The following is a 72,089-nucleotide window of genomic DNA, read 5'->3' on the forward strand; positions in this document are numbered from 1 at the left end:
CCGTCGCGACGGCTCCAAGCTTTATCTCCCCGGTGACGTTACGGCCAAGCTGCGCGTCCACACTTGCCGGGGAGTGGCTGGTCGAAACCTGTCGAGCCGAAGCCAGAGGCGCCTGCAGCAGTCACGGACACCGCGCTAGAGCACTGCACGGGCCTGATTTTTCGGCCCGAGCCCGGCCCGGGCCCGCTTTACGAGGCCCGAGTCCAGCCCGGGCCCGTAATACAAAGCCCGAGCCCGGCCCGGGCCCGTGGTTCCAAGCCCGGGCCCGACCCGGGCCCGTGTTACTGAGCCCGGGCCCGGCCCGGGCCCGGGCGTTCATTACTAAGCTTAGCTAGGGCCCGTGTGCATGACCAGGCCCGGCCTGTAAGAAAAAATTCCTTTTTTTTTACTTACAGATTGTACCGTATCTGTCAGCCTCACCTTCTCGAGGTTTAATCAGATGCAGTATATAAGCAATAAAAGGCCGAAATCTTTGTTTCTCCCACGGGAACATCAGTAATCCGGCCCATTGCCTGTGCTACTATTTTTCTGGTGGTGCGCATGTACTTACCTTGATTTGTACGATATGGTTCTATGATGTCATTTAGCATGCAAATATACAGGGCGTTTCATTTTAGCTGAACCAAATTTTTAAAGATTGCCTGTGGCAGATAGCACTGTTACAATCCTTGATCTAAACTACTCTATGAGGCGGCCATTACTTCCCCGAGAAATCAAAACGCCTAATTGAAGAATTAACATAATTACGCTAATTAACGTTTTAATTAATTATTTCATGGCACATCTTTCAATCCACTAATTATATCCGCCGAGTTCGCAAGGCGTATCTACGTGGAACAAATTCTCAGGACTAAACCTGTTTCGAGATAATTATTTTCAAAGTGTCCGACGAAATCAATCAAATCAAATCAATTTATCGTCCAGTTTACATGCTGGACGGTCATTTTGGACTAAAAGCTACATATGTAGCTTGACATGACCCGAAAGACCACACATGCAAAATAATTAACATATATTTCCAGCTATCGCTGGAATTCCTCATAGACGAAATAGCTATGAATGTAAAGGCAAAGAATATTTGCGTAACGGCGAGTTAACAGAATTGGAAAAGTTTTAACAGAATGCATTTTAAACAACACTACAATAACAATACTAGCTATACAAAACAACGCAGCACCAGCTATACAACATAGCATGAGACTGAATTTTACAAGATCAACATTTGCTAAGAAAACGAAACAGGATTTACATTATATACTCAGAACCATACAGAAAGGCAGAATAATAATCACATCAGATACATTACAAGTGACCAAAGTGTCAGCTGAGTTACTTCTTACTGAAATTACCGCCATTTTTGTATCTGTGGAAAGTGAATGGTAGGTCATGTATTAACGACTGATGCTTATAGAGTGTTCTGAAGTATGGAATTGACCATATCTCAGGATTTCTTGTGTTCGCATTAATGCGACGACGCTCTAAGGAGGCTAATTGTTTTTTGTAGTTACAAGCTAATTCTGACATGGATGGCCTAATGGATGGTAAGAACGCCTACTTGAACATTTAACATAATTACGCGAATTAACTTTTTAATTATTTTACGGCACATCTTTCAATCTACGAATTATAGCCGCTGAGTTCGCAAGGCGTATCCACTTGGAACGAATTCTCAGGACTGAACCAGTTTCGAGATATTAATTTTCAATATGCCCGACAAAATTCATGGGCGTTCCAATTAACTTTTTGAGGAAAACGTTGTTTTATGCATTGAGGCAAAAAGTAACTGGCCTTAGCGCTAAAATAATGCCATATTATCGACACTGGTAATAGTGCGATCGCAAAAGCGGTAACATGGAAATGGTTTCAGGAGTGGTTCTTTGTATAATTTATTTTTCCTTACGCGGAAACAATGTTCGTTTTTGCGGAAAAGGAAAAAACAAATTAGCGTAGCTTGCACTGGCTGCGCAATGCTAAAGAGACAGCGGAGATGATGGGCACCTAGCTAGTCCTGGCTTTTGGACTAGACTAAGCACTACCAAGTCATCCCCAACATTTCGCGGAATTTATTATTGATTGATTATCGATTAGCTATTGATTGGCTATTGATTGTCTATTGCAAGATATTGGCCACGTATTTGGGATAGGCTAAGCACAACCAAGTTAGCGGAATTTATTGATTATTGATCCATTATCGATTAGCTATTGATTGGCTACCGATTGGCTATCGTAAGGTATTGGCCACGTATTTGGGCTAGGCTAAGCACTACCAAGTCATCCCCAGCATTTTCGGGAATTTATTGATTATTGATAGATTATCGACTAGCTATTGATTGGCTATCAATTGCCTATCGATAGGCAATTAGTCCCCACTATTCTTAGCTAGACTTATCCAGGCTCAGCTTCGCTAGTTCACAGGTGTATGTGCCATTGCGCTTGGACCCTTTCTGCACTGCTGCCAGGATCGGCCCACATTTTTGGATTGAGCAGACACATTAGGCCCGGCTGAAACAGCTCCGCTACTAAAAATGAGAACTTCATCTGTTTTACTATTTTCTTTGTTAAGATATAGTCATCTGATAAGATATACAGTCAAGAGAGCGGTGTGGATCTGAGAACAAACGGGGATAACCGATATTCTAATTGACATTGAGCGGAAAAAATGGAGCTGGGCAGGCCATGTAATGCGTAGGATGGATAACCGATGGACCATTAGAGCTACAAAATGGCCGGATACCAAGAGAAGGGAAGCGCAGTCCAGGACGACAGAAAACTAGGTGGGGTGATGAAGTTAGGAAATTCGCAGGCGCAAATTGGAATCAGCTAGCGCAAGACAGGGTTAATTGGAGATCGCAGGGAGAGGCCTTCGTCCTGCAGTGGACATAAATATAGGCTGATGATGATGATGACAGTCATCTTGCACGTGTCACTTCAGCTTGGCACTGAATGCATTAAACTATGCAATGCACAACGGTCGCGTTTGCTCGAAGGCCTACTTAGGCCCTTCAATGAGCGGGCGCGAGTCTGGCCCGGGCCCGTGGCTTCAAGTCCGAGCCCGGCCCGGGCCCGTGGCCTCAAGCCCGAGCCCGGCCCGGGCCCGCGGCTATAAGCCCGGGCCCGGCCCGAGCCCGCCGACAAAACGATTCGGACGGCCCGGCCCGGCCCGCGGGCCGGGCCGGGCCCGGGCTTTCGGGCCGGCCCGGGCCCATGCAGTGCTCTACACCGCGCGCGTTCGGCGCAAACGCGGGGAAACGCGGACGGCGTCGGCAGCAGCTCTGCGCGTTGCCTCGTTGGTGCTGCTACAATTTCTTTCTCTCTCTTTCGCTCTCATTTTCTCTTGCTCTCTACCGAGCATAGCGCGCGCCGCGCGCATGCTCTCCTTCCCTCTCCTTAACCTTCCATGTCAAGCCACGCCACCGAGACTAGCTTCTAGGTGGCGTTTTGTCAAGGCAACATGTGCACGGCGCGCAGAGGAGGCGAAGCGCACGCCTACAGTGTACTAGAATCTTCTAGTACACTGTACGCACGCCGCTTCGCGAGTTGGTTGCTAGGCAACCAAGGTGACTCATCGCTCAGCGAGGTTTTTTCCGACGCGTTGCGGGCTTACGGCCGGCTTAAGCAGCTCCGCTGTTAAAAAAGCAGGGAAGAGATTGACAGGGCCGGAGTCATGGCGGGCCTAGGTGATTGCAACATACAAGGTACATATAGAGGTTTTCAGAAACATATAATGAAGAAGAGATCGGCGAAAAGTTAGACTCCGATGTATTTAATTTAGCTCAATTAAGCTGGGAGGCAAGTTGAGTATTGGTCCCCACCCCATATCGAAGGGGATGTCATTATAAGGTATCATCATCATGATACTGGGAGCAATGTGGTAATAAAGTTCTTGCATGTGATTTTTTTTAAAGAAAACAAGCATACCCAGATATTTCAGGGGATGTATGCGCGTCGTGGGACACGCTTATCGCCGTGCGCCAACTGTTATAGCTAGAGATTGGATTTTTCGGCATCGATTTCCTTTTTTTAAGATCCCGCAGATATTTGTCGGCATTTATTCCCTCGAAAAGTTCGGCCTTCATTGGCACCTACTTTTTTATAGTACCGCCTTTTCGACATTTTCGGTCTTTTGAAAAACTGCTCACACGTATTTATATTGAAAAGGAAACAGTAAAACCTGAAAGCTCAATTGTCATCAAAGCACCACGGTGAATGAACTACTCTAGAAATTTGTTAATATACACGCGCCATATAGATGCAGTGATTCTCCTCACAGAGCTGGCAGTGCTCCTTTCTGTTTGCTGTTTTGATTTGGGAAAAGCTGCGCTCCATGTTGACGCAATAGACGCCGAGAGGCACGGCCACTCAGATCGGCGCATTTTAAGGTTCAAAAGGACGGTACGTTGGGCACGTACATTGGGCACAGAGAAAAGATTCACGGATAGTCAGCGCAATTGTCCGTGTATCTTTTCTGTGTATAGTTCTTGTCGTTTTGAGCTGTCAATGGCTTCAGCATTTTAAGGGGTTTCTACTGAGTGTATAGACACCGAATTTAGAGGCTGAATTGAATATAGCACGCATTCTTTGAGGAACGCTTTCACAAAGTATAAGTTAAATACTTTTCATCGAAGCACCCTGGTCGGTCATTCCAGCGACGCAGGCGGCGCCACGCGGCTCTCCTCCGAAGCAGTCAGCCGGTGATAGAAATCTGCGACGCAGTTCGGCGGTTCGGTCTCGCGATAGTCATGGACGCGCCGAAGATGATAAAAGCGAATAGTAATCGCATTTGCAGCCAATGATGCAGCGTGTGCTCGAGATGCACACGCTTGCGAGGTCACCATATCACCGTCTCGGCAGCCATTTTGACCAATCGTTGCGCCGCCTATAGTCGCTGGAATGACCGAATAAGATGTCTAAAAGGTAATTTGTTTCAATTTAGAGTGTAGAAATGAAACGTGGCTCCCCTCTCCGGACTCGTCACGATCGCCATCATGAAAACATGATTGTTGAGAGCCAAATAGTGCGACGTTAAAGACGCTGGTGGCGGCGTATTTTCAGAGCGGCTGCACATGCATTCACAGAATACACGGCCGGAAGACGCAAGTGCGCGTCTTCCACCTGTCCATACTGGCGTCGACGAACGCGGCTGAAACGACGCATGAGTTTGCTGTCGTCAACGGTTTAATGGGTCACGTGACCTCCGTAACGTCGAGTACTCAACATTTACGTCATTCACAGGTTATTCACCCCTGCTAGCGGGAATATGGAAAGGAGAAACTTTGCGACAGAAATTGCGCCATATTTCATAACTGAGGACACGATCGTGCAAATGCCGGTCGTTATCCTGGTCCCCTGGATGCTGTGTATTCATCATCATCATCATCATCAGCCTATATATATATATATATATATATATATATATATATATATATGTGTGTGTGTGTGTGTGTGTGTGTGTGTGTGTGTGTGTGTGTGTGTGTGTCCACTGCAGGACGAAGACATCTCCCTGCGATCTCCAATTCTTGCGCTAGCTGATTCCAACTTGCGCCTGCAAATTTCCTAACTTCATCACCCCACTTAATTTTCTGCCGTCCTCGACTGATCCAATCTGTAACTCTAAAGCCCGGACCACACGTACGCTTGCGGACGCGCGCAAGCTCGCGTCTGCGCACCCACGCATGCGGAGACGGTGCGGCACGGCTCGTACGCGTCGAAACGCGGCGCGACCTCGGTGATCAGCTCCTCTCTGATATTGCGCGCTTGAGCTGCCTCGCGCCGGCTCGCCTGGCTACGCAGCTACGGTGCGGTACATTCAACTCTCAGTTAAGCAGATTTATAACATGCAAGAAAGTGCTTCTTCGGTTTTTGTGCTGATCTAACAGTTCTAAAGATATACCAATTACGTTTATAAATTTCGAAGCATTTTGAAACACTGTCAACAACGAAGTACGAAGTGGCATCTGCCAAGGCGTCAACGAGTGAGGCCAGTCAGCGCTCGCCGTCGCGCGTATTTGTGGATGCAAACCGCCATACCTAGCTAGGCGTGGCAACCGCAAGGCGCGTAGACGCGAGCTTGCGCGCGTCCGCAAGCGTACGTGTGGTCTGGGCTTAATGGTACACCAGTTATCCATCCTACGCATTGCATGGCGTACCCAGCTACATTTTTTTCTCTTAATGTCAATTAGAATATCGGTTATTTCCGTTTGCTCTCGGATCCGCATCGTTCTATTCATGTCTCTTAACTTTAGGCCTAACATTTTTCGTTCCATCGCTCTTTGTGCGGTTCTTACCTTGTTCTTGAGCTTCTTTGTTACCCTCCAAGTTTCTGCCCCATACGTTAGCACCGGTAGAATGCAATGATTGTACACTTTTCTTTTCAACAACAGTGGTAAGCTCTCAGTCAGGATTTGCGAATGCCTGCCGTATGCACTCCAACCCAATTTTATTCTTCTGTAAATTTCTTTCTCATGATCAGGGTGACAGGTCCCCTGTGAATAATTGACCTAGATAAAAGTACTCCTTTACAGACTCTAGAGGCTGACTGGCAATCCTGAATTCTTGTTCCCTTGCCACGCAATTGAACATTATCTTTGTCTTCTGCATATTAATCTTCAACCCCACCCGTACACTTTCTCGGTTAAGGTCCTGAATCATTTGCTGTAATTCATCCCTATTGTTGCTGAATAGGACAAAGTCATCTGCAAACCGAAGGTTGATGAGATATTCGTCGTTGATCCTCTCTCCTAAGCCTTCCCAGTCTAAGAGCTTGAATACTTCTACTAAGCATGCAGTGAATACGCGGGCCACTGTGCGACCCGCGTCGGTCATGTCTACGTTCGCACCACCCTCTCTCTAGAGAGTTTTAGACTAGGGGGACGCAAGCGTTGGGGCCCCCTAGCTCCTGGAGCCGTGGTATTGCGCATGTGCAGAGGGGTCTGCCCATGCGCAGTACGACGGTCTCAAGAGCTAGGGGGCCCCAACGCTTGCGTCCCCCTAATCTAAAACTCTCCTCTGTTTCCAAGCGCTTGCGTATCTAGTTTCCTTTCCTTCCGCTGTCCCGTGGTGGCGGTATATAAATAAACCAGAAAGACAAGTTGTCGTTCTCAATTTTGAATTTCCTTTCTCTTCTGTAGTCGTAGTGGGGAGGCCGCGTATAGTCCGGACTCCCGAGGAGCAACGCGCCTATGAAGAGTGACGGCGAGAACAGATGCGAAAGTGCAATCGGCGGCGGCGGGCCACAAACACGAATTGTCCACCGATCAAGACAACAAATGTGCTCGTACCTTTGCTCACAATTCTGTGCCATGTCCGTGTCGTGTGCTAAACAGCTTCGCTGGTCATCCGCCTTCGCAGAGTGGAATGGCTCAAGATTTTTTTTTTTTTTGCCTATCCTCAATAGTGGGTTTGCGCCGTTTTTTGAGATCCCAATCATCATCATCACTCTCATCGAATACCAGAAGAAGGAACGGCAGCCTGGCAGCAGCTGCTTGGACATCCGCTCCTCGACATGGATCCCCCAGAGAAGCAAGCCGGCGACAAAAGCCCGGCCTCACTGTCCAGTCGGCATAGCTCAAGAAGTGTCAGTTATAAACGGCGCATTCCCGGTAGCGCCGGTTGGAAAGGGCGCGCTAAGGACAAGCGCTCCAAGGAGCGATCCGAAAACGACAGCAAGGCCGACACCGAACGAGGGAGCGCCGAGTACAGCCGGTGAGTCACGGCATGGTCGCATATGTGTCGACGACAAAATGTAACTGGTATACACATAGGCGTGTGTAGGAGCATTTTAGACGCTCGGCGCAAACTTTTCTCGTCCAGGACCTTGCAAGTGACCTTGAAAGCCGTGAAAAAGCACAATCTAGAAAGGAACAGGGATCATATTTGCAAGAAATTTCTTTCGCACGAACTGCTCGTGAAGCGTAGGCCTGTCAGTGGCATTCAAGTCCATTCAAATACATCAGTATGACTACAGTCGGTGGTAGGTTCCAAATGGAAGAGCTATCGGGAGGATCTCATCACTCAGTGTAAGCTATAATAAAGTATACATAAAGTACAGCAAATGGTGGGAAAACTAAGTTTAGTATGCTATACGTACAGTGTAACATAACTACAAAATATAGGGAAAAAACTTACACACACACACACACACACAGAAGGTATCGTAAAAACGTATGAATAAAGCACGAGCTAGGATTCATAAATTGTTACTGTAGCTATAAAACGTGTAAGAATGTTGAAGAACATATATATGCACGTAAGAACCAACATCGCGAGAAGAGTCAGAAACAACATATTCAGGAAGAAGCATTAGTGGTCACGTGAGCTTAGAAAATAAACAGTTTTTTGAGCGTATGTAGGAATTAGTCAGCTGGTGATTATTTCACGTCTAATGGTATAGAGTTTAATATTGAAATCCCAGTTAACAACGCCGTACACTCTAAAAACAGTTGCACCCTTTTGGGGTGCATTTTTGCCACACAACAATAATCGTCATCTGTCTTGCTTGCGTTTCCTATCTTGAAAACTGTGCACTTGCTACTTTCCTGTCGAGAACGCTGTGTCACGCTGATAACGCTCTTGTCGTTCGTGACCGAGAAGTGCCGGGCGCACAGCGTTAAAGAAAGGAAAGCCACGCAAGTCAGGTGACGATTATTGTTCTGTGGCAAAAATACGCCCCAAAGGGTGCAACTGTTTTTAGAGTGTTACAGTGTAAGATTGCCATAGCTAGCTGTAGCGTTGGGGAGAATCAGATGACCTCGTTTACGTAATCTAGCTATATTAGAACTTGCGATAGCATCACCCGAGTACCTGAATATATGAACTTGATAATGGATCAGGTTCAAGATGAAAAGTCATAATTTTGCTTGAATACACCCGTGTACTTAGATTTAGGTGCACGTTAAAGAACCCCAGGTGGTCCAAATTTCCGGAGTCCCCCACTACGGCGTGCCTCATAATCAGATCGTGGTTCTGGCACGTAAAACCCCATAATTTTTTTTGAATCAATCGAAGCGGAATAACGTCAATAATAAAGCGACACGGAATAATTTTACATGGCACTGAATGCGATAAGCCTTAATGCTTTATTTTAAAGACGCTGAATACTTTTCGTGTGAGTAGAGTGTTTCTCCATGATGGCACACAATAAGAGAGATGGCTATGGACGTAGGCATAATATAGCGATAAGATGTGTGGCTGCAAGTGACTGAGAATTTTGATAATGGCGTGAATAGCGAAGGAAGCATTCTCTAACAAAGATTGAACGTTAGTGTCAAATTTCAAGTTGTGATCTGAAATCACACCAAGAAAACAACTTAACGCTGTCTGTTGTCCATATTACGTGCTTGCCATCTGTTAACGATATCCAATTCAGCTTCAATACGGAGGAAATAAATAAAACGAACCAGTGGTTTTAGATGGGTATTGTGAAGCATATTGTTAGTGCACAAATGGCTTATATTATCTAAATCAATGTTTAGCTTGCGTTCTTCAATTCTTTAGTGTCTCCCTTCGTATGGATTACTATATTTTTAGCATTTATTCTTCCAGCTCTCTGGTACACTTGAAGTCGCGAGGCATTACGTATAAAAGGTCACAAGCTTTTCAAGCATACTATTTCCTCCGTCTCTGATTAAATCAACAGTTATTCCATGTTCTCCTGCCGCGTTTCCCCGGGGCATGTCTTTTAAGGTCCTTGTAACTTCATCGCTAGTTTTAAAAGAAGCTTCTGTGTCCCTTTCATCACTACTTCCAATGAAGGTTGCGTGGCTACTCTGGGTACGGTAGAGTCAGTGTAGATTTTTTGTGGCGCTTTTACTATATCATCGAAATTGCTGATGACATTACCCTGCTTATCTTTCACTGCATACATTTTGCCCTGACATATGCTAAGTTTTCTCCTCACTTAATTGCTACTGCGGTGATATTTTACTGCGTCCTCAATTTTCCGACGTTATAATTTCGAATATCGATAACTCTCTTGTTTATCAGCTTTGATAGTTTAATTAATTATGTCTGATATCGTGAGTTAAATGTTTTCATGCTTCGTCGTTTCTTTATTAGATCATGTCGTACTTGGCGGAGCTTGCCTACTGGTTGACTCGGTGCCGTACCTCCATATTAAACTGCTGCTTCTGAAATCAGCCTAGTTATGGTTTTATTCATTACCTCTATGTTATGTTCATCTTCCTGTTCTAAAATTGCATAGTTGTTTTCGAGCACCAGCCTGAATTCGTCTGTTTTACCCTTACTATCTCTGGGTGGGCCTCTTTCTATCTGCAAATTGAGAGCCATCCTAGACCTCCCAAACCTGTGGTCTCTGCCATTTCCCCTACCTCTGTAGCAGAGGACGTGACCGTTGGTCAGCACTGTATAAGTCTCACCAGTTCTTGTAGCCTCACTAAGGCCAGTAATATCCCAGGCAATGTCTGAGAATTGCTGAAAGAGCCCTGCTAAGCTAGCCTCACTCGAGAGGGTTCTCGAGTTAAACGTTGCCAGGTTCAGTTTTCAGTGGCGGCCTGTCCGTGTCCAGAGATTCTTAGCACCCTCTACCGCGTCGGAGGTGTGACCGCCGCCTTGGTCAGTTGCTCCGCAGCCACTGTGATGTCGAAATACATGAATGTTGAAATATGAGGGGGGGGGGGGGACTTTTGAGAAAAAATACGTTTATTCTAATGATAGCAAACTGAAACATGCAATATTTTCCTACACAACCTTCCTGCACTTCAACGCACTTTGCCCAACGTTTCATAAATTTTTTGATTCCATCTGAAAAAAAAAAACAGTTTTTTGGTTGCACCTGTAACCAATTTCGTACCGCATCAATGACTTCTGCATCGGTTGCAAATGTTCCCCTGAGCGCTTCCTTCAATGGTCCAAACATATGAAAATCGCTTGGAGCCAGGTCTGGACTGCATGGCGGGTGTTCCAACAATTCGAATCCCAGCTCCTTTATTGTTTCGGCCGTCCGCGTTTGACAGAATGTGGCCGTGCATTATTTTGCTGCAGAATGACACCTAATTTTCGCAGTTTTCCACGACGTTTGGATCGGATTGCAGGTTTCAGTTTAGTTCACAACACATCACAATAGTTCTCACTGTTCAGTTTCGCCTCCTGGGGTGAAATAAGCGGCTACCCACCTTCCATATGTCCCAAATAGTGTTAGCATAATCTTACCAGCTGATGGGTGACGACTAAATTTCTTAACTTCTGGTGATGATGAGCGTTTCCAAACTATGCTCGTCACCTTACTTTCCGGTTCGTGATGATGTGCCCAAGTTTAATCTACAGTAACAATTCGCTGTAAAAATCCATCTCCCTCGCGAGGATAACGGGCCAAATGTTTACGAGAGATGTCCAACCTTTGTGCCTTATGCTGTGCTGATAATTGTTTCGAGACCCACCTTGCACACACTTTCCGAAAATTCAGCCTGTCGTGTATGATGGAATATGCTGAACCATGACTGATATGTAAAGTGTTGGCGATTTCGTCCACCGTGATTCGTCTGTTTTCCATCACCATGCATACCCTCAACGATTTTCAAATTGTCCTCAGTCGTTGACGTCGATGGCTTGCCCGATCTTTCCTCGTCACATAGAGAAGTTCTTCCCTGTTTGAAACGCTCTGTCCATTCGTAGATCTTGCTTCGCGATAAACAACTGTCACCATACTGCGCTTGCATTCGACGAATAATTTCCGCAGGTTTAACACCTTCCGCAAACAAAGCGAATCACTGCCCTCATTTTCTCCTTGTGCAGATTGACCTTAGAGCTGCCATGTTTAACGGTCTGCTACACTCTAACGACCAACGTGGGACTAAGAGTGACACGTTCCATAGAATTGTTGCATACGACACTAGTTCAGCGCTGCAGATGCTAGCAGTGTTACCAAACCCTAGTGCGAGAAATTGGAACAGTCCCTTTACTTTTTGACTTCCCCTCGTACTTGCACATAATCAAATAGAAATGGCTAAGTCAATAATGTATGTGCTAATGTCACGGCATGTAATGACATTTCTGTTGTCATGGATTCTCGAGTTTTGAATTGTATCTAGTTGTACTTGCACATAATCAAATAGAAATGGCTAAGTCAATAATGTATGTGCTAATGTCACTGCATGTAATGACATTTCTGTTGTAATTGATTCTCGAGTTTTGAATTGTATCTAGTTGTGAGCAAAAGTCGGAGCACAACGATGAGGGCGATCGGTATATTGAAGCATTAACGACTGTTGCGCTTTATAATCGAACTCTAGCCTCACAGACTTGAAGTAAGTGACAGCAAAAAGAAAAAAAAGTAAAAGGCCATAAGAACGCTTCCAACACGCATAAAATGATGCGACAGCACCAATGTTTATTTCGTTGCAGTTGCAGTATCTGAAAAAGCCTTCACACGAAACGTTGCGAAAGTGCTGATACCCTCAATAGCAATGGTATGGTGGCTAGAGTATTGCCAGATGTTATTTTTCAATGAGGCGACTGCATGGTAAATCACGGACAGGTAGGCAAAGAAAGCTGCGCTGTGATGTAAGTGAGTTTGAACAGAATTTGTTTGAACAGAAAATTAGCGTAACTTGCGCTGGAGGCGCAATGCTTAAGAGACAGCGGAGCTGATAGACACCTAGCTAGTCCTGGCTATTGGGCTAGGCTAAGCCCTACCAAGTCATCCCCAGAATTTCCCGGAATTTATTGAATATTGATCGATTATTGATTAGCTATAGATTGGCTATCGATTGCCTATCGCAAGGTATCGGCCACATATTTGGGCTAGGCTAAACACTAGCAAGTCATCCCCAGCATTTCCCGAAATTTACCCGCCGTGGTTGCTCAGTGGCTATGGTGTTGGGCTGCTGAGCACGAGGTCGCGGGATCGAATCCCGGCCACGGCGGCCGCATTTCGATGGGGGCGAAATGCGAATACACCCGTGTACTTAGATTTAGGTGCACGTTAAAGAACGCCAGGTGGTCCAAATTTCCGGAGTCCCCCACTACGGCATGCCTCATAATCAGATCGTGGTTTTGGCACGTAAAACCCCATAATTTAATTTTTTCACGAAATTTATTGATCGATTATTGATTAGCTATTGATTGGCTGTCGATTGGCTATCGCAAGGTCTATCGCAAGCAGGTATTTGTACACACCCCCCTAACACAGTACACACAGAACAGTACACAGTCGTTAATAACTCTCATTCTACTTATGTGAACGTAACCTCAGGTGTCCCTCAGGGTAGTGTTTTAGGCCCATTACTTTTTCTAATTTATATTAATGACTTGCCTAATAATGTGTCCTCCCGTATTAGACTATTCGCCGATGATTGCGTGCTATACCGTAATATATCCAGTAATACCGATCGTGAACTCCTTCAATCCGACCTTGACAGTATTAATACTTGGTGTTCTACATGGTTAATGTCACTGAATGAATCCAAAACTAAATTAATGTCATTTACTCAACGTAGTGCCCGTATACCAACATCGTACGCTTTAAATAATGTCGAAATAGAACTTGCTACTACTTATAAATACCTGGGTATCCACTTTCAATCAGATCTTGCGTGGCATTATCATACTGACGTCATTCTTGCTGCAGCTAATCGTTCACTCGGTTTTATCAAACATTCTCTAAAAAATGCCCCTCCACATATAAGAAAGCTCGCTTATGTAACACTGGTTCGTCCGAAAATTGAATACGCTTCAGCTATTTGGGAACCACTTCAAGCCTATCTTATTCAGAATATCGAATCCCTGCAAAACCGTGCTGTGCGCTTCATTTTCTCAGATTATTCACGTCATTCGAGCATCACTGCACTAAGAGATCGCGCCGAATTGGAAAGCTTATCGCATCGTCGCCAAGCAGCCCGCCTTTCGCTTTTTCATAAACTTTATCATCATCCAATCCTTTCTGGCGATTTATTTCAAGCGCCTGCAGTCACTTTCCCTCGCCGCGATCATCAGTATAAAGCAAAACGACCCACATGTCACACTCATCGCTTTGCTAATTCGTTCATACCACGCACTATCATTGAGTGGAACCACCTACCATCGCATGTAGCTACTGAGACTAACATAGCAAAATTTCAGGAGCTGCTACGCACTGAGCGCATTGCCTAAACGGACTGCCCGACCTAATCGATTTATTTTTTTTCCTGTACCAGTTCGTAGCCATTTTTCACTTGGAATATCGCATCTGTATTCTTTTTATGAGTTTTTGTGTATTTTAGCAAGTGCTCTGTATTTTCTGTATTGTAAGTTTGTGTATTCTTGTTGTCACCTTGTAGCTGACTAATATGCTATGTTTTTTTCTAATTGCTGAGAATTTCCAATTACAATATATTGTGGCTTTGCATATATATTCTCTTTTGTCTTTGTTCTTGTTTTCCTATTCCACGTACCCACTGTATTTATTTCTTTTTGCTATTCACTTACCCGCTGTATATCAGACAATGTTCATGATCGCGTTTCTTTTTCTTTTTTTTCACTCACTATGTTATTATTCACATGTCACTGCAATATGTCCCCCTATGTAATACCCTCTTTGAGGGCCTTTAGGGGTATTTTGAATAAATAAATAAATAAACACCTCCCCCCCCCCCCCACCTCCCAAGAGAATCTGTACACCCTGCAAAAAATTATTCCGGACCAATTATTCGATCCCCCCCCCCCCCCCCCCTTCTTCCCCCCTCTTTCGGACAGGCACTCATCTTGGAAAAAAAAAAATACGCTGAACACATGCACTGTGATAATCGCTTTGAGAAATATTTACTCTTTGCGGAGGTGGACGCTACGTGGCCTTAATATTGAGGCCCAATTTTGATGTTCAGCGCCGACGACAGTGCTACACTGCAACCTGCAGGGAGCGGAGAATCCTTGAGGTCGCGGTAAACGCTTGCGCGTGAATGAGATGCTATATTCATGTTTGGTCTTTCTCTTTTTGCATATTTAAGTCAACGCACTCGTATGCACAACACGTACAGTACGAGCACTACCCCTGTGCTTAGTCTTAAAATTTACAACGTGGCACATTGCTCTCGTTATCGTTAAGCTCCGAACGACTAGACTGGGTAATGAGTAGACTTTCCAGACGGTATCCTGGAGAGCTGGCTTCTCAGCAAGCACTGCTAATGCTTGCGTGCGAGATCGAGAGAAAAAGAATGTTCCCTGCTTTGTCATCAGCTGCAATGAAGATACTGCTTCTTCACGTAGGAATTGCTGCCGTTGAAAGAAGCTTTTCCACCATCAACAGGCTCTTAACATCAGATATAGAGATGTCACATGACGCCGAATCATGTCGACGCGCTGATGAAAATTTCTATCGAAGCTCCGAGTATCCCTAATATTCGAACGCAACAGGCGAAGAAAAGGATAAATATTTGCAGTTCGTGGACCAAGCCTACATGAAAACAAAAATATTAACTTCAAATTTTAAGATAATATGCCATCTCATTCTTAAATAAGAAAATCCTATTGAAAGTATTCTTCCCTTTTCTTCTCACTGTCGCCCGATTCATGGCCAATCCCTCGTAGTGGGTTGTGCTATACATATATGTACCAAACCAAACCAAGCCAAACTATATGATGTGAACCAAGAAACCACGTCGGGTATTGTAGATACGTTCGGGGTGACATGGTGCAATTGTGTAGTCCGAGCTTTTTTTTTTTTTAAGTATTATTTTGTGAATGTGGCAGCCACGTTTGGCCTAGTAGTTTCTTTGGATATTGTATGTACCGGACTGTAGCGGACATGATGCGCATATTTACTTTTGAAATGCGAATCATTTATTGGCGATTATATACCACTTTGAGAGTTATCTATCCGCCTACGTCTTGGTGCTCTCATGGTCGTTTCGTTTACTTGGTATGTACCATAATTGACATAGTATGACAAGAGTGTATGACGAACATCAATGATAGGTCATGACATGCGTGTCATGTCGGTCATGAAACAGCCGCCTACGTCTTGGCGCTCTCATGGTCGTTTCGTTAACTTGGTAGACTCCCCCCAGTAGCGCACCCAGGATATCTGCCAGGGGGGGGGGGGGGGGGCTGAATTCTCGTGGTGGGGGGGGAGAAGCAAGCACTTTGTATATTACGCAATTTCCTTGCTTTAGCCAGAGGAATCCAACAGCAAATAAAATGCCTCACAATTATAATAATAATCACATCAAGGATGATGACGATGTTTAGTTCTTCAGCGTTTTACTCATAGTAATTTAAGAGTGCACAAATAAATACAAGACAGTGATAGAGTGTTTTTCTTAAGCAGGGAAAATTCCACCTCAAGCCACCTCCTGAATTGTAATGACAGTGTGAACAGAGCACTGAAGGTACACGTTGGTCTGGTGGGGCTGGTCACGTGGGAGGAGGGGGAGGTTAACTCGGCCTCAGGGGGGGTGAACAACACCCAAACCCCTCCCCCCCTCCCCCCCCCCCCCCCCCGGTCGGTGCGCCACTGACTCCCCGCACACTGCTTCGCATAGCATCGATTTCCACAGGGCGTGGGATCTGCCGGCTTTTTTTTCTTATATGTATAGTTATATTTTAATTGTATTATTTACGGTATATGGCTTCTCCGTGCCTATTGTGCTTGTTTTTTATTGCGATAGCAATTATATGAACACTTCCACCGTATTTCTGCCGTCGTCGTCGCCGTCGCCGTGAGGTTCCGTATAGATAAAATCTCTGCCGCGCGCCGTATGCCCGAGCGGAAGCGTGCGGGGACGCACTCTGTCACGGAGAGCGAACGCACTCAATCTTCCAAGCGCAAGCAAGGAAGCGGGAAGCGAGCGCCGGAGGGAGCGGGGGGGGGGGGGGGGGGGGGGCGTTTCTACTCTGCCAACAACCGTGCTCGTCGCTCGCTCGCACCGTCTCTTATCTCCACACGGCTCTGACCTTTATTCCCGGGTATTCGCCGCTCAGTTTCCGTTGAAGCGATAGACCGCACGTACCTTCGCCGCTGCGGCGTATCCGCTTGCTGCCAGAGTTTTGACGGTCGTTGTCTGCAGTCATTCAGTGTGATCTATTCATGTTTGTTTGTGCGCGCTCACACCACGCTTGTTCATTCAGTTAGTAATAGTCGGGCCACATTTTCCAACGCACGCTACACATGCAATGCTGCCCGGATCGGCAGTGCAGCGCTACAGGTGTGTCCCTTCGCACGCGCTGCCCACGGGAAGCGCTTCTCATCAACACCACCGTTTCACACGCGCCTTCTCGTGGTCATCGAGTCTCTCTTCATGTCGGTCTACTTACGCCGCAGCACACCTGCTTACTTAATCAGGTCATGTTTACTACAATTCATATTGCTACCAAAGCCGCTCACCTTACGTCGTATGACATTGCTTTGTTGCTATCGCATTCATTGCTTCGCCCTTAGGGCGAAACTGTGACATTTTTTTTTCTCGTGCAAAGTGATATTGCACTTATTTTTGCAAACGTCTGCACTTTCTTCTGCATATAAAAAAAAAGAATAAACTTGGTGCAATCAAATGAAAACTCTAAATGCTGTCCCTTATGTTCTTGCAATTTTCAAACGAGGTGACATAATGCCATGGGTGTTTAAATATAGTACTGAATTTATATTCCCGAAAAAACTAGGCACACATTTCGGCCTTCTATGCAGCGCTCGTTCGTGCCTCCTTGTCTCCACCTTCGTTGCAGTATTGTTTGTACAACAACATCAGCTCTACATGCCTTGTTCGAACTCCCTTGTAAGATGTGGCTTAATATGCTTGCTTAAAAAGCTAATTATTGTACTTCTGTTAATTAGCTGTTCCGTGAACATTTGTTGAAAAAAAAAGCGTTAAGCCTTAATTAAATAAAACAACATGGTAAAAAGAGCGCTAGCCCATTGAACCTCCTACCCCCCCCCCTCCCCACCTTTCGCTCAAAAATAGATAAGCAAGACTTCATATCCACACCCCCGTGTTCTGGTAACACCCCTCCAAAGTCGAAATTCTGGATAAACTCCTGATCGCAAGGCTATCGCAAAGCCATATATATACACACAAGCACTACTGAACGGGCGGTAAACAAGGTTCTTAGGCGATTCCACTCAACTATTGTTCGCGATGAGAAAGAAAACCTATATAGGTATCAGCGTTTTCTACTAAGGTGTTACAGTCGAACATCGAAATAACGAAGTGGTGCTTGTAGCGGAAAACTTCGTTATATCGCGAATTTCGTTAATTCGAGGTTTGAAAGTTTCACCAGTAAAATCATTTCAAATATTCCCAGAACATTCCTTGTGTGTAGTATCTTGTCAGTAATCACTTATAAACAAATTCCAAGAAGGTCGGGTCATAGTAGCGTGGTTATGAGCGCCAGCGCACGTGGTGCAGATCGCACCGAGAGCAAATGCATCGGCGTGGCTCACGACGTCCGAGATTAGCGTGTTGCTTCGCGCGCCGTCGTAAATCTTTTACGCCATGCATGGCTGACCGTGTTTAGTGCCCGCAGCCGTCATCAGACGGCGCCCTCAAATTAAAAACAGTAAAGCCCCTATATTTATAAAAGTAGCGCCATTCTTAGATCTTGCCGCCACCGCGCTCACCCGGGCGCTTCCTCCTCGCCCTCTCTTAGCCGCCTCCTGTCGCCCCAGCCTCCTCCGCTCCCCCATTGGCCAATCCGTGTCACGTGGAAGTTCGCGTCGTGCTTTTGTATATTTTTTTCTTTCCAGCGCACTCCGACTGCCATTCTCGGGCCTGTGCGACGAAAGTGCTGTACGCACAAACGGATCAAACGTGTTAGGGACAAGAACTTCGTCGTGATGGCATGCTGCTGCGTCTTAAGTTGCCGCAACCGACAAGGCGAGGGCAAAAGGCTTTTTTTGTTTACCATCCGGCGTGCGCAAACGCTCGCTGCACACTTGATATTTGCGCCGTATCGCATCGTCGCGTTGCTACTTCCAAAACGGCATTATTAAGACCAGTTACTGACTGACGAAGCAAAATCGCGCCTCAAAAACGTCTCCGCAGGGCGCGATCAAAGTTTTCCTCGGATTTCCTCTGGTAGCGCGTTAGCTGTCGTCTGCCACGGCAGGCCCGACGCAGGCGGCGCCACTGTCGATATCGCGCCTCGATCGCGCTGGTCGCGCCGAGCGCGATAGTGGAACGGAGGAGGAGGGAAGTGGATGGCGCTACTTTTATAAATATAGGGGTTTTAAAAAACAGGAGTGCAAAAAGATAGGGATATTCGACCCGAGAAAAAAAAATGCCGCTGTTTTGCCACAAAGGAGGAGCATTGATGGCGATAGCAAAGATACTACACCACAGTGTAAGATATATACTTATAATCTTACACCGTGAACTACACGAAGCAAGGTTCGCAGTTTTATCGGTGTCACGCGCGCTCAGGCAAAGATCGCTCGATGACCAAAAACACTCGCTGTCGCAACGCGAGCGAACACTTCGCACCATGCCTCGGAAAGTTGAGATTACGCGACCGCGAACACTAGACCTGCGGGAACATAATATATGCGCACGAAGGCACCAACCACCTCGGCTCGGTCTTTGCACTTGCCGAAGATTACCTCCAAGATATGGCGCGTGCCCCGTATGTGGACAGCTATGCGCACTTACCAAGACTAGACGCGCGCGCTAGAGAAAGGAGGATAGGCGTGCGTCCTTTGCCCCTCTCCCCCTCTAGCGTGTGCTCGATCACGTTACCGCGCGCTCGCCCCTTCACCTCCATTGCGCTGAAGGAATGTTCAGCACTCGTGTTTTTCCGAGCTGCTTGTTGGCCCAGTTGGTGTTTGCTGAAGAACATGTTTCTTGCCGCAACTTACGAAACACACAAAAGGAAGAAACATAGCCGCCCGTGCCGCAGTCTGTGTTTATTCCTTTTGTGTGTGTCTTAATCTTCGGCAAAAAAAAAAAAAAAAAAAAATTTCTCCGAGCGCTCCGACATACCACGCGCACAGTGGGCTCCGCAGGTTGTTACGCGACAAATGGCGCAGCGCTGTTTCCTGCATACTGTGTCGCGACGCGCGCGCTTCGACGGCGTTTTTGCCGCTCGAACGTTTTATGCGGAACTTTTTTCCCGGCCTGACATTTTATATTTTGCTAAATTTACCACCCATACAGGCTCCAACTACATGCCTGAAATGGCCGAAAATTTCGGTAAATCGAAACCGTGTCACGAAATTCATTCGTTAAATCGCGAAACAAATACACAGTTTTCGATGGAGCTAAGATCGGGAAATAGAAATAGTTCGTTACATAGCGAATTTCGGTAAGTCATGGTTCGCTGCATCGAGGTTTGACTGTACTATTATGTCTTGCTCCATGCAGGTCTTCTTTTAATAGCACGGAGTCGCTCAGGCACAAAACAAGGAAGAGCAAAAGAAAGGCTAAATACAAATAGACGACACGGCTGCTATACCGACTACGGCAAGTGGACCAGCTGTTACCGCTGCAGCCGCAATTCCAGCATCCTCAGTGGGACCACCTCCGAGCATAGTACCGACGCCAGTGCTCGACCAAGAATCCGTAAGGATATGTGATTAACACTCGACCAAAGCGGTCAATATTTAATAGTGATGCATCGAGTGAGAGCTTGGGCAATTGTTTTGGAACGCATGGTTCCCCTCAAAGCTCAAGAAAGACACCTGCAGAAGAGAAGACGATCGGACAAGCGATAACTTAAAGCTGAGGCTTATTCCAGAAGGAAAAAAAAACACCTTTCTAGGTGCCGTTACAAAGCACCAGATCAAAGCAAAACAAGCCACGGCTCAGTGCGCCCTCTAAGCACCAAAACAACAAATCAATACAAGTCGCATCTCTGCCCCCTCAAAAAAGCAATATCCGAAACAAGGAGGGCTATGGGGCCGGCTGGTGAGCTAGGAGCCGCCACTCTGTACGAGCAAGAAAGTAGAAAAAATTTTTTAAAGGTTTTGTCAGTAGGAGTGCCAAAGTGGAAAAATGCGTATGTGTATGAAGTGTGGGAAGCCAGTACCGTGGTAGTGCTAGAGAGGAGATAGGAGAGCTTAGAAGAGGGTGTATATACAGGGTGTCCCAGCTATCACGCAGCACGACTTAAAAAAAAAACAAAAACAGGAACGGTGTTACGCGAAGCAAAGCTAGTGCGTATTGTTTCCAGTATGATGGAGTAGCCGCGAGGAATTGCTTCGTTACTGAGATTTAATTAGGTAATTATAATTAATTATCTAACTCAAGAAACACTGTCCTAATTATCAAAGTGTCGATGAGAAAATTGTAGAGCAACACTGAAAAACCCCCGATTCAGCCTCCTGTTGCTCTATACGCGCTGCATAAAAGTGTTTTTCCGAGCGTGAAAGAGGCCCACGAATACACGCAAAGTGCCTCGAGCGGCCAGTCGTGCGGCAGATAGCACAGTTATAGTTGTAGAGCTGCATGGTTTACTCGAAGAGGCGGAGATTACTCGCACAAAAAAAATGAAATGCATAATCGACTAATTAACGAAGATTCGCTAATTAAGTTTTAAACTAATTGCACCATATTGCAATTTACAAACTCTAGCCGAGGAGTTCGCAAGGCGGGATCCACTTGGAACGAATTCTCAGGATGACACCAGTTTCGAGATATGAATTCCCGAACTTTGCGGAGAAATGCATTCCGTTCCGGTTACTTTATTAAAAAGTCGTTTTATGCACTGAACCACAAAAGTAACTGGAACGCCAACCATGACCTCTAAGATCGGGTGGTGTGCGCTGTCTGCGGGTGCCACGTAATCTCTGAGGTGATGCTATAATTAACGATCCTAATTTGTTTAATTTGTTTGTATGTTGCGACGTACGACTGACATAGGACGCACGACTGATGCGCTTGTCGAATGTGACGAAACAACGTTTGCGTGCCTGCTGTTTAGGTGGTGTGATAGAACTTCCGGCTGCATTTACCCGATGTTTCAGCGAACACTTTCACATTTTTTAAAACCTTGCCTGTGGCGTTCCAGTTACTGTTGTGCTTCAATGCATAAAACGACGTTTTCTTAAGACAGTAGCTAGAACACCAATGCATTTCCCCGCAAATTTCGTAAATTAATATCTCGCAGGTGGTGTCATCCTGAAAATTCGTTCCAAGTGGATCCGCCTTGCCAACTGCACGGCTAGAATTTGTAAATTGTAATATGGGCCATAAGGTAAATAAATAAAACCTTATAGGTAGAGAATGTTTGTTAATTTGTCGATTACGCATTTCAACTTTTTGTGCAAGTAATGTCCGCCTCTTCGAGTAGACCAGCTCATGAACTAGAATTGTGCTATCTGCCACAGGCAACGGTTAAAAACTTTTCACGGTGTTCGCTGAAACACCCTGCATGCACAATCAAATATGCATAGAAAGATATGTTTTCTTCGTTCCACAATGTCATAAGGAATTTTCCCAAGATGCCTAAATATAAGAAGCACGCTTTGTGTATATGGCTCATTTTGTTTTGGTTTTAAAGACAGTGTCTTGTCGAGTACCCCCCCCCCCCTCCCCTCCCTTTACTTCGTATATCGTGTATGTTTCTGGACTCTTTCGTGGGCCCATGTTGAATATAGTGCAGCCTAAATATGCGGCGATCCCAAAGACTGACCTGATACCGGTGGTATTGGTATCGGCGGTACCGGTGGCAAGGGGAGTGTTCTGGAATTCTTCCTTCGTAATAAGCGTTTTGACATAGTGCTGTCGACTCGTGTCGAGACGCTGCGCCTCTGGTGGAAGACGTAGACGCTATCGTTTGAGACGCTGCGGGGCCTTTCAGAATAAATTATATTGTTCATAACGTACCATATTCTCAACCCCAACTAGCTGAAGATATATCGCTTTTCCATCACGCAAACTACGAGGTAGAATTGCGTTGAAAGTTTTTCTTTGTTGTGTTGCGCGTTTTGCCGCAAAACGGCTTTACAAAGCTTTAGAATGGTTTGATGGCCAATGTGTTGGCAAGTGTGTGTTCCTGCACAATATTGATTAATGGTAAGCCCAAGGAGGGTGGTGTTAACTTTATAGGCCCTTGCAGCCTAAACTCAAACGGGAGATACATCAGCATCATAACTGCAGGTTTTTACTTGTTCATAAATAGACTACGACGTCAGAAGAATCTCTCTCAGAAACCAAATAAATGTTTCAAATTACTTTTTGTTTCTACACCAGGGTACGAAGCCGACACCTGTACTATTCCATACAACGGTAAGGATGTATTCTTGCTTTTAAAAGTGCTTTCACTTACTCCGACTGCACGGTAGCTAGGTCCTGCAATCATGTTAAACACATATACATGTTAGTTAGTTACACTAGCTCTATTAACTTCTTATTGGGTAAAAAGTGGAAAGGTCGTCACCACTTCTTTCCTACGTGCACACAGCGAACTCTGTTCTCACCCCTTAAGTCTACTTTCTGTATGGCTGGAGTGCGCGTGCGTCGTGCCCTAAATTCTAGCGGCTGTCAGCGGATTTGTCTGTCAGCGAAATCGCGGAACGATGACGCTCGGGCAGCCAGCAGTATAATAGGTGGATAGCAAAATCTCGGTTGTCGCAAAAGATTGTGGGGTACGGCGTATTCTGCTACAACTTCCGGTTCGAGACCACGACGCCGTCTATGCCGCCGTCACTTCATACCCATGCTTCACGCGCTTTGTCTTCTATATACTGCGGAACTTTGGTGAAAAAAACAAAACAAAAAACACCGCATATCCACGGGGTGAATGATGATGAGTGGGCGAAGCTCCGGAGGGAATCATCGGTAAACCGTGAATCTTCCGTGTAATTCGCCCAGTCTCGCCGCACTAAATCGAACGATTGACTTCCACCAATGACACGCGCCATATGTGACGTCATTCCTATTTTATAACAGCGCCCTTCATTATAATTGCACCATCTCCCGCTTAAGGGGACGCTAGCACAAACGCGTTAGAAACGTGCAGTACTCTCTAGTAAGGGGGAGAGGCCACAGCGTCTTACGCAGCCGTTTACACATGCCGGAACGTGCACCGCGTTTGCCGACGCCATCACATGACTCCTGAGAGAATATAACCCCCGTATTCATAAACGCTCCTCGACTTGAACTTGACTTGCCACCACCTTCAACGCGTTTCGAACGCGCTGCCCAAGGCGGTGGCAAGTCAAGTTCAAGTCGAGGAGCGTTTATGCATACGGGGGTAAGGCGGAGAGGCCACAGCGTCTTACACCAGCTTCTTACACGGGCCGTAACGCGCTAGCACAAACGCGTTAGAAACGCGCAGTCTTTCGTTAATGTTGGGTATTTATTGTCATCGTGGTGCATGTGTCCATGTGGGCTTCGTGGCGTTGTGGTTAGCGCCGCGCGTTCGGAAGCGAGGGGTCCCTGGTTCGATTTCGCGCTACGGACACAACTTTTGGAATATTTTTTTTTCATAAGAGTAGACGTGGCTACCTATTACTACTACATACTACAGAGGAGGGACAGACCCACACCCTAAGGAGCTTCGCCCCTAAAACCATGATGCAAGCACCGCTGGGCAGTTCCAAAACCTAAGTGTGAGCTATCGCTCCTTCGTACTTATGTTGGCGCCCTTCGACTCGTGTATTTTTTGGTGGCAGGCATTTCACGCCCTAACGTGTTTGTGTCGCGTCAAATAGTCATATAACGTTTGTCGAGCGCAAATAAACGTTCGTTAACTTAAGAAGTAGTTTTTAATAAGTGGTAAGTCAACCTAATAAGTGGCTGTTTGTAACGCTTCCCATAACAAACAGTGCAGTCGATCGCTTCGTCCGCTGTTTTGTCTGCAGCGGTGCCCAGCGCGCGCCATGTCGTCGGCTGCTGTGCATTCGCGGCCTCCCGTTTTTTCTCAAGAGACGCATGTCGTGTATAACTGCAGAGAGAAAGCACGGATTTAAGTATATGAAAAGTGCACGAATTATTTTGACGTTACCTCTCCTCCCTCTTTCGTGCAGCCTCAGTTGCCTTTTCGTTGTACCGAAACGAAGACGGCACATAATGTGGATGAGGATCCTTGCTGGGTGCACCTGTGTGTATTTAACTGATTGTTAAAAAGGGGGTATTTGTACTAGAACGTTAGTAGACGAAGTTATTCGCCAAAACACTTGCCTGTGACGAAATGATCTTCACATATTCTGGCTCCTACGTTCAGTACCCATAGCTCGCCGTTCACGGTCGCTCGTTTGACGGCAACTGCCCATTTACGTTTGTGCGCTTCATTTCATGGAAAACGAAACATTTTTTTTCCTTTCACGGAAGAGCTCGCGCAGCCCTAATGGCGAGCAGCCAACCATAACCACGTTGCTGAAGCGTGTTTTCTTCGCGAACAGCGGGAAATCGCACTGTAGAAACTGCTGACACGGCTGAACGAAGCAACAGAAGCGCTAGCCCTCGAACCGGAAGTCGCTAGCTGACGACATCGTCATTTATTTTGACTATTATTATGACGACATCGTCATAGTTTTATTGTAAGCATGGTGTCGACGACGCGCTATATATAGTTGCGCTATAGTATTTCGAAATAAATCTTGGCGGTATCCTCAGAGCGTCATTTAAGCAGGGTTGCCAGATGGCCCCAACAAAATATAGCCAAATGATCTCAAAATGTAGCCCAAAAATAGCCAGACCCTAAATTTTTTGCGAGCGAAAAGTCGCCAAAAACATAGCCAAAGCGCTTGATGGTGTTCTACAGGTGTCTTATAGATGGTGTCCAAATCTCAGCGCGTATTTCCGGCTCCAAAATTACTTACGCTGCATGCAACCAGCAGAACACTGGCCTCAAGATCTGCGTAAACAATTTTAGTGAGAGCTGCCACTCAGACGTGGATTTGGACACAATGAGCCGGATGATTTCTTTTATGATTTGCTCATGAAGTTGTTTGTATTTACTGAGCCACGTTCTGAGCTAAGTTTAGTTCAACCCTGGGTTCACCCGACGCATTGGCATGCATTTTCTATAATAGTCGGGCAAAATATTTCGTGGTTATGTGGAAGCCTCACACAATGCCTTGACTCTACGCCTCATTCTCAACTGCAAAATTTTACATTTTGATTGGCATTATGTTTTGCAGATGAAATAGTTGTCTTCCAGTGCAGGATTAATTTGAGAAATACCAAAACTACGCAGCAGCCGACGCTTTTAAAGCGAAAGATGCGCATTAAGTAAAATATACCTTTGAAAAAGGGGGTCCTTCTCCTATTTCTTGTATGCACGGCTCTACTTCGCTCACTTGCCCATGCTGAGTTTAGAGAAGAAGAGAACATCTTTCGTTCCATATTTCTCAGCCAGACGACTACTGCAGCCAGAACATGATCGTGTTGCAAAATCTGAACAAGACCAGGTGTGGCCCAAAGACATTCGGCTACATAAAAGATTTTTTGTCAAACCGAACGGCTACCATCAGGATAGGCGAGGAGAAGTCGGACCCTGTCGAGCTCGGCGATAGGGGCACCCCTCAGGGATGGGTCTTGTCGCCCCTGCTCTTCAATCTGGCCCTCCTGCCCCTTCCCGATCTACTCAAGAATATCGAAGGCGTGGACCACGCGTTCTACGCCGACGACATTACGCTATGGATGGCCCGAGCCGGGTCCGATGCCTGGATCGGAGGAAGCCTTGCAGCGGGCGGCAACAACCGTGCACGAATACGCCAAGTCGTGTAGACTGAGCTGCGCTCCCCAGAAATCGGAGTTGCTCCTGATCCAACCGGGAAAACCAAAGAAGGAGCTGCCGCCGAACGTGATCATCACCATCGACGGAACGGCCATCAAGCCAACACAGCAGATTAGGATTCTCGGCCTACTGCTTCAAAGCGACGGGAAGGCACACACCGCCGTCACAAAGATCAAAACTACAACCGAAAAGTTACTTAGTATGCTTCGGAGGGTGTCTAACAGAAACCGAGGCCTTAAAGAGGACGATGCCATGCGCTTGGCACCCGCGTTCGTCGTGTCGCGGGTTACCTACTCCGCCCCGTATCTCCAGCTGACGAAGGCGAATAGGGACACTCTAAACACGATGCTTAGTAAGGCAACGAAGCAAGCACTGGGCATGCCCATATACTCGTCCACGCAAAGACTGCTAGACATGGGCGCCCACAACACGGTGGAGGAGCTCATCGAAGCCCAACTCTCTAATCAGAGAATCCGGCTCAGTCACACGGAACACGGACGAGCCGTCCTACGCAAGATAGGATGGCAGATCGAGCCAGTACCCCTCAAGGCGGCCCTTCCGGAAGACTGGAAGACGACCATTCACACCAAACCTCTTCCTCGGAACATGACGCCAGGCAAGGACGACGAGAGGCGCACCGCGCGGGCTAAAGCCATGGCCCGGAAGCTGGAAGAGAACCCCAGGGTCCTCTACGCAGACGCCTCGCTCCGAAAACATAGTGACCGAGCAGTGGTGGTGGTTACATCAAAGACAGGCTGATCGTCAGCGCGTCCTTGAAGACAGCAGACCCCGCAGTTGCCGAAGAAGCGGCCGTGGCCCTCGCACTCCACAGCCGATCGAGCGTGGACACCGTGGTCACTGACTCAAAGACAGCCTACGGAAGCTTCCGCAGGGGGGTAATCTCCTCCGCGGCCCGAGCCATTCTATCCAAGTGCAAGCCTCCGGGAAGAGCCATAGAGCTCGTGTGGGTCCAGGCTCACTCGCAGGTAGCAGGCTACACCATCGCCGACTACCATGTCCGAGAAATGTCAATTCGGGCAGAGCACGAGCCGGAAGAGCTACCGCACCCGGTTACCAGCTTTCGAGACATTACCCGGATGTACCGAGAAGAAAGGTGCAAACTGCCGTAACCGCACCCCAAACTCACCAGGCAACAACAGACCATCCTGCGTCGAGCGCAGGCGGGATCGCTTGCGCATCCCGTACTGATGAACCGCATGTACTCCGCGGAACATGATACGCTCTGTCCTTTTTGCAAAAGGGAAAAGGGCACCCTGCCGCACATTTTGGCCGAGTGCACAGAACTCAAGACCCCCTCCTCCCCTTCCCACCAACACCCCCAATCCCCAACCCCTTGAGCGATGGGAGACCTTGTTATCCAGCCCCGCCCTACCGTTCAGCTCGCACTGACGGACAGGGGCCAGGAGCTGCTGGGAACATATGGGTCCCGTAACTAGGGATCCACCCCGTCTGGTGCCTGTGGGCACCACCAATATATTTTGGGCCCAATAAAAGTTTATTCATCATCATGCCCCCCGACTCGCCTGTGGCTATAACTCTCTCCAGAATGCGCTACATTTGCTTCATCCAGATTAGCTGATGAGGCACGCACCTCATTGATTGGCTGTTAGCGCTATCACGTAGTGGAAGTCATGACTGCAACGCGCTACCATGCTTTACACATTTCACTGCTCTCTGCTGGAAGAAGCTTTCTCCATGTTCTCACTCGAAGGGCAGATGATGCAGTGCTCTCGCGAACGTGCAGACTACAACTAGGGCTGCATACTCCTACAGACTCTTGAACCGTCCCGTTTCTCGTTTAAAGCGACTTGCGGATTTTCTCGTAAAATTACTGGGTAAATAAACAGCGCGGTGCTTTGCGGAAAAACAAAGCAATAGGCATCGAGGAACCCTTGATAAACATTGAAAGACCACGGGCGAAAAATGACGCGCCACACACACGACATGCGTGTGAATACTTGAACTGTTGTGTAAGTTGACATAATTGTTTGCTGTATACAAGCCGGCACGGAACACGTACTCGACAGCTGTCCGCCCCAACGTTTTTCTTACTGAACCACGCGTGAACCGCCAGCAGATGGCGCCGAAACCAAAACAAACCGAGAGCTTAGCGCTGCAATGACGTATAAACATGGCAGTCATGATTTCACGCTATCCTCCCAGCGCCGACATTGCCTAAAAGCACAGCCTTCGAGATTGCCTACATATCTTTGTAGCAGCAATCAGCTTTGGGTTTTCATTAACCGGCGTTCCCGAATTTTGTCAGTGTTCACATGGTCCTATAGGGACTCGGAAGTCTTTAAGACAAAAATAGCCAAAATATAGCCACGTAGCCAATCAGGAATTTTCGACGCCAGCACCCATAAAAAGTAGCCCAATTTGTCTACTAATAGCCAAATCTGGCAACCATGCATTTAAGTGGCGATCACATTAGGACAACCCACTGAAGAGTGGTTTATTTCTATTCGCCGTGTCGAACTGTGCGATGTACGAAATTTGCCGTCCTGATCACTTCGCCTTTAATTCCGGCCCACTTTACTTTTGAGCTGCAGGCGTTCGTATGTATCGAGGACTTCGCTGTATACAGGCGCTCCGGCTGCAACAACAGCGCAATAGCATGAGGAACCCTGCAAACACGGGGTTTGGCGCACTATATAGCACGGCGGGTCACTGCAAGATCCGAAAACGAATAAACTCACGATAATTGAAGGCCAGCTGGAAGTAAAGAAAATGAAGGCACATGCAAATGAAGATCACATTGCATGGTGAAGCAACGGTATGCCCCAGGATTGATCACGTGCGCATAATCTATCTCTATGCCGTTGGTGAGGTGATGTTAAGATGTGTGGAGCCATGTGTACCGCCGTCGCATCCGCTCTTCCAATTTTTCCTCGTATGGCAGAACCTGCTTTGGTGGACTATGCTGAGCTGTCTAGACTTTGCAGTAAAGAAATGGCAGTAATAAATGCTCCATCAGCACGCGTATGCTAACGTGTGAAAGCGCGTTTTTTTTGTCATTTTCGGTGAGAATAAAAATAAAATTTTGTGATAATCGCGCTGTCTGCTCAGAAGCTTCTTTCGTTCTTATTTTGTCTGTAAAGTATTTAGAGCATCTGCGCTCTAAAATGTGTGCCGCAACAACCAATGAGGTGCTTTTAATTCCGTTTGCAAAATAAAAATTTAGCCACTAAAGCACCTAAAGCGTTTAAAATATGTAATCGTGTTGTTATAAAAGGGCAGTGCCTTCACATAACAATCGAACAAAAAGGTGCGCTCATACAGGCAAAAAAATTGTTCTCCGTTCCCAAACATGCAATTATTCCCACAGAAACAAATGTTGCCCTTGAGCGCTAATTTAGACGAAGCTGAAATGGTTAAGTAAAGAGAAGAAAAAAAGAAACTTTTTTGGTTATTGGGGGAAAGGGGGGGGGGGTGATTTTTTACACATGTCGCAGTTAAGAAAGATATGGGGGAACGAGACCGAAAGCGTCGTCTGCTTTGGTCACTGTTTAGCATGCAAATTTGATTTTATTCGCTGATGTCTTTATGTCTGCAAAAGAGAAAACGCCTAGCTGCCACGAGCTAGTTGCCAGAGTCCCTTGCTTTGCATATAGCAGCGAATGGCAGTTGGAGGATACCACAGAACATGAGCACAATCAGCAGCTATGCGCGTAGCTATGCTGTCGAGCGAGTAGTTGCGTTTTGCCGCACTCTATATATAGGCAAGGTAGCGGATGGTGACTTGCTGCGAGTCTATGGATGGCGCTTGACATTTTGAATATCCGCATTACCAATAATATCGCGCGAATACACGAAGGCAGAAATTGATTATGTGTTCGCTTAAAACAGTGGATTTATTGTATTATGTGTTCGTTTAAAACAGTGGACTTATTGTAGATCTTTCAATAAAAATATATTTTCATTTCTCCCGCGTTTGGAGATTGTTCTCTATCAACAATTATTAACACACGTAACGCAAATGTTGAGCGAACAATCCTACTTGGCTTTCTCAGGAGCAGCCGATTTCAATAAGAGCGATTCTTCCGGAAACACAGCTCAGAAGTCCCCGGCAAAGGTGAGACAAACATTGTGCTTTTTGTGTGTGTGTGTGTGTGTGTGTGTGTGTGTTTTTGGAATGCCCGCTACAACGTCCAAGAGGTGCTGTATGGTCGACACTCTCATGCACAAGTCTGGTAAAAGGGATAAGAGATATGTCAACATCGCTGGGTCAGGTTACCCAGAAGGTGCTGACCACGAGACAACGAAGCGTATGCTGTGTTGTCCCGCCCAGGTGGCTGTTGCTTAGGTGTATAGGCGGGCCAGGAGTGCATTCGCGTAAGCACTGTCGAATCAGCCCGGATGCGTGTCAGCCGTCAGTAACGGAAACCGAGAACAGGACTTTCGGTCTACACGCTTTCTTTCTTCACGCCTAGACGTACACTACTGCCTCGACCTCCCCCCCCCTCTCCTCTTCCCCCTCTCTCCCCCCTCGCATGTGCCCTCATAACGTTGCTAAGATAACTTTTCTTCTAACAGTGGACCTCGGCTTGATGTCGTCGTTTGCTGCGGTGAACAGTTGACATCCGTTTCTAGTCGATACAGATGTAAAAAAATGTTTGCGTAGCTACTATACATTACAATTACGTTATTCCTTCATACATTAAATGAAAGAGGGATGCCGCAAGGGGGGGGGGGGGGGTCTTCTGATTGACTTTTACCGCCTCGGTTCTCTATAATGCGCGTAAGTACAAGAGTTTTCGAATTCTGATGCATAGGAACACGGCCGCCACGACAACCAGTCCTACCCGCGACCTTACGTTCAGCAGGAGGAAGCCTGCGTCTTTGAACCACGGCGGCGCGTGTAACACGATAGCGCGCTGTCATGACGATTTCACTACGATGTATTGTAAAAAGAAAGCTTGTCATGGTGAACGGTAAAGGAGGTAAAAGAGGGGCAAAATGGTAAAATAAGAAAAAACAAACAAACAAATGAGCAGTTTTGCTTGAAGGGGTGAAGCACCGACAGCGATAGGAAGGTTTAGCGTCAGCGCTCGAATTCCTTATGACTGTGTTCTAACTATATGCGGTTGCGACCACGTTGGCATACGTAGTGCGCCAGGCAACTATTGGTTGGCAGATGCATCATCGCCCTGGTAGCTACCAAGCGTTTCACAACGCTGTCATGATTAGGAGCGCCGGCAGTGGCACTACAGGCGTCGCATCTCAACGGTACACGATATGACACCGACGGGAAAACATTGGCTTTAGCCAGTATACTCCGCGAACGTTTAGAGTTTGCGTTTATTGTCCGTTCCGCTCATACCAGTGCCAGCCACACAGCAGCCCCCCCAAAAAAGAAAAAAGAAACCTTGTGTGTTTATAGCAGCGTGCTTGTGTGAAACGGCCATGCAGCAGAAGCGGAAGGCATGACGCCGGCCTGCAGGTGACCGCCGAACCAACTGAGCGGGATGTTAAAAAAATTGCACCCTCGGGTTTAACGTTCCAAAGCCTCGATATGAGTATAAGGCACGCCGGAGAGGGGGACTCCGGATTGATTTTTCAACCACCCAGGTTTCTTTAACGCGCAGCCAATGCACGGTACACGGGCGTTTTCACACTTCGGCGCCATAGAAATGAGGCCGCCGCGGTCGGGATTCCATCCCGCGCCCTCGTAAATTAGCAACGCAACGCCAAAAGCCACGCTGCGCGGCGGGTTGAGCGGAACGTTGACGACGAGCCCACTTCGTTTCGTGGTTTTTGCAGTCAAACGCACTCGTCGTCTCTGGAGACAATCTGAAGTCTAGGTAAACTCCCGCACGCGAGCGTAGCAAGCGCCGTGGATAGCGAGACACCAGGACGACACCGGCGACGGTGCGAACGTACCTCGAGCTGCCGTTTAATTTCTGTCGCAACAAAAATTCGTACATTTAGGAACTATCAAAAGCTATCACTTGAAGTGCGAGAACTAGTAAGACTGATTAGAACTTCTGCAGGCCACACGGTTCTGAAGGCCACACAGGAGAATGCGTATATTGCAGAGGTGGGCGAATATCAAGTTATTCGAATCGAATACGAATAGTAAGTGTGAAATATCGAATCGAATATCGAATAGCCAAACACAGATGCGTACATTTGCAACAGAAACATTTATTTCGACATAAGTACGTACCACATTTGTACTGACGAGTGAAACAAAAACAGGCATTTATCACTGACAATTAGAGTCAATTTTAAACGCAATGTAACTAATTTTCATTAAAGGAACTGCAGAAATGGCTTCTCAACATATTGCAAGCCGCGTTACAAACAAGCTTTCCATGAATTAACGGCTCCTGTATGACTAGCTTCCCAAAAACGCTAAAGACATTATTGTTGAAGAAAAAAATCAGAAGTAGGGGAAAAAAAAACAGCTGCTGAAGGACTTGTATGCCTTAGAAACATGTAAAAAGACCCATTGAAAGGAAAACATCACAGGTTGTAGCGCAAAAAATAAAACTGCTAGATGACTAGACTGCAGGAAACATTAAACAGAGTACAAACAAAACTCACAGGTTTTCATGACGAGTTCCATCGCGAAACAGAAAACACAGCTTGCATTACCGATTTTGTTGCTTCATTGCTTCAAAAACTATTGGCATTGTTTCCCTTCTGAAAATTTTAGATACTTTGTTTATCATACGGAGAACATTAACCGTACTTTCAAAAGTGGTTGCAGCGAAATATTCGGTTAGTTTTGGTATTCGAAAATACCAAATAGTTCATTTTGGAATAGGAGTACGATTATATAGTGTCTAACATAGGGTCGCATTCGAAACTTCGAATATTCGCCCACCCCTATATTCTACCTCTAAGTGAAATATATCGACTGCTATTTTGACGTTTTCGTTTGCGTGATGGAACTGTCCTGTTCCCGTCTCACTTGTTCGGGATAGTACATTTGTTATATACACAGCACGAACTACTTCTTTCTTACAGAGAAGACCGAAAGCATAGACGGGGCGCGCTTCGCAAGTCTTTATTGCCATAGACATTTATACTGACTTACAAGGGTAATGGTTTGGGCTATAGTTGGTTTTGGTTAGTTGGTTTTAGTTGGTTAGTGACGCTCGAGGCGCGTTCGCCACCGTCGTGCTGACGCGGTATCGAAGCGCATGCGCAGTCTGTGCATGGAGGGCTGTAAGGTCTCCAGATGAGTGCAGTGCGTTTGGCTGGAGAAGCGACAAAGCTAAACAAGCGACGAACAGAGCGCCATGTCGAAATAAGCAGGAAGGTTCGACTTGCGTGTCGCAGACCAGGACATGTCTTCAGTCTTCAATAGCTGACATTTCTTGTGCATCCGGTTTCCCGCGTTCCTCACGCGCTCAGTTTCAGTATTCCAGCTTAGAAGCGAGAAAGTTTGCCTTGCTACAGGGACTAAGTACAAGGAGTTCGTGCCCAATTTTAAAAGTGATATGAGATTACGTTTTCAGTGGCCCCAAACTTTTCATTAGCAGTAGATGTGCTACTGCACTATTTAAAATTGAGAATTAGTGTATTTAACTAATTAGCACGAGAATTAAAATACATCACTAGTTTCCCGACGTCCACGTTGGTGGTAATCTGGTTTCCAAAAAAAAAACAATGAAATTTTAATCTTGAGCGCTCTGTTTTTCGAAATTTGTGGCAGTCTTCGCAAAAACACCTTCTAGACTAGCAAGTGAGCATAGAGACTGAGCATCCTCAAGCTGTGGGAGCCCTCAGTGTTCTTGCCCTGGCAAGAACTGCCTATTGAAGTGGTTACGACCCCGTAACTTATAGCAAATCACTTTCCGTGAATCAACTTCATTACAAGCGACCATGCGTTTGAGCAACCAGAAAGTTAGCGTCTTTCATAGCGTTGTTTTGGGATGAGAATTTTGACACTTTCAAACTTGTGCTTTCGCAAAAGTATGCAAGCGAATTACACTTCTCTTTGGCCAACGAAGGCCTTGTTTCATTAACCCTCTCAGTTTAGGGTTTTTTTTTTCGGAGGCAACACACCCCTATCCTTGGGTATTAATGCACAAGCATTCTTTGGCGAGTGCGCCAGATAAATCTGTCCGTCTCTTGACATCTTATATCTGCAATATAAATACATTACTGGTCAAGTTAACACATGCAATTATTATAATAGTGTAATGTTAGATTATTGGTAGCTTGAGAAAAAAAATACTTGTGACGGGGATTCGAACCGTGGACCGCAGCGTGGCAGGCAGATGTCTGTGAGAGCCACACTACATCCATGGGATTGAAAGTTGCTTTGGCCTCAGTTTACATCACATGCGGTTCAAGTCAAAAGGACATTCAGATCGAGGTTTCTCTCCATTTCCTACACTCCTACAGTGATGCGTGAGCATTATCTGGCGAATACCACAGCAAAATCTGCCCGTCCCGTGCCGCGTTATATTAGAAAAATGAATGCATAATGCAAGTTAACACGCAATTCTTATAATAGTGCAATAGTAGATGATTGGTAGCGATGTGTAGGCATGCATAAACTAGCTAAATAAGTCAGCAAAAGCGAATTAGCAGCCGAGCCAAAGAATGCTTACGCATTAGTAGACAATTCTCAAAATTTTTGTAGAATTTATTTTTATCGGATATTATAAAACGAACACAAGGGTTTATGTTGTGTTGTGCAGAAATGAAGTAAGAATGACGAGTAATGGCCAATGTTTCTCTGTTGTCCTCACATTCCAATCTGGCAAAATGAATGTCAAAAACAACATGGCGGGACAGAAACGCGGAAACGTACCGGTACGTCACTGACACTCAAAATCAATCAACATCCCCGTTCGTTATTACGGAACTGCACTGTCCGAACGACCGGTGTTTGTGCACGGAAGATAACGACACTGCGTCATCTCATCTCGTGTGCAGGAAGGTTGCGACTTTCGCATTTCGGGTCGTGGTTTTCACGGCCATCGTGGTCGTCATCGTCATCGCGGCGATTCTTCTGAGGCACAGGGACGCTGCTGCGACCACGGTGGCGTCCAAAGATTCGAGCAGCACCCAACCAAACGAGGAGCTAGGAGGAACGACCGGCCCCTCCGTCAGGACAACGGCCACAGAGTCTTCAGAATCCACGAGCACGAGTGTCGGTGCCGCCTCTGAGGTTCCGCGGATATCCACTCCCGAGGTGAGATTGCCCGTCACGGTATCCCAGTTGCCATTGCGCTGCGGACCTCGAGGCCACGGGTCCGATCGGGGCCGCATTCCGATGGGAGCGGAATGCAAAAACGCTCGTGCTGTGCATCGGGTAGTACGTTCGGCAATCAAAGATGGCCGAAATTAATCATGATGCCCCCCCCCCCCCCCTACAACGCAGCGTGCCTCATAATAGGATCGTGGGTACGGCACGTAAAGACAAAGAATTTAATTTTAATTTACCGAGGTGATTCGGCATATGCCGCTGTCCTTTCGAACGTCACGACCTCAGTAAGGATAGCACTCGCGGCCGGTAGTCGAGTACTGCGAGCGCCGCGAGAAGAGTTGAAGGTGTGCGAATAGTAGTTTTCGAATCCAAATCGATTACGTAATCGAATCGAGTCGTAGAATATCGAATACTTTTCGTATAGTTTTCGATCAGTGAGCTGTCGTTGTCACTATTATTATAAAGCGATCATCTCATCCTACTATATCAACTACGTTAGCAAGTTTCTGCCAATATTCTGCACGTTATCAAGCGTTAATGCAAATTGAAAGCACAAATGAAGCATTAAGAGCAAATAAATAGTTTAGTCGCATACTCAAGACTCATTGTTGAGTGCGAATGATGTTTGTTTAGCCTCATAAGACGTACCTACAGAGTAACGTAGAGTGCTCCAATCAGTAAATTATGGTGCTTTATGTCCATTATGTCCACAGGATATTAATTTGTCGCACTTTTGCTCGAATGTTATGCTTGATCAGTTCACCACATGAAATATTCAAGAACCATTAGTAATTGCGAGTAGTGACTATTCAATTCACAAATTGACTCGGAGTAAGACAATATTTCTTTCATTATTCGAGAGTTGCCAATATTTCTCCATGCCTACTGGCAAGTGAGGCCTAAATCGCACTTCCTTAGAAAATCTGGCCACATCGACGCAAAACTTTATTTGGACAGCTTAGAAAGCTACTGGAAATTTCTTCTGCTATGTCTGTAGATAGTGTTGAAAAAAAAAAGTGTCGTCCACCCAATAAAAAACGCTTAGCCTTGCACTCGGCCGCGCAACGGTTGAAACAGCGAAGCTGGGCGATCGTTGCCAAGCATATTCCGGAAGTGCGCGCGAACTTTTCATCTTATTACTCATGATGATTATAATTTCTTTTCTTGCGTCTCAGACTTATGGCCGTCACTGCGCGTTGCACAGCGCAGCTTGAAACACCGACACCGCGTTCCAATGCCGACGTCGCGTTACAATAGACCCGCTCCGTGATAGCGTCTCCCTCATAACGCGCAAAACCTCTTCACCTCGCAGAGCACGAGCGTACGAACGCGCCAGCTGTGCACGAAGACGACGACGCTCGAACACAATCATATGCTTCGCATAACTGCATGCTCTGCAGGCGTGGCTGTATAGCCTATATAGTGGTTACAACGCTCGCCTTGGCACCGGGGGTACGCGGGTTCGAATCCCGCCACCTCAAGACAGCTGATTTTCTTTTTTTGGTGGTCTGTTGCTACGCACCACAAATGACGGCTGGCTTAAACAGCTTTGCTGTTCAAAAAAATAAAAAACAAAAACAAAAAACGCGAACCGGTTTCTCAGCCGGCATGGAGCAAACAACAAACTACCGCCCATGCCGTTATATATACACCACCAAAAAATAACCACACGCCGTAATACACCAATAAAAAAGAACCGCGCACACTTCAGTAATAAGAGTTCGAAACGAGACTTCAGTTCGGCATGCCAGTAATTTGTTGTGGCAGTTGATTCCATTGACAGATGGTGTGCTGGTAAAAATGAGCTCATGAAAGACATTCGTTCTACAATTATTGTCTCCTATTTTCCATTGATGATCACGTCTTTTCAGATGTAAAATGAGGGAGTCAAAATGTATGTTTACCTGTCTACTTTAACCACGCCGCAATAAATTATAAAAAAGCATCTGTAATGGCATGTGTTTTTCTGCATCTGCTTAATAATTCCCTCTCAGCTCATCCTTAAGTGTAGTAACACTTAGTAAAGTTATAATTATTAGAAACAAATCGAGCCGTGCGGTTTTGTACGAGTTCAAGCATATTAGAAAGGATTTTCGTTTGCGGGTCCTAGACCGCGCAGCCGTACCTCTAATATGGATGTTACATTAGTACAGTAAAATAGTTCTCTAATTTGGGGAGGTGCTGCCTGAAGTTACGTTTGACAAAATTCAGCATTTTGTAAGGTCTCGCTGTTACATATTCAATCGGCTTAGTCCACGTTACTTCGGATAAAAAATAAACCCCAAGATATTTATATTCATTCGCGATAGCTGGACAGTATCTAAGGTATTATCGAACAGGTATGGATTGCCTTTGCATGTGAAGGATTTGAGCTGACACTTACAGTGGTTAAGAGACATTTACACCTAACATAACAGCACTGAATACAGTCCAACTTGCATGGCAGATACTCGGGGTCAGCGGAACCCCTAATGCAGGGATAAATCACGTAATCATCCGCATACATACGTATTTTGCGTGGCACACCCTGAGCAATGCCATTGATGTGTACCAGAAACAGCAAAGGTTCCGAAACGGATCCCTGCGGGACTACCGAAGTAACCGTAACATAATCAAACCGTGAGCCATTAATTACAACACGTTGCATGCGATCCTCTAGATAAGACTGAATCCAATCAATTGTGAAAGTGAAAGTTTATTTCTTTTCGACGAAAAGAGGACGCCAAGACCTAATTAAGACATAAAAATTGAATTGATAACTAAGGCCAAGGAAAGAAACGTTATGTAAGAGCAAAACATGGGGAACAGAATTAAAGGATTCTTTAAAAGTCCACGAATATGTAGACTAAGGTCAAATAAAAGAAAAAAAAAAAGATCATGGCTGAATTCTAAGCGCTGTGTCGAACAAGAACGTCCAGATCTAAAGCAACTAATGCTAGGACTCGGTAAAAAAATTGTTTCTAGATGTTTTATTACTGCGCTGTACACTATATGCTCCATTGTTTTGCTAGACAGACTTGTTCAATAAATTGGTATGCAATTGGAGACAGTATTTTTCGGGCCAGTTTTATGGATCGGCATTACGTTTGCAACTTCTTTTCATTCTCGCGGTAAAGATAGAGAACTTAACGATTTTCAAATAAGATAACCAGATAACACGTAATTATATCGAAACAAGTCTTTCGCACATAGGAAGGTGAGCAATCAGTACCATTTGCAGAGGAGACATTTATATTGTTAAGTAATTTTAGTACACCACTTTGTGTCCCAATAAGTGGCATAGGTTCAAACGCAATGTCATGGACATCCGGAAGTTCATGATGGAAGGAAGTTGGGAAAAAGACTGAACATAGAGGTTGAAGCAGGAGGCCTTATCAATGTTATCAGTAACGTTACAAGTACATTGCCGTTGTTATACTTGGAATACAGGCAGATTCTCTGGTGTTTGTTTTAGAGCGCGGAGGGGGGGGGGCTCTTCGGCGACCGTGCTAGCGCCGAGCGTCGGCATCCTCTGCGTAACCGAGCGAAAGAGCGCAGCAAAGGATCAGAAAGTGAATGCCGAGCCCAGCGGGCTGTGAAAGACGGTGAGATAGAGAAGAGAGGGTGAAGAGAAAAGCGAAGGAGGAGGATCTTCCAAACTATATGCCGTTGAGCATCACAGAAGCAACAGCGGCCGCCGGCCATGCGGCGCCTGTTAATCGGCGTGTCGCTGTCTCGAAACTATGCCGCTCCGTGACACTGCTCCCCCCCCCCCCCTCCCCCCACTTTCAGAATATTACAACATAATATTCACTTGCAGGAGTGGCATTTCCAGGCAAAAACAAATTAATCGAACAGAACACCAAAATCGTCCACCTTAACTGCAGAGTGACCCTAAATAATTGATAATTAAAATGTCATAAGTGCGTACTATACCTCCGTTATTCACGCACCTAATAGTGCCACTCAGAGCCTCGTTCTCACTTTGCGGTGAAAACTCTTGCGTGCTACTCACGCATTAAAAAAAATAATAATAATAAAAAACTTGCGCGAATTACGCGTTCAAGACTACAAGAAGATTCGCGCTTACTTATAAGTACTTCCAAGCACTAAATGAAACTCAAATGCTGCCGTCTTCTAAATACACTTGCGAGACACGCACAGCCTTAGACATACCCTTACATAATACGTCGAAGCGAAATCTGTAGAGTATACGATTACTAAAAGCGATCCGCGCAGTCCGTTTCTAAGGCGCGGTACTCTCTACGTGTGCGCGGGAACAACCATCCGGCGATTTCTAAAATCAGCTGAAGTAGACGGCAGAATAAGCAGTATCTAACCTGATAGAGCGTTACTTTCAGAACTCGCGAAATCCGAAAAGAAAGTCTTTGTTTAACGGAAACTCAGGCGAACTATGTACATTATCTCTGAAAAAAAAAAAAAAAAAAAACCACTGACGCTATCTTTTCTCAAGCGTTCAGTTGTCACGTGTTCCTGAGAGCAAACATCAAATTAACTCGAACCCGCCGTGGTTGCTCAGTGGCTATGGTGTTGGGCTGCTGAGCACGAGGTCGCGGGATCGAATCCCGGCCACGGCGGCCGCATTTCGATGGGGGCGAAATGCGAAAACACCCGTGTACTTAGATTTAGGTGCACGTTAAAGAACCCCAGGTGGTCCAAATTTCCGGAGTCCCCCACTACGGCGTGCCTCATAATCAGAACTGGTTTTGGCACGTAAAATCCTGTAATTTTTTTTAATTAACTCGAAAATTTACCTGCCTCTACCACGTTCAGAAGAGACAAACACTGCTCTCTGCCTAACAAAACGTTCCAAAAACTCAGTTGTTCCAAAGTATCCTCAAAGAAATGAATAATAATGAATGCAACTGACCAAACGTGCCTCGAAAGAAAAGCATTACTGTCAAACAAAACACGACTTGTCACGAACTCACGCAGAAGGGTTGCTCATCAACTATATATATATGATGAACGAAATGCTCACGCCGTTTAACAACAACAAAAATAATATTACTTTACTCACGTTTCGACCGGTGGTCGGCCTTCATTGGAGTGAATGAAAATACACAAGAAGTTCGTTCCCAAGGTGTCGGAAAGTCACGTGTAAAGGACATGTGGCTCCAAACAAAGTGGAAGGGAAAAAATATAAAAACAAAAATAAACAACTAAAAAACACGTTTTTTTTTTGAACGAGGAACTATTAGATGGACAGAGCACCACACGTGGATGGCTGCGATGAGTCACGGAGGTGGAGGCGTTGTCCTCACCGTCGAAGAAGCGAAAAAAAAAATAATAATAATACACAAAAGAAAAAAAAAAAACTTCTACTGTGGCGGAAGGGGGAAAAGGGGGAAAACACATGTGGGTGGCCGTGATGAGCCGCCGCTAAGCCAGCGCGCTCCCCAGTCTCGAGTGGCAACCATCGTTTAAGATAAGAAGACGACACTCTACCGCGGACTCGCCGTGTGAAGGGGGCATGCGACGCAATAGCGTCTCCAGAGTGAAAAAGAGAAAGGATATGCGGACGTGTGAGCACGAAGCAAGACCGTTTTACATGCGTCGCGGTTAGACCTACAAGGAATTTACTTCCAGCTATAACCACCTTGTTCTATCGGAAGGCAAGCACGTCTGTTTCCCGGTGCTTTCATTTTTACCCGAGGCGGTGGTATTAAACTTATAGATAAGATAGGACTCGGTCGTGGTGTGAGCGAAAGCCTGATTCTAATATTGCCGCTTTTAACTCATTTCATTGAGAGAGTGACAGGGAAGGTTGACATGCTTGGATACGGGAATATTAAAATGAGATTTTGTGTGTGACCTGTGGTTATTGAATTGTATCCTGAAAGCTGCATCCATCTGACTGTTGATTACAAATTGTACATTCAAGAAGGTAGATCACATTGGCGGTGTCACATGTAAAGTTTCCTTTTATTTCAACACAGAAGTTGGACGCGGTACTGGTTGCTTTCTGTGCATTCCTCATGTGAGGACAAACCTGACAACGGGATTTGTTGCAAGACATACAGCCTGTGTCACGGCTTGGATTTAAGGTTGACTTTGTCAATGTATCGCGTAAATTTTTATCTATGCACGACGTGGGGCGGTTCTACAAATATGCGCTTAAGGCGATCGCTTTGTGCAAGGATATTATGGTGCTTTCTACGAATATCTGAAACCTTCGGCACCGACGCAGAGTGGGTAAGGATAAGTTTGTGCATGGTTCACTATTAGGTGGTTTAGCTGTATGTCGGCACGGTTGAGCTTGCCAGCTCTGTTTACAGCATCATCAATTATCTGCTCCGGATATTTCGAGTCTTCATATGATGTGCTATCAGCATATGATGCTGTAAACAGAGCTGGCAAGCTCAACCGTGCCGACATACAGCTAAACCACCTAATAGTGTACCATGCACAAACTTATCCTTACCCATCAATTATCTGCTCCGGGTATTTCGAGTCTTCATATGATGTGCTATCAGCATATGAAGGCTCACCAGTCGATAAGCCTATTGACTGCTGTACACCACGGACACTTCTTAAGTTAGTTCAGGAACTAAATAATTTTGAATTTAACGGGGTCCATTAAGTGCAAGTAAGCGGAACGTCAATGGGAACGAGAACTGGTCCCAATTACGCCAATATTTTTATGGCTGTACTAGAAGAATTTCTCCCGTCTCGCAGCTTAAAGCCACTCTGCTACAAGCGTTTTATCGATGACATCTATGATTTGGCCTCATGGGGAAACAGATCTCTTAAAATTTATAAGTGACTTCAATCGTGGTCATCCCACTATTTTCTTTTCTCACCACTTCTCACAGGACAGTGTTAACATTCTGGATGTAAGTGTCTCACTGTCTGGAGGCAGATTAACTATACCAAACTTTACAGGAAGCCAACGGACATCCACCAGTATTTGCATTTCTATAGCAGTCACGTCCGACACTGTAAGACGAGCATTCCGTACAGCCAAGCCCACTGCTTTAAGCGTATATGTTCAAACAAAGAAGATTTCAGTGCTAATTGTGCGCTAATGAAAGATGCCCTTCTGAAGCAGAAATACCCGGAGCAGATAATCGATGATGCTGTAAACAGAGCTGGCAAGCTCAACCGTGCCGACATACTTAAAGCTTAACCACCTAATAGTCAACAATGCACAAACTTAATCCTTACCCACTCTCAGTCGGTGCCGAAGGTTTCAGCTATTCTTTGAAGGCACCATAATATCCTGGCACAAAGCGATCGCCTTAAGCGCATATTTATTGAACCAACCCGCGTCGTGTATAGGAAAAATAAACAATTACGCGATACTTTGACAAAGTCAACCTTAAATCCAAGCCGTGGCACAGGCTGTATGTCTTGCAACAAATCACGTTGCCAGGTTTGTCCTCACATGAGGAATACACAGAAAGCAACCAGTACCGCGTCCAACTTCTGTGTTGAAATAAAAGGAAACCTTACATGCGACACTGGCAATGTGGTCTACGTTCTTGAATGTACAATTTAATCAACAGAATATTTGGGCAGACGGAGACACCTTTCAGGATACGATTTAATAACCGCAGGTCACACACAAAATATCTTTTGAACCTTCCCGTATCCAAGCACGTCAACTTTCCCGGTCGCTCTTTCAATGAAATGAGTTAAAATCGACAATATTGGAATCAGACTTTCGCTCACACCACAACCGGGAAATTCGCGAGTCCTACCCTATATATAAGTTTAATACCACCGCCTCGCGGGTAATAATGAAAGCACCGGGAAACTGACGTGCTTGCCTTCCGATTAGAACAATGTGGTTATAGCCGGAAGTAAATTCCTTGTAGTCTAACCGCGACGCATGTAAAACGGCCTTGCTTCGTGCTCACGCGTCCGCATGCCTATCCTCTCTCTCTTTCACTCTGGAGACGCTATTGTGTCGCATGCCCCCTTCGCACGGTGAGTCCGCGGTAGAGTGTCGTCTTCTTATCTTAAACGGTGGTGGTCCCTCGAGACTGGGGAGCGCGCTTCCTTAGCGGCGGCTCATCACGGCCACCAACACGTGTTTCCCCACTTTTCTCCCTTCCGCCACAGTACAAGTTTTTTTCTTTTCTTTTCTTCACTTTTTTTTCGCTTCTTCGACGGTGAGGACAACGCTTCCACGTCCGTGACTCATCGCAGCCATCCACGTGTGGTGCTCCGTCCATCTGTTAGTTCCTCGATCAAAAAACGTGTTTTTTTTAATTGTTTATTTTTTATTTTTATATTTTTTCCATTACACTTTGTTTGGAGCCACATGTCCTTTCCACGTGACTTTCCGACACCTTGGGAACGAACTTCTTGTGTATTCTCATTGAAGTGAAGTTTATTCTTCGTTTCAGGGAAAAGAGGGGACCGGCACAAAAGGCGGTAAGGCCTGACGAGGCCCTGGTACCCATACAGTTGGCAGTAATAGAAGAAAATGTACATAGAAGGTGCCACAAATATGTCAAAAACAACGCTACAATGCGCTCAGTGAAACATAACTAGGGGAAAAGACAAACATGTGCAAGGTCATTCTCAAGTATACAAAGCCATACACGTACAAATACAATGCATATACATGACTGGTGAATTAAGACACGAAAGATGTCCGCAACAAAGTTAGATAGAGAAACACACACACACACACACACACACACACACACACACACACACACACACACACACACACATATATATATATATATATATATATATATATATATAAACAAACGGTGGATTACATTTTTCTTTAACATTTGAATTTCGCCTTCAATCAAACGTTTCGGGTTTTTCTTGAACACATTTTCAGATAAGAAAAAATCATCAGTAAAGGGAAATTTGTTGAAGGCTTTGGGTACTTGAAAATTTAGCTTTTGTCTACCATAATTCGTGCGCGGTCGCGGAGCTCGTAGTTTTACCTCACGAAGATTGTAATTTATAATCCTGTCAGTAACAGAGTACAAACGGTTTCGATGAATGTATTGCAACAGCCGTAGACAATACACTTGGTCAGCTTGTAGTATGCGATCTTCAACAAGCAAGGGTTGTGTACGTAAATTTTGTGGTGCACCGTAATAGCCCTCAATAGCATGCAAGGCTATTTTTTGTAGCAGTAGTAGTTTATGGTAGTTTGAAGACGTAGTCGTACCCCATACAAGAATACAATATGACAGTTTTGATAAAAACAGTGCCTTATACATTGACACCTTTAACCAAACAGGCAAGAGTTTAGAAATCCTAAAAAGCAGACCAACAGTTTTGTTCAGTTCGGAAGCAAGTTTTGAGATATGTACAGACCAAGAAAGATTTTCATTAAACCACACGCCGACAAATTTTTTAGAAGAAACCTGAATGATTTTTGTATTATCATAATAAATATGTATAAAATAACGTTCCGCGGTGTTGATCGGCTTGAAGAGAATATATTTTGTTTTATTTATGTTTAACCTAAGCTTATTTACGTGTAACCAATCACGAAGCTTCACTAAATAAATGTTAACCATACTTTGGAGGGCGGGTAATGAGCGGGAAGAAACGAAAGGATTTGTGTCGTCAGCGTACATTACCAGATCTGGAGAATTATATATATCGGCTAGGTCACTGATATATGTGATGAATAATAAAGGCCCTAGTATTGATCCCTGTGGGCCACCATGCATTATTGTGTGTGTATCGGAGGAGATGTTATTTGTTCGTACGTATTGGGACCTATTTCTCAGATAACTTCTCAACAGGTTCAGCGCAATACCGCGAACCCCATAGTCACAAAGCTTCTTAAGGAGAGTATCATGACGTACGCAATCAAAGGCCTTGCGGAAATCTAAAAATTGGCCAAGCGTATATTTTTTTTACATTCAATATTATTTATTATTTTATGTTTAACAACTAACAGCGCTTGTTCTGTGGACCTATTTTTTATACACCCATACTGTAAATCAGCAATGACATTGTACTTATGCAGAAAATTGGCAATCCTAGAATTAATGACGCTTTCAAAAATTTTTGATAGAACAGGTAATACCGAAATAGGTCGGTAATTAGACAGTTTAATTATGTCACCACCTTTATATATTGTAACCACACGAGCCAGTTTTAATTTGTCCGGAAAGACACCTGTTGACACCATAAGGTTTATAATGTATGACAAGACATCGCATATAACGGTGCATACATGCCTTTAGGGGAATTACTTTTATATCGTCATATTCAGCGGATACATCGTTCTTTAAAGAAAATATTAATGTAGTCACTTCTTGAGGGGTTGTTGGTGCGAGTGCTATAGAATTCAGTAATGGAGTGGTGAGGCCCATAAAAATATCAACCGCAGTTTGCATAACAACATTTGATGAACCCACATTAATGAAGTAGTCATTCAGGACGTTTGATATCTCACGGCCAGTTAATTTACCATTATCTGTGGTTATTTCACTAATTTGTGTGCATTTAGTTTTGTTTTTCAAGTTATTAACCTCTCGCCAGACTTTACGTCTATCATTTTGAATTCAAGAAAAATGGCTTATGTAATAATTAGATTTAGCATTTTTTAAGTCTTTGTTCAGTTTATTTCTAAATTGTTTAAATTGAGAAAGCAGAGCTGGATCTCTGCTATGGAGAAACTCATGATACATTTTATTTTTCTTATCCTTGCATAAAGTGATTTGTTCATCCAGGGTTTCTTAAACTTCTTGGCGTTAATTTTTCTCTCTATTTGTGGGAAAGCTGCGTTATATTGGGTTAAGAAGATATCAATAAATTCAGAATATATGCTGTATTAACTGCAGATATCTCGTATATAGATTCCCAATTAGTACCTTCGATTAGTTTACGAAACTCGTTGAGAGCAACATCATTAAACTCTCTGGTCATAAGCGTAACGACGTTTTTGACGCCGGTTAATCACCGTGTCGCTATCTCAAAACTATATGCCGCACCGTGAGACCACGATGTTTTTGGCGCCCGTTAATAGTCTCGATGACTCGAAACTATGCCGCTCCATGACACTGCCTCCCACTTTCAGATTATTACAACATAATGTTCACTTGCACGAGTGGCATTTTCAGGCAAAAAATTGATCGAACAGCACACTACACGTCTGTGCATACAACACCAAAATCCTCCAACTTTCTGCAGAATGACCCTAAATAATTGATAATTGAAATGTCATAAGTTCGTACTCCAAATCCGTTATTAACACACGCAATAGTGCCACTGAGAGCCTCGTTGACCTCACGCATGTACTATCAGACTCGCTCTCACTTTGCGGTGAAAGCTCTTGCGTACGACTCACACATTAAAGAAAGAAAAATAAAGAAAAAAACTTGCGCAAATTACGCATTCAACACTACAAGAAGATTCGCGCTTATTCATAAGTACTTCCACACACTAATTAAAACTCAAATGCTTCCGTCTTCTAAATACACGTGCGAGACACGCACAACCTTAGACATACCCTTACATAATATGTCGAAGAGAAAAGAAATGTAGAGTATGCCATTACTAAAAGCGAACCACGCAATCCGTTTCTAAGGCGCGGCACTCTACGTGCGTGCGGGAACAACCATACGGCGATTTCTAAAATCAGCTGAAGTAGACTGCAGAATAAGCAGTATCTAACCTGATACAGCGTTATTTTCACAACTCCCGAAATCCGAAAAGAAAGTCTTTGTTTAACGGAAACTCAGCCGAACTATCTACATATCTCTGGAAAAAAAAAAAAAAAAAAAAAAAAAACCACTGACGCTATCTTTTCTCGAGCGTTCAGCTGTCACGTTTTCCTGAAGGCAAACATCAAATTAACTCGAAAATTTATCTGCCTCTACCACGATCAGAAGAGACCAACACTGCCCTCTGCCAGACAGAACGCTCCTAAATCTCAAAGTTGTTCCAAAGTATCATCAGAGAAATTAATAATAATGAATGCAACTGACCAAACGGGCCTCGCAAGAAAAGCACTACTGTCAAACAAAACAGGACTTGACACGAACTCGCGCAGAAGCGTTGCTCATCAACTATATATATATATATATATATATATATATATATATATATATATATATATATATATATATATATATATTATGAAAGAAATGCTCACACGTTTAACAACAACAAAAATACTATTATTTTACTCACATTTCGACCGGTGGTCGGGTCTCCATCCGAGTGAATGAGAATACACAAGAAGTTCGTTCCCAAGGTGTCGGAAAGTCACGTGGAAAGGACATGTGGCTCCAAACAAAATGTAAGGGAGAAAATATAAAAATAAAAATAAACAACTAAAAAACACGCTTTTTTTGAACGAAGAACAAACAGATGGACAGAGCACCACACGAGGATGGCTGCTATGAGTTACGGAGGTGGAAACGTTGTCCTCATCGTCGAAGAAGCGAAAAAAAAAATACATAAAATAAAAAAAAATCTTCCACGGTGGCGGAAGGGGGCTAAAGGGGGAAAACACGTGTGGGTGGCCGTGATGAGCCGCCGCTAAGGCACCGCGCTCCCCAGTCTCGAGAGACCACCATCGTTTAAGATAAAGACGACGACACTCTACCGCGGACTTCCCGTGGGAAGGCGGCATGCGACACATTAACGTCTCCAGAGTGAAAAAGAGAGAGGATATGTGGACGTGTGAGCACGAAGCAAGGCCGTTTTACATGCGTCGCGGTTAGACTACAAGGAACTTACTTTCGGCTATAACCACATTGTTCTATCGGAAGGCAAGCACGTCAGTTTCCCGGTGCTTTCATTAATACCCGCGAGGCGGTGGTATTAAACTTATAGATATGATAGGACACGCTAATTTCCCGGTCGTGATGTGAGCGAAAGCCTGATTTCAATATTGTTGCTTTGAACTCATTTCATTGAAAGAGTGACCGGGAAAGTTTACATGCTTGGATACGGGAAGGTTCAAAAGAGATTTTGCGTGTGACCTCCAGTTATTAAATCGTATCCTGAAAGGTGTCTCCGTCTGCCCAATATACTGTTGATTACAAATTGTGCGTTCAAGAAGGTAGACCACATTCGCGTTGTCACATGTAAAGTTTCCTTTTGTTTCAACACACAAGTTGGACGCGGTACTGGTTGCTTTCTGTGTATTCCTCATGCGAGGACAAACCTGGCAACGTGATTTGCTTCAAGACATGCCTGTGTCACGGCTTGTATTTAAGGTTGACTTTGTCAAAGTATGGCGTAAGTTTTTATTTTTCCTATACACGACGCGGGGCGGTTCCACAAATATGCGCTTAAGGCGATCACTTTGTGCAAGGATATTGCGGTGCTTTCTTAGAATAGCTGAAACCATCGGCACCGACACAGAGTGGGTAAGGATTAAGTTTGTGCATTGTTCACTATTAGGTGGTTTAGCTTTAAGTATGTCGGCACGGTTGATCTTGCCAGCTCTGTTTACAGCATCATCAATTATCTGCTCGGGGTATTTCGAGTCGTCATATGCTGTGCTATCAGCATATGAAGACTCGATCACCAGTCAATAAGCCTGTTGACTGCTGCACGCTACGGACACTTCTGGGGTTAGTTCACGAACTAAACAATTTTGAGTTTAACTGGGTCCATTACGTGCAAGTAAGCGAAACGTGAATGGGAACGAGAATTGGTCCCAATTACGCCAATATTTTTATGGCTGTACTAGAAGAATTTCTCGCGTCTCGCAGCTTAAAGCCACTCTGCTACAAGCGTTTTATCGATGACATCTTTATGATTTGGCCACATGGGGAAACAGATCTCTTAAAATTTATAAGTGACTTCAATCGTGGTCAACCCACTATTTCGTTTTCTCACCACTACTCACAAGACAGTGTTAACTTTCTGGATGTAAGCGTCTCGCTGTCTGGAGGCAGATTAACTATACCAAACTTTACAGCAAGCTCAACCGTGCCGACATACGTAAAGCTAAACCACCTAATAGTGAACAATGCACAAACTTAATCCTTACCCACTCTGCGTCGGTGCCGAAGGTTTCAGCTATTCTTAGAAAGCACCATAATATCCTTGCAAAAAGCGATCGCCTTAAGCGCATATTTGTGGAACCGCCCCGCGTCATGTATAGGAAAAATAAAAATTTACGCGCTGGCTGTATGCCTTGCAACAAATCATGTTGCAAGGTTTGTCCTCACAGGAGGAATACACAGAAAGCAACCAGAACCGCGTCCAACTTCTGTGTTTAAATAAAAGGAGACTTTACATGTGACACCGCCAATGTGATCTACCTTCTTGAATGTACAATTTGTAAAAAAAAAAGCTCAAGGCGTCGTATATAAAATCAGCTGTGCTGACTGTCCGGCGTTGTACATCGGAGAAACCGAAAATCTAAAAGAAAGAATCAGACAACATGAAAATGACGTCAGTACATTCAACGGAATACGCAGCGCCGTCGCCGAACATTCCGAAGACGCCGAGCATAAGATTTCTTTCCAAGAAACCCAAATCCTTCAAACAAGGACAAACTGCGAAAAAGGCTACTACTGGAGGCATGGCACATTCAGAACACAGCGGGTAATATAAACCGCGTGAAGGGCATCCTTCCCTATTTGTATGTCTATGGCCTTGCAGACGCGACGAAGGGTAAAATGGATCCCCCGCTCTAGGTCACCAACACCAAAACATCTCGTCCCCCCCCCCCCCCCCCCCCCTGCCCCGCGCCCCCAGCATCGGTCAACCCAGCCGAACAGCAACATATTTTTATCTTCTTTGTGCAAGCGCATGACAGAACCTTTAGACCTTTGCTGGTATTTGCAATCAATTTTTTTATATTAATTGACGCGATCAGTTTCTTACGCCTTAAAGAGTGCTACTTTTGGCCACGCTTTGGCGGCCAAAGTTGCCAGTAACCGCAATACCAAACAGTTATCACTGCGCGCTGGCGAGTAGAAGTTCCACACTTTGTGTAAACAGACCAATGGTGGGAGTACCAACAGTTATTAGAACAGCGTCCCCCTTTCCACATTGTTTTCGACTGCGGCTGCCGCGTATTGCCATAGCAGGGTTCGAGGCTATCTGACACGCCCTCCCGTGTGCCCTTTCATATTGCTCACGATATATGTATATGTTACATTGGCGGTGGCACTCTTGATGAAGGCCGGACCCCGGCTTAAACGACAGTAAAGTCCTGCTATATGTTTTTCCTACGAGCTTCTATTATTGCGATAGCAATTATATGGACACTCCAAAGCAGATTTCTGCCGTCGGCGTCGCCGTCGTCGTCCGTCGTCGTCGCCGTTGCCGTGAGGTTCCCTATGACGTCAATGGAGATGAAATCGTCGCTGCGCGCCGCCGAACGCTGTATGTGCGAGTGAAAGTGGGCGACGGACGCGCGCTTTCACGGGGAGTGAACCCACGGCGGAGCAGCGTTACTAGATTACCTTTTGAAAGAGGTAATCTAGTAACGTTGCGGCGGAGAACAAACGCGCGTTCTGCGCCGTGCTCCCTTAAGGGCTGCAAAAGTAGGCGTCTGTTTCCTCCTTTACAATCACCATATATGTAGAGCAAATTAACGCGCCTTCGTCTGACGCGCGAAAGGCCGTGGGGGGGAGGTGGAGGGAAGGGAGGCGACGTTTAGCTGCGGCACCAAGTGCTTATTTATATCAAAGGCTCCGGCAACAGTCGCCAACGCCGCACGCATTTTGTGCGAACGCGGGCAAAACGCCGACGGCGTCGACAACAGTTTGCGTGTTGCCGGTGCTGCTGCATGTCCAAGTTTATACAGCTGATAAAGCTACTATCATTACTCCGTATAGCTCTCTACAAATTTGCTATCGCAATTGATGCTTCGCCTTTCGGGTGAAACTGTGACAACTTTTTTTTATTGCGATAGCAGTTATATGGACACAACAAAGCGGATTTCTGCCGTCGGCGTCGCCGTGAGGTTCCGTATGACGTCAACGGCGATGAAATCGTCGCCGCGCTGCGTACGCTGTATGTGAGAGTGAAAGGGCGCGAGGGACGCACGCTTTCACGGGGAGCGAACGCACGTCGGACAGCAAACTCGCGTTCTGCGCCGTGCTCCCTGAAGGGCTGCAGAATTAAGCGTCTCTTTCCTTCTTTACAATCACCATATATAGAGAGCAAACGCGACTTCTTCCATCGCGCGAAAGGCCGTGGGGGGACGGGAGGGAAGGAGGAAGGGGAGGCGACGTTTAGCTGCGGCACCAAATGCGTATTTATATAAAGACGTTGCGAGGCGAGAAGGTGGGTAAGATTTCTGACGCTGCTCGACGAGTGTCCCATTCTGATCTCGTCGAAAACCTCCGAGCCGCCCCCAGAGGCACCGGCAAGAGTCATCAACGCCGCGCGCGTTCGGTGCGAACGCGGGCAAAACGCAGACTGCGTCGACAACACTTCTGCGCATTGCTGGTGCTGCTGAATGTCCAAGTTTATACAACTGGTAAAACTACTATCCTTACTCCGTATAGCTCTCTACTAATCTGCTATCGCAATTGATGCTTCGCCTTTTGGGTGAAACTGCGACAATTCTTTGTGAACTATATCGGTACCGGCAACTGTGATTCGTTGCCTCACTGATATATATATATATATTGTCAAGGTGTTTATTGCCATGATTGAGAGGTCGAACTCGGTGCGGCTGTCAGAAAAAGCCCCGTGTGTAAAAGCGCTGGTGATGCGCCGGACAGACCGGCACTTCGTCGTCTTTCATACACCGGAGATGCACCTGGCTAACTGTCACTGCTTCTTCGGTACAATATATATATATATATATATATATATATATATATATATATATATGTATATATGTTACATTGGCAGTGGCACTCTTGATTAAGGCCGGACCCCGGCCGAAGCGTCAGTAACATCCTGTTCTATGATTTTCCTACGAGCTTCTCTTTTTTGAACTATTTCTGTACCGGCTCCTGTGATTCTTTGCTTCACTGATATATATATATATATATATATATATATATATATATATATGAAAATCAGAAGCACAACTTCGCGGTTATCTTAGGTTTATTATTTTCCCAACAGTTTCGGTCGGTGGACCGATCTTTTTCAAGGGATACAGGAAAATCTTGCAACAGTCTTTTTATATCTTCAGGTAGAGAAAGAAGGCGCCAAAAAAGGTGAGAAAGGAGAGATAGAGAGATATATGACAAAGTTGAACATGCAAAAAAAAAAAGGATGCAGAGGTAAAGGAAAGACCCCAAGACCTGGTCGTGCCAGACAAAGCAGAGGGCAAGGTCGCTGTTAAGCGTGTCTCACATGCACAATTGACGGACACGCCTGTCATGTTAAGTTGAACAAGCAAAAAAAAAAAAAAAACAGGGAGGGAGGGAGAGATACAGGAAAGACACCAAGACCTGGTTGTGCCAGACAAAGCAAAGGGCAAGGTCGCTGTTAAGCTGTTAAGCGTCTTCCACATGCAAAATTGGCGGACACGCCTGTCATGTTAAGTTGAGCATGCACAAAAAAAAGGGGGGGGGGAGAGTTAAAGGAAAGAGAGTTAAAGGAAAGACACCAAGACCTGGTCGTGCCAGACAAAGTAAAGGGCGAAAGACGAGAGACACGAAAGAAGAAGAAATAACCTGCAAATGTAGTAACAGCGTGGCGAAATCAGCATGAAATTGAAAAGCAAGGGCAAAACACGAGAAACACGAAAGAAGAAGAAGCAGCCTGCAAATATGACAGTAACAGCGTGGCGAAATCAGCATGAAGTTGAAATTGAAAAGCAAGGGCAAAACACGAGAAACACGAAACAAGAAGAAATAACCTGCAAATATAATAGTAACAGCGTGGCAAAATAAGCATGAAATTAAAAAGCAAGGCACAATAATGTGGGTGGTTCGGTCCGCTCCCCCACTGGGGTAGTGGGCATTCTTTCGACATCACACACGTGTTCGGCTTGCCTATGCGGGGATTAAGTTATGATTTTAGCTAATTTAACTTATGGACAAAGAAACGAGAGGTTTCCCATGTGTTCATTTATGCCGTGCGTGATTGTTCTAAATTTGTGGATAAAATATGACTCTCTTTGTTCCCGTTCACGAGAAGAGCGGAAGCCTGACTGGAGAAGAGTGACACGTATTTTATCAAATGAATGCTCAGGCAGACTGATATGTTTTGAGAATGGGATATATATATATATATATATATATATATATATATATATATATGATTGTTTGTTGGTGGATACATGTTCATGATTGCATATATATGTACATAGTGCGAGGATGGTGGTCTGCTCCAGACCACCGTAAGTTGTACTTCGCTCGTAGGAAAGGCAGGACGTGTGTCGAGTCAGCTCATGAACACTGTGCAATATTGTGAACGCTGCTTCAATCGTGGACCTTGAAAAAGGTGTCACGTAATTCTAAGGCGTTTCTTTTGCGTTTACCGCTAAATCAGCACTGAATCTTATTTTCTTTCCCAAATCTTGCTCCACCTTATGCTGGATTCTGCAGAACTGTTGCCATCTCCGTATGCTGAACAAACGGTCAAACTCGATTTCATCGCGGCGAAGCTGTCTTAGAAAACTTTAGTTCACACCGAAGGTTTGTCGCTGCTTCGGCGCCTTCGAAACTGTTTATCACAGAGCTTACAAATAAAATTATTTGAGGGAACTAGGGCGCTACGATATCGCCCAGTTCCCGTGGGGTTGAGGAGCTGTACATGATTTTACCTCATGTCGGCGCTTGGGACTTCAAACGTCCTTGTGTACGCGTTCAATGCGCTTCATCTTTCTAAATTTCCAAGCAATCACATTTTCGAAGCGCATGAGGGCATTAAGTTTCTTCGCACGTGCAATATTATTGAGAATTGTTGCAGTTATGACGCAATATTATTTGTTGAAGAAAATGATTAACTTGTTAAGTCACAAAGCCATGCGTAGCCAGAAAGACGATGTTTTGGCAAATCTATGCACTACCCATAATGCTCATGGAGAAAGGAATGAATTAGGAGAGAGCATCGCGCTACACGAATGAAGCCAAGTGTAGCGCGCGGTAGGTATTAGTACTCTCGCCCTGCGGACAGAGCTGTGGTAGGGCAGCCGAACAAGTGCACATTGATTAGAAAATACCGGGAACCAAAAATTCAAGTCCGACGTGCTGTGCCTAAGAAATCACGTGTTGGCCCGATACTGCAATACGGAAGAAACGATGGACTTGACTTCTCGGAGAGTTCGCTTGCCAAGGCTGGCTGTGGGATGTATTCGCTCCTTGTTTATTTTCTTCCTCCGTGATTATTCTCATGCTGACACAGTTTCCATGATTAAAGTTCCCCCGCATGCCCTAGCACCAAATACTCCTCTAGTAACTTAATTTCTGTAGAAAACTTTGTAGGTGGTTTGAATTGACGTCATATGGGCCGCTGTCTTAGCGTACTAGCACGTCGAGATGCTGCGTAAACGGGAAATGAGTCAGCAAGACACGTGCGTCTTTAATCTAGAGATGAACAGATAACATTGATAACCCGGTGAAAAGCGGTCACTGTCAAAAAAATGAAAAAAAAAATGCAGCTTCGCCCGGAAGGCGAAGAATCGATTGCGATAGCAAATTAACAGAGAGCCATGCGAAATAAGGATAGTACTTTTACGGGCCGTATCGACTTGTAAACATTCGCTTGCTAACTAAACTGACAAGCATAGTGTCAGCGCGCACAGACAACATGAACACATCACACTCTATGACCGCCGACACTCGCTGTCAAAACGCTGGCTTGAGGAAACGCGGCAGCAGCAGCGAACCAAGTGACCTTCGTGCGGTCTATCGCTACAACGCAAACTAAGCGCCGAGAGCACACAGCTCGCACAAAGCTACGAGCCGCTGACGCACCCAGACTGTGCCCTCAGACGGCAGCGCGAGGGCACAGATTGCCGCACCATCTTCCTCCCCTCCCCCAGATGCCTCGCAACGTTGGGTGCCTCGCGCACGGCGAAAGACGGTGCACTTCCTGCCCGCTTTCCTGCATTTTTGCGCGAGCGAGATTTAGCCGCATCGTTGGCTCCCCGCGTACGCTTTCACTTGCACATACAGCGTAGGGCGCGCAGAGATTGTGTTATCCCCTTAGACTTTATACGGAACTTCACGGCGACGACGACGACGGTGATGGCAGAAATTTGTTTAGAGTGTTCAGATAATTGCTATCACAATAAAAAAAGCAAGATTATGTCTTACGCATGATGATATAGTGCGCTGACGTCATCTAGAAATTCATGTTTGATTACTAGGACGGTCAGAAGGCTGCGTCCGTAATGTTACGTGCGAGCTGTCCGCAGTTTACGCGCCAACTATCCTTAGCTCGCCGTCGAGACCACTCTATACGCGAGAGCTGAATGCGTCTTTCGCTCACGACCAGGTGATCACCACCGTGGGCAAACTGAAAGGCGGAGCAGTGGACGTGTACGGCGTGAGACTCCATCGCTGGCTCGGCGTGCCCTACGCTCAGCTTGGAACAGGAAGCAAACGCTTTGCCCCCGCACAGCCTGCCGCCAAGGCAAGTAGTCGCATCGCTCTGGGTGCCACCGAGTGGAGTCCGCCGTGCGCCCAGCTGGTCAACGATACCCTGTTCGGCCGCGAGGACTGCCTGCGCTTGAACGTGTGGGCACCTGCACAGCGCCCTGCGAGTGCTGCCACGAGACCCCTACTGCTGGCCATGACGCAGGACTGGTTCTCGCGGGGATCTAACAATTTGCCCGAATGGGAACAGCTGGCTGCTAGAGGTAAGGGAGTCACAGTGGGCCTCTTCCCTTATCCGTCTCTGACAGTCCCGGACTGTCCGAAACATTGCATACGCAACGCTCATTGGCTGAAAACACCGCCTCGTGCAGTCCGGGACTGTCAAGAACGGATAATCGAAGAGGCCCATTATAACGTCGTTGCAAACGTGTCAAACGCGGTGCGTAGGCTACGCAGCGACATCGTGTCCGCAGTGCAATACACCGACGTAGTACACACAGCGCTTTTATCAAATTAAACGTACGAGCACGAGGCCTGCTTTTCGGTCGGCTGTTTACGGAAATGCCAGCAGGTGACTAGGAAAGCTCCACAGCTATCAGAGCTCGCAATCGTCGGCCGAAAAAAAATCACAGCATATCCGCGAAGTGAATGATGATGAGTGGGCGAAGCACCGGGGGATCATTCGAGGTAAACCACAGCTACGGACGAGAGATAAAGAGAGCGCGCGTCGGGAACGAGAGACTCAAGGTAGTTTTATCAGCTGAATAAACTTGGACATGCAGCAGCACCAGCAACGCGCAGAACTGTTGTCGACGCCGTCGGCGTTTGGCCCGCGTTCGCACCGAAGGCGCGCAAAGTGGAACCGGAACCGGAAGTGGAACCGGAAGTGGAACTGGAACCGGAAGTGGAAGCGGAACCCGAACGCCATCTAGTGAACACTTCATAAAACTACAGGTGGCTACATACTACTACTACTACAGAGGAGGGAACGACCCACACCCTAAGGAGCTTCGCCCCTGAAAGTGCGAGCGCTTTGCTACGACTACGGTAGAGTAAGTAAAGTTTAAGAGAAGGAGAGAGAAACAAGAAAGGGACGTTAGCCAGTCGGGCGTTCAGTTGGCTTTTGTAGCCGCATTTGTAGAGCGTGGCCAACACAGTCACGAAGTGGCTAAAACAGTTACCGACCGTAACTCAGACGAGCACTGTCACGTTATACATGCCACGGGGGCACTGATGATTACATTAAATTGCTAATGCCTTAAATTTTAATGCCATTTGAGGGATGGCACAAGGGTAGACATCTCTGTAGCCTTAATGTCGTTCGCAATTAATGGCATTCTTTATTTGATGTTCGCCAAAGACCGTTTGACTGATAAATGGGTACTCTACAAGCCGCAGCGTATAGGCAGTGCATTAATACAAAATTATCTGAAACAGGCTTTTATCATGTAAAAAAACAATTTATAGATCTTTTTCAGGTACAAGCGGCTCCTTTACAGGCAAGGACCATCTTGATTTATTGTAACGAAACTCTGAATATACGAGGACAGCTGAAACTGGTGGAGCTGTGCTCAAGATTGATGGCCTGTGTTATGAAATATGAAAGGACACAAGCGTATGGCGTGCGTCTTTTGCATGGTGGTGCATTGTCCTGAACGCAGTCCGATCTCGTGCAACTCTTGTTTGTGTACATGCGCATTCCAGATAGACAAGAAAATTGGGTTGGCAGACACAGTGGTGTGCGTGAAATGTCTTGTGCGCGCTGCAGAAAGCGTAGAGGCACTAGGGTACACAAATGACGTAACCAAACCCACAAGTTACATTTATTGACGTCTTATAAAGCTCATAAGTCTTATATATATAGTGTAAAATTGTGCTATCGTGCTCGCCCCCTATTCGTAATGGCCCTGTTTGCTTTCTAGAGGGTTCCTGGGCCCTAAGATACAGAAGTGAGCTCCCTCCTACTGGTGACTCTCGAGGCCGCTCTGCACTGCATGCTCGAGACTGCTGCACTCGTAGTCACTTGGGGATCCGACGCTTTGCACGATCTCCCGCGCTTGCGCTCCTTATGGAGACGGACATGTTCCGCCATGGTGAAAGGAATTGGGTAACTCTCTGCCTTGCTGCCAGAGTCTCTTCACGCCAATGATGAACCTTACGTGTCAAACGTTGCGGCTCTATCCCCGAGCAAGCGTGAAATTTCTGCGAAAAATTGCACACTTAGACACCTTAAAACTCCTGATTAAGTTTGCTAAATTTTACCTGCTGTGGCATAGTGAGTTCTCTGAAGCGTGACCATTCCTGCTCGCATGGACAAATCTACTGCCCAGCTACGGTTCTCTGAACGCCGCGAGCGAGGCTAAATTTAGTTCCTATTGCGTCATGAGTGACGCGACAACAGCGGCGTCAGCGCACGCGACACATGTATGTTCGAGTAACGAATTCCTTTATCTAAACAATGATGGCAAATTAAGGCGTGTGACTAGTACCGCTGTAAATATGTAAGCGATAATAGTGTAACATGTTTTCCTTGCGAGCGGTTCTAGCAAGTGACCCTCGAGGACAACTTAAAAAAAATCGCGGTGCATCCATGAATGCTTGACGGCTTCAGTGCTATTAGCTATCTATCTTATGGTTGTTGGGTGCTATATATATATATATATATATATATATATATATATATATATATATATATATATATATATAATGAAAGCTGGCAAATACCCTCACGTACCCAGTACAGTGACCCAAGTTAGTATCAACAAAAACCCGCTCGCCCTTCTCCTTTAGTAGCCAACTGGCTCACAAGCGCGATCACGTCACACGCGTGGCGTGTCTAATTGCGATTGCAAGCCTACTACGTCAAACGCGATAGGATAGCGGGCCAGGTCACCACAATTGTCTAATATTAGGTTTGCTTTTCCTCGGTTGTTAGGAGACCGTTTAAAAAAAAAGTATTTGGTTAGAACGCTCCCTGGACGGCGCTTTGCAATTTCTAGCATATAAATACAATTAATGGTGGGGTCTGTTCAGGGTCCCTTTAAGGCGAAGTCCCTAGAGCAAGAAAGCGCAGTCGGGGACGTCAGAGAACTAGGTGATGTGATAAAATGAGGAAATTTTCAGACAGATGGTGCGGGCTGGCCCAAAGAGAGGTGTAATTGGAAATCGATGTGAGGGACCTTTGTCCTGCGGTGTACATACCATAAGAGCTGATGATGATGCTAAGACAACCTATGTTAAGGAACTTTCAAACATCCTTAAAGTTCATATTTCCATTACACAGCACATCAAATCTGTAAGCCTTCCGTAATACCTCAACATCTTTTCAGCAACGGCTCTCAGGCCCATTGTATGCTCTTTATGATAGTATATTATTTTGCCCATGCAGAATAGAAACACACGTTTGCGATAATTTATAAAGAGACCCGGATACTGCACAACACATTAACCCCACTACTGTAGTCATTACCCCATTTCAAGAGTCGAATAAACTGATGCTGGGCGCTAACCTTCCTTTCATTTCAAGAGTTATTTATCAAAAGGCCGAAGAATAAATTTCTGCAAAGAGTGACATCGCCACTATAATTTCCTTCTTTCTTGCCTCATGCTCTGGCCTCGCATTGGTAATAACTTTGCCGCAAATATTTTCTCGTGCTTTTGTTAGACATCTTTCATCCTTCCCGAATCTGTTGCTGTCGCTGTTCTCGATTTGCACGAGAACCAGAACCATCGATGCTGAACACATGTGTGCTTCATGAAATAAATACGACTGTGGTGTCAACCGACTTGCGCAGTCGGCGCAGTGTTGATGTCCCCTAACGTGAGACTCGGCGTACTCGGCTTCCTTGGCCACACAAGTTCAGCGGAGTTGGACGCTGACCTGGCCATCAAAGACGCCGTGATCGCTGTCCGCTGGGCGCTGGACAATGCCGCCGTGTTTCATGCCGACCCGTCGAGGCTGATGCTCGTGGCCCACGGCTCCGGCGCCTACGTTCTGACCGCTGTCGCCCAAGCGCTGAATCTGAGCTGCCTGCGAGCCGTGCTGGAGGGACCCGTTCTTGGATCCGTGTTGCCGACAAACACAGCAAGTTCTTAATTGTGTTCTTACCTTGTCAAACTTATGCCAAGTTACGAGCTACCGTCCTTAACTTAAAAAAGAGAACTCTGGAGTTTCGCGTGCGAAAACCACGATTTCATAATGAGGCACGCAATTGTGGGGGACCCCGCATTAACCCGACACGGGCCACTTGGGGTTCATTAACGTGTACCCAATATACGGAGCGTGAGCGTTTTTGCATTCTGGGATGCCGCACACGTTCATAACGGTCAGAGAACATGCTGTCAGAATTAGGAGTCTTCATTTATGGCATCGCTCAACGCTGAGGTCTTATAGGTCATCTCCTCTACAAGCAATAATAACTGAAGACATAAATATTGGTGCCCCTGTTGGCTTTTCATTCACCGATCATTTCTTCAATTCCTTGAACCTTGGTATGCAGAATAGCTGCCTGTGGGACATACTTGCGCTATTCGCACCATGCAATCTATCTATCTAATTGTCAGATCTTTGGTTTCCGCCCTATACTTTGTTGTGCCTCAGAAACAAGCATCGCCGCAACTTAACCACTCAATAAGCCGAGTTGTCAGTCATCACTGTTTTGTTTTCTCTGCTGTCATTCCTGTCTCACGTAATGCTGGGTGAACCAATTGAAAAACGGGGTTTCAAAAGGTGTAAAATCTAAGAACTTCATCTCCGTCTACTCTGAAAGTCTGCACTATTGTATTTGTTCTGTCTACACCGAGCATTTGTATCCATATTGACCCTTTGTTAATATTGATATTTCACACGACTTTCACATTGGGTGTAAGAGATACTCTAAAGCTGCTGCCGAGCTAGTAAGAACTCTTCTTACTGCACACATCACAGTTATTAGTACCTGAATTAAAAAAAAATAGCAGGTCTGAAGAATAAGACCATAGCAAATAAGAAATATTACTGTGGGGCAAACAGAAAAAAAGCTGTTGAACACGTTTATACGCATAACCATGCATCGTGCATCAAAGAGTTAAGCAGGTGGTTCAGGCCGTTGGGTAAATGCTATAGGCGTACTTGAACAGTTCACGTCCTAAGTACTTCTACTGGCTCTGTATATGTGCACTCTGCCTTATCATCAGTTATTATGAACCACGAATCAGTATTTCAAGCAACATGCCGAATGATAAAGGCCTCATTGTCTGGATTACATTTTGGTAATCTTGCGTTAAGCTTGACTCTTCTATTAGTCGGAAACTCCGCGACAATACCCTCCAGAGTGACGTCAGCGCCATGAAGTGGCCACTTATGAGATCACTCTAAAAAACATGGAGATACCATAATTTTGCGATGGCTCTTTTTGACCAAGCAGCGCTAAACTTTATGATACGTTCCACGGTGCGCTGTTCGAAGCAAACACCTTTGCTCGTAAATGCTCGCGCACAAATTAAGAGCCACGCACAGTAGTTAGAGGGTTATTCAGTAAAGCTTCGAAAACTGCAGGTGACAGATTTATCGCCGAGCACGTTTGTTTAGTTCAATCGCTTCGCACACACACTGAAGGCGTCTTGTCTCCTGAAATGCCAGTGCCACAGAACACCGACACCATGCTCCCCATATCCGAACTGTGTTCTCTGCCCATAATACACAAGAAAGGGGGGAGAGAGAGAGAGATACAGAGAGCTTGAAAACCGGTGGCGCAGGACACGATCGACACGTGGAAAAAGTTGGCCATGGCTCTGGATTGCCGCGGAGACACCGAGTTAGAGTGGGAGTCCTGCTTTCAGGACGCCCAGCTGCCAGACCTGCTTGCAGCAGCGGCCAGTGTGCCGTTCCGCTTCATGCCTCGATGGGACCCGAGCCAGTGGTTGGTTAAACCCGCAGCCCTTCAAGTGCAAGAAGTCATAGCTGGAGTCGACGTCGACGAGGTTAATAAACGCTGGAAATTCTTTAGTGCAGTACAGGCACTTCAACCACGTATTGGTCAAAGGACTTCAATGCTTGTAAAATGCCAGAAAGTTTCTCGCTTAGTTTCTATTAACCTTCCCGAGCTGAAAATAGAAATGAAACTATGTTGTTCTTGCTTGTAAGTTTCAAAATTTCGCGATATACCGCACACAATATGAATCAGGATAAGAGGCGGGCGCTACAGCGACCGCCATAATTAAAGGTACCGACATCTCATGACACCTTGAATGTGTCATGAGATGTTGGTGGAAATGAAAGAAAAATAACGGATTTATAGTGACAGAATCAAGCATGCAGTTCGCGATTTAGGTAGTAATTACAATTTTAAATTAATACAGAAAGTTTCAATAAGTGGTAAGTGGTAATTGAGATGTAGTCAATTAGACTGCTGTACGTATGTCGGCTGTTCTGAAGTGCCGCATACCGATTGTTTAAAGTCGCAATGTTTATATTAGATATGCAGTAGCACTTTATCCCATGCGTATCACGAAGCAAAAAAAAAAAAGTTCATGCAAAGGAACGGCGCTGTCTTCGCGGCAACAAGTCGACAGGCAGCGTCTTTGCATCCCTCATTGCATGGCGGTGCACGTAAGTGTTTCTGTACGCGCGGGAGTTCGCGGTCTGTGGTGTCCCTGTGATATATAATATGCCATTGACTAATTGTGCAATACACGGGTGCCAGCACTAGAATAGGTTTGTACGATTCAGTAAAGGTTGACGACAGCATAAGCGAAAAAGTACAGGCGGTGCCTGTACCTGTGCATTCGTACGTTCGAGGGTACGTTCCCACCAATGCCGGCGTATAATCGATATCCCGCTCACCTGTTTTCAGCATACTTCCAGTGTACGACTACATCCTCACTGCAGCTCAAAAAATTCTGGTCAAAAATTGTCCACAGCGTTTTCTGCGTTACCACCGTACGATTGGACACTCTGACCGGCAATCGTTAATAAAAAATCGTTAATCGTTAAAAATCGTTAATAAAAAAAACGGGGTACCATGAAAATTGGCTGTCAGTCTCTTTAAGAAATACGCCAAACGACCGGAACGGTAGACAAGTCCGGGCTGTGTGTTGTGAAGGCCAATTATAATCTGAATGAGCTGGCTATTCTTTTAGAACATACCGAAAACTTAAAAAAAAACCGCCTGTGCTAGACACCTTAATTCTAGTCATTGAACAGGACTACTGAAACAGGCGGACATTCCTTGCACGAAAAATCAAAATGCGTAATTGCCTATTTAACAAAATTCACTAACAAACTGTCTAATTAATTGCTTGATGGTACATATTTCAGTTTGCGAATTGCAGTCGGCAAAGTCGCAAGGTGTATACACTTCGAACGAATTTTCAGGAGGACATCAGTTTTGAAATACTCATTCTCAAAGGAATATGTGACGAAATGGCTGTTATAGTTATTATTGTGCTTCAATGCATAAAACGGCTGCTTCTTAAAACAATAAGTGGAATAATAATGTATCTTTACCGTTAGTTTCACGGCGTATATCTTTAAAACCACGTGATCCCTAGAATTTGTTGCAACGGGATATGCCTCGCAAAGTCACCGGCTACAATTCGTTAACTTGAACATGCACCGTAATGCAAATAGCAAAAATGTAATCAGTACATTTTGTTTCAATAGCTGATTGTGCATTTCGATTTCCCGTTCGAGTAATGTCCGCCGCATCGAGTATTCTAGCTCAAGGACTACAATTACGCTATCAGCTGCCACCGGCGATCTTTAAATATCCTGCATGGTCACACAAGCCAAGATTTCCGAGGCACAGGCAAGAAATGTTCATGATTCAGATCCACTCGTACTCGTACTGGTCTGGTTACTTCTGGGAGACGCTATACGCATGCTTGTTCATCGACTATTTCGCGTTATACGGGTTAAGCGCATTGCAAAGTGTGCTTTTGTTGCCGTCGCATGCAGATATGGGCCTTCTTCCAAGAACGCGTCAAGCCGTGGGCCGTCACCAATGGCTGCGGTGTGACGGCGGTTAAGCTCTACGATTGCGCGCTCGAGTACCTCTTCACGAACCGAACGTCCACGTACAGGAACCTGCTGGATACGTTCGAGCCAAAGAAAGAGTCGGACATCGTGCGCCTCCTGGCGATGCTCATGTCCGGATGCGACACGCATCGCATAGCCAAGGGCGCCACAAAAGCGGGCTACCACTACATAGTCGAAGGATCCGGAAGGACCCTCTTCGAACCTGTTCTTGACGTGGATGCCCTTGCCGCGTTCCTGAAGGACGGGTGAGTGCACAGGCAGTATAGGCACTCGGCAGAGGCAGGTGCAACTGGTTGGAAGACCCATGAACTTGGAATGGCGGGTACCTGAGCTCTTTGGCACGAAAATAACCGTGCCTATATTCACCTAACTATCAGCTCGAATTTTATTTCCTATCAAATTAACTATGCATATTTTGATTTGTTCTGTATCACTACGTCTGTGTAAGCAACCTTGATACGTGTACGCATAGTGTCATAACTGGTAGGGAAATTTTATCTGTGATCCTGGTATCACTTCTCAGCCAAAGGTGACATTTCATTGCATTCACATTAGCAGACCAAAGTCATCAAGCTGTGAGTGGACTCTACCTGGCCCGGCGCTCTTTCGGAACTGAAGGCAGGTGCACTGCGTTTTTGTGGGTGGAACTTGTTTCTAATTATTAGGTTGCGACCAACTATAGCATTTGTGTTGTTACCACTGTGAAGCCAAAATAGCAGAATAGATGTATGCGAAGAGAAACTTGGGCGAGTTGGTGGGAATTCATGTTTACGAAAAAATAACAGCGCTAGGTAGACAAGGACACAAAGGAGAACACGACACTGGTGTTTTTTTTTCAAATAATAACCAACAGAAGAATATATTTGTGACAAACTCAAGCTACCATGAAACACTGACTTGCAAAAATCCTAATTCTTTATTACTAAGAGCTATTTATTACATATTACTATGTGGTTACAAAAAGGGTTGTTCTACAACTGATCACCTTGTCCGACTTGAACATGAAATACGCAATGCCTTTTTACACAAACAACACTGCCTAGCTGTCTTTTTCGACTTGGAGAAGGCATATGATACCACATGGAGATATGGCATTTTGAGGGACTTGGCAGACCTAGGGATTCGGGGCAGAATGCTCAAGTGCCTATCTGATTTTATGTCCGATCGAACATTTCAGGTGCGTCTTGGTAGGGTTCTGTCACGCGTATTCACCCAAGAAAACGGTGTGCCTCAGGGCTGTGTTTTAAGTACAACACTGTTTGTTGTCAAAATGAATTCTGTCAACAAAGTCATACCTTCTACTCTTATGCACTCTCTTTACGTTGATGACCTCCAGATTGCTTTCCGCGCATCTAACATGACAACGTGTGAACGGCAGATTCAAATCACCCTAAACAAATTCACACTATGGGCTAATAAAAACGGCTTCCGTTTCTCATCCGAAAAAACTGTTGCCGTGGTGTTTTCTCAGAAGAGGGGCTTACAACCTGACCCCACCCTAACACTAAATGGAATAGTACTGCCAGTCAAACAAGAGCAAAAGTTCTTAGGGGCAATATTCGATAAAAAGCTAAATTTTCTTTCACACATTAACAACCTAAAGGTTAAAACAAATAAGGCCCTTAATGTCCTGAAAGTCCTGTCCCGGAAGCACTGGGGCTCTGACCGCAAATGCCTCCTTCATATTTATCGTTCCTTGGTACGTAGCAAATTGGACTACGGGTGCATAACGTATGGTTCAGCCAGACAATCGTACCTTAAGCGGTTAGATCCCGTTCATAATAAAGGACTACGCTTAGCAACCGGTGCCTATAGGACCTCACCCGTTCCCAGCTTGTATTCCGAGAGCAACGAGCCGTCTTTAGACCACAGTATCACACACTGCGAGAAACGACTACACTACATGAACAAGCCAAATGCTATAAAACCACTTATACTTAGATTTGAAGAAAAAGTACTCAACTACAATGTCCCTACTGAAACGCTTTCTGTCATGCAAAGACCAACCAGATTAGCACCTTGGAACGATTTCACAAAATTTCTAGATTTTTCGTTAACACATCTAAAAAAACAAGATATGCCTCGTGAATTTATACTACAGGAATTTCGCACAGTGCAAGACACATACGACACTTACATGGAATTTTACACCGATGGCTCGAAGACGCCCATTTATGTCGGAAGCAGTGTGGTTCAAGGTACGTGGGAACAGACAGTTAGACTACCACAGTTTGTATCAGTTTTCACTGCTGAGTGTTATGCCTTATGGATGGCAGTACAAAAGATTATAAGCACTAAACACGAAAAATCTGTAATTTATACAGACTCTTTAAGTGCACTTAAAGCCCTGAATATGCAATCACAATACGAACCCATCATTGGCAATATCCTAAACACACTAACACATCTAAGTGAAGGCCAGATTATTCGTTTCTGCTGGGTGCCAAGCCATGCGGGGATCCCAGGAAATGAAAAGGCGGATGAATGTGCAGCAACGGCAAAATATATGAATACTTCAAAAGTTAATATACCTGCTAGGGACGGGATTCAAGCAGTTCGCAAGGCACTCTTTTCAAACTGGCAACGCGAATGGAAATTAAAAGATAACAACAAACTTCAACTTATTAAACCTGTACTTGGAGAGTGGAAGACATGCTATCATCAAGAACGTTTCATCGAAGTAATACTTTGTCGCCTTCGGATAGGCCACACACACATGACACATAATTACCTTTTGACAGAGGAGGAACAACCAACATGTGATAAATGCCATGAACCATTAACAGTAATACACATTTTAATCACATGTCCGCATCTCGAAATGCTTAGGAAAAAGTACTTCCGAGTTTTGTATAAGTCACACACTCCACTTCACCCGATGTTGCTATTAGGAGATGATGCACTGGTATCTCTGACTGACGTGTTAAGTTTCTTTGACGAAACAGGGTTTTTAAGTAAGTTTTAATTAAAGTGTATGCTCCATCTACAAAGGAAATTTTATCATCCTGTGTCTGGCGCAGCATAGCCGTAGCCGCTTTTGCCCCAATAAATCCAACTTAACTAACTAACTTATTACTAAGAGCGACAACCTGCTTACTAACACATCTTTCCCCTTCCCTATCGATATGATAGGCTTCCATAAGCTCCCTAGTATAGTTTGATCTTTATGCCAGAACAAACAATCTATATTTCTTTCTATCGGTCGGCACCCACACTCTCTACAATGAACCTGCAAGTGCAAACCCCCATGCCTTTTAATAATGACAAGTGCTCCGTTAATATGATGTTCACATATCGGCCAGTCTGGCCCACATAAACCCTCCCGCATGACAGTGGTAACCTGTACACCACAGCAGATCTGCATCGCACGTATCTATTTTTTAACTTCTCAGAACAAAAACTACAATCCCTACCATGACCCGACAATTTTTTATGCAAGCGGGAACACATCGCGACCAGTTTTTTGGGGGCGGACAAGACCACACGCACCCCATACCTACTAGCCACGTTCTTCAAGCAATGCGAAAACTTGTGCAAATATGGCACCACAACCGGTCTTTTTTCATTACGCGCGGGTTCTTTTGATTTTTTTTTTGCCTTATCAGCACCCTTTACCCACTTAATCGGTTCTTGGCAGGCCCTCAAGATTTCACTATCCGGATAACCCGCGCTCTGTATTCTCTGGATCTGGCCGAGAAAGCTCTCCCTCAATGAATGGTCGCAAGTGTTCTGTAGCAGTGCGCGAAGTGCGGCGTAAACAATACCAGTTTTTACTATTTTAGAGTGACCTGAGGAAAAATTTAAAAGCGCCTTTACCGAGCGAGGCTTATATAACCAACACACATTGTCCTCCAGAAACCTCAGTCTTAAATCCAGGAATTGAAGCTCACCTTCGGCAGGCAACTCATGGGTAAAATTCAAACCTTTACCGCATTCCTTAAAAATCTTCAAAATATCAACTATCTCGCTGTTTAAATTCTCTCCTCCCGTGAATATCAACAAATCATCAACGTACCTAAAGACCCTAAAGGCCAAAGTTCCTAAATTTCTAGCAATACAATTATCAACTCTACAAAGAAAAATATGGCCTAAGGCTGGGGCCACCTTCGACCCTATACAGATTCCCGACTTCTGCAACACTATGCTACCTTTCCAATCAACAAACATGGAGCGCAAATAAAACGACAATTCTAAAAGAACTGTCCACAGAAGTTCCACAATTACTAACAAACTTGGCTTCATCATTGTCATCAACCACACAAGATCTGACACGTTTCAAAAGTTCATTATGCGGTAGCGAATAGAACACATCTTCAGCGTCAATACTAAAAGCCCAACATGAACCTGGACTCTATGTCTTAAGAAAGTTAACCAGGCTATCTGAGCTACTAACATAAAAATGGTCAACAACGTTTAGAGCCTCAAGTTGTTTTTGCAGGTACCCTGAAATTACAAATTGCCAAGTCCAACTTTCCGAAATAATGGCTCTGAACGGGAAATCGGGTTTATGGGTTCTGACTGAAAAAAAAAAAAATACCGGCAGTTTTAAATCTTTTGCCTTCTTGACTCGAGACGTCAGACTTTCCAGATTTCTATCCTGTAGCATCGCAAGGGCCTGCTATTTGACTTTTGATGCTTTAACATCCATCCGGACAAAATTCTTCAGAACTGCTTTTTTCAGAATTTTCTGCAAACACACCTTCCGGCATCACCACAAACATTCTTTCTTTATCTGACGCACACATTCTGAGGTGGTACCGCTCCAAAACTTGAACCACAGAATTCACATGCGAAGTGTTATTCCGCGTCGAAGAAGAGTGAGCACACACGTCAAGACATTCAGACACGGCTTGCTCACCCTCAGGAACAAAACAGGAGGCGCACCTTGAAAAAGCAACGTTCTCGGCAGGGGGAACTTTTGGTTCAGAGGCGAATTTCGGACCAAGGCACAGAACCTTCCGAACGTCCTCCGGAAGGGAACAGTCTCCTAGAACTCAGACTTCACCATGTGGACATCTTCTCTTCTTTCTGTTTGGTAACGTTGGCCGCACCTCATTCCATAGGAACTCGGTGGTCTGCTTGGTCATCTGTCGCCACTCTTGCAGTCTCCTCTGTTGCGCGTACTTCGTCTCAGTAGAACACGCTACCGCCAAGCAGTTTTTTAAAAAAAACGCGCTTGCCGCCACCATTCCGAGCACAAAATGCGGCCAATTCTTCTACCGTGTTCTATCGAAGGCTTTAGGAAACCTAAAATTCCTTGTAAGTCCGGTGGGCACAAGCCTGGTTTTACCTACCAGGAACATTCTTTTTTTGCTGCTCTACACACGCAAACCGCTATCGTCGATACCAAGGCGGCCGGGTCATTTGGGAGGAAGTTCGCATAGAAGACAGAGCCTGATGTACAAGAAATGGACTGTACTAGAACAGAAACTTGGGCGAGTTGGTGGAAAGTTCATGTTTACGAAAAAATAACAGCGCTGGGTAGACAAGGACACAAAGAAAAAAAAAAAAAAAAACACCGCCAGTGTCGTGTTCTCCTTTGTGTCCTTGTCTACCCAGCACTGTTATTTTTTCGTAAACATAGATGTACGCATGAAGAGAAACTACCGAAACTATCCATTATAATTATAATGTAAGTGAACAGCCGAATGCCTTTTAGTTGCTTTATTTAAAACTGCTGTACTTGAAGACATCATTTTTGTTGTAGTCATGAGGCCATTTAGGCAGCATTTGTTGTCGAGAACAAAACCGTTGACCAGTACTTTTACAGCGGCGCGGGAGACCTCTCCTGCAGCCGCCACAGGAGGAGAAGGTGGCGAGAGCGAGAGTGACGGCTATCCGTCACAATCACTCCGCCACATCAGCTAAACCTTAAGACGCCACACAGCTCTCGTGCGATAGCACTTGCCGGCAGGCCCGGTTTATTTGATTACGTGCACAACTCTAAATGATGTTGATCGAAGTGCGACCATTGCATTGTCACCCATCGCATGTCATCGTAACAAGTCTTGGATGACTAATGTAACTTGACGAAATGTTTATTTTATCGTTGAAAATATCATATCTAGAACGCATGGGTCTCTGAGAGCTACGTTCGCATCAACTCATTTTATTGCGATAGCAATTATTTAAACACTTCATGTCAATTCCGCTGTCGGCGTCGCCGTGAGGTTCTATATAAAGTCCAAGTGCGATAAGATTGTGGCCATGCGTCGTAGGCTAGCACGTTATCATAGAAACAGGAGGATTTCTTGCGTAGACCACGAACATTCTGGTAAAAAACGGAGCACTTCATTAATGAGGTTAGAAAAAAACTGGTTATGTTATTTTGTCGCTGGCGTCCCTGAATAGGAACAGGATGAACAGTATAGAGAGGCGCCTAGTATAACTAACAATGAAGTTAGAAGGCCTTGCAAGACATGTCCCTTGGAAAAGCCGTAGGAGAAGATGGAACAACAGTTGATCTAATCAAAGAGGGAGGAGATATTGTGCTTGAAAAGCTTGCGGCCCTTTACACGCAATGCCTCACGACTTCAAATGAACCAGAGAGCTGGAAGAACGCCAACATTATACTCATTCATAAGAAGTGAGACGTTAAAGAATTGAAGAGTAATATGCCCATGAGCTTGTTTCAGTATTGTGTAAAACATTCACCAAGATAAATTCTAATAGAATCAAGGCAACACTTTATTTCAGTCAACCAAGAGAACAGGTTGGCTTCAGTAAGGGACATTCTACTATGGGTCACATCCATGGCATCACTCAGGTAATTGAGAAATCTGCGGAGTGCGATAAACCTCTCTATTTGTATTTCATAGATTATGAAAAGGCATTTGAATCAGTACATACACCAGCAGTCATAGAGGCATTGCGTAATCAAGGAGTACAGGAGGTATACGTGAATATCTTGGCAAATACCTACAGGGATTGCACAGCTGCCTTATTGTTCTCCACAAGAATAGTAGAAAATTGCCTATAAAAAAAGACGTCAGGCAAGGAGACACAGCCTCTCCAATGCTATTCACTGCATGCTTAGAAGAAGTATTCAATTTTACTGGGAAGGCTTAGGAGTGAGGATCAATGGCGAATATATCAGCAACCTTTCGCTTGCAGATGACGCTTGTCCTATTCAGCGGCACTGGGGATAAATTGCAAGAAATCATTGAGGACTCTAAGCAAGAAAGTGTAAGAGTAGGGTTAACGATTACTATGCAGAATACAAAAATAATACTCGATAGCCTGGCAAGAAAACAGTAATTCATGAGCGCCAGTCAGCTTCTAGGGCTGTTATTCTAGTAGACATTAAGAGAAAAAAAAATGGAACTGGGCAGGCTATGTAATACGTAGGGCAGATAGCCGTTGGACCTTTAGAGTTACAGAAGTGGGTGCCAAGGTAAAGGAAGCGCAGTCGAGGATGGCAGAAACTTAGATCGGGTAATAAAATTAGGAAATTTGCCGGTGGAAGTTGGAATCAGCTAGCGCAAGACAGGGGTAATTGGACATCGCTGAGAGATGCCTACTTCCTGCAGTGGACCTATGTATATGCTGACGAGAATGATGATATTGTAATAATGTCGTTTATTTCCTATTGACTCTGTGCGTGTGCCAGTACTCAGACTTCAAAGTTGTCCCTGGGCACGTAAATAAATTATTGATAATAATAATATTGATTACTATTGTTATACAATCGCCATCCTAGTTCTCTTTTAGTGTGTACCAACCTGCAGCAGTTTGTTTCTAGCCTCACTCTGCCCGCTGCTTCCCCCCCCCCCCCCCTCCAGGAGCACGCCAACGCGGATTAGTAGCAGTGCCTGGCGCCCGATGACGTCAACCGAGGAAGCGAGTCGCGTCGTCTTCG

General features: G+C 45.3%; 1 protein-coding gene across 1 annotated transcript; it reads left to right on the forward strand.

Moving 5' to 3' along the window:
- The first annotated feature begins 7,501 nt into the window (after positions 1–7,501).
- On the forward strand, positions 7,502–60,310 carry LOC119431719 (acetylcholinesterase). Its single transcript, XM_037699192.1, has 4 exons — positions 7,502–7,701; positions 35,521–35,779; positions 56,114–56,477; positions 60,009–60,310. The coding sequence occupies exons 1-4, from the start codon at positions 7,502–7,504 to the stop codon at positions 60,308–60,310; spliced, it is 1,125 nt and encodes a 374-aa protein (XP_037555120.1).
- Positions 60,311–72,089: the final 11,779 nt, after the last annotated feature.

This window comes from Dermacentor silvarum, chromosome 10 (genome assembly GCF_013339745.2).
Source record: "Dermacentor silvarum isolate Dsil-2018 chromosome 10, BIME_Dsil_1.4, whole genome shotgun sequence".
NCBI lineage: Eukaryota > Metazoa > Arthropoda > Arachnida > Ixodida > Ixodidae > Dermacentor > Dermacentor silvarum.

Coding starts and splice junctions, on each gene's coding strand:
- LOC119431719 (XM_037699192.1), top strand. CDS start 7,502: ATGGATCCCCCAGAGAAGCAAGCCGGCGACAAAAGCCCGGCCTCACTG. Junction 7,702..35,520: donor GGGAGCGCCGAGTACAGCCG/GTGAGTCACGGC, acceptor TCTCGTGTGCAG/GAAGGTTGCGACTTTCGCAT. Junction 35,780..56,113: donor CGCGGATATCCACTCCCGAG/GTGAGATTGCCC, acceptor GCTCACGACCAG/GTGATCACCACCGTGGGCAA.